The sequence below is a fragment of the Staurois parvus genome, unplaced genomic scaffold (genome assembly GCF_062004578.1).
Source record: "Staurois parvus isolate SC_StPar_1 unplaced genomic scaffold, SC_StPar_1.0 ptg000187l, whole genome shotgun sequence".
In the NCBI taxonomy this organism is placed as follows: domain Eukaryota; kingdom Metazoa; phylum Chordata; class Amphibia; order Anura; family Ranidae; genus Staurois; species Staurois parvus.
This window is the reverse complement of record NW_028317983.1, coordinates 6,511,156-6,583,244: the sequence shown is the minus strand read 5'-3', so window position 1 is coordinate 6,583,244 and position 72,089 is coordinate 6,511,156. Positions and strand designations below refer to the sequence as shown.

Sequence of the window (72,089 nt, the reverse complement as noted above, 5' to 3'; positions counted from 1 at the left end):
TTTAGGCATTAGTTCCCCATTAGGGCACCTTAAGTCCCACCTACACATTAACTGCCATGAGTTATTGCATTGGCCCTAGTGATGGCCGGACATTTGCTTCTGTACCTTAAGACAATGTTGTCTTTTTTTTACTTGTGGGTGTGCTGAAGGGCAATTGCCTTTTTTGAATAATAGTGTTAAATTATAACTTGTAGAAAGTTATTGAGCAAGTATTTTTTTTTTTCAAACTGTGTACAGGCCACTTAAAGCGGCGCTCCACCCAAAAGGAGAAGTTCTGCTTTAAGGCTTTATCCCCCACTCCCCATTAAGAATTGGCACCTTTGGGGACCAGGGGGCAGAAGATACCCGATTTTGACAGGTACCTGCTCCCACTGCGATCACCTAGGCGATGTGAAAGCGGAAGTTCTCTTCATATTCCTCCTTTGACCCCGACCCCAGTCTGCAGGGACGGTCACAATGTGCAGCGCTGTCCACGTATGCGCAGTAGGCACCCGGCTGTGAAACCACAAGCTGTCACAGCCAGGTGCCCACACTTAAGATGTCAGTGCCAGGGACACAGATCGGCTGAGAAACCCGGCTGCAGTGAGGACACTGCTGGATCCTAGGACAGGTAAGTGGCTGTTTTTTAAAAGTCAGCAGCTACAGTTTTTGTAGCTGCTGACTTATTTTTTTCAGGAGAGAATGGAGCTCTGCTTTAAGTCTCCTGAAGTAACGACTGTTGTGACCCATATGTCTATACAGTGGTCTAATTTATTATATTTATGCTTTGGATTACAATGACTACACTAATACAGTGAGCTGGCATACAGAGTACCTATAAATCTTATCGTTTTAGTATTATGGTTGGGCTATTAATGTACGATGTCTGGATACTGCTCTGGCAGCTTGTGCACACCTGAGGGCTGTGATTGGAAAGAAACTTGTATATCTAGTACTGAAGCTTCACATCATGACAAACTTATTCCAATGTGTAAATCAGATTTATTCTTTACAGGTACTTATATAGCACTGTCAATTTACACAGCGCTTTACATATATACACTCACCGACCACTTTATTAGGTACACCTTGCTAGTGCCAAGAAGATCTCCCCCACACCATCACACCACCTCCAGCCTGAACCATTGATACAAGGCAGGATGGATCCATGCTTTCATATTGTTTACGCCAAATTCTGACCCTACCATCTGAATGTCGCAGCAACCAGTCTGCCCATTCTCCTCTGACATCAACAAGGCATTTTCATCCACACAACTGCCACTCACTGGATATTTTCTTTTTTTCAGACCATTCTCTGTAAACCGTAGAGATGGTTGTGCATGAAAATTCCAGTAGATCAGTGGTTTTTGAGATACTCAGACCAGCCCGTCTGGCACCAACAACCATTCCACGTTCAAAGTCACTTAAATCCCCTGATGCTCAGTATGAACTTCAGCAAGTTGTCTTCACCATGCCTAGATGCATTGAGTTGCTGCCATGTGATGGGCTGATTAGCAATTTGTGTTACCAAGCTATAGAACAGGTGTACCTAATAAAGTGGCCATATATATTGTACATTTATATCAGTCCCTGCTGTCAAGGAGCTTACAATCTAAGGTCCCTAACTCATATCCATACATACACATACTAGGGCCAAGTAACCTACCAGCATGTCTTTGGATTGTGGGAGAACATACAAACTCCAGGCAGGTAGTGTCATGTGTGGGATTTGAACCAATAACCCTAGTGCTGCTAGGTGCAAGTGCTAACCACTTAGCCACTGTACTGCCCAATGAAAGTATGTATGCAAAGCCAGCAAGTTTTGAGCTCAGGCCTTTCTTCAGGAAATAATTTGTTGACGTCTTCCACAACCAACTACTGAACAGGTTTGTGGGAATAACACGCTAGATAAATGGTGAATGAGGCGTTGGATGTCTGTGTACCCTCTGCACATGGTAATTGCATCTTCCAACCCTGAGATCTGTAATGAGTGGAGATAAGAGGATGGAACTGCAGGGCACAGCAAGGGACACAGGCATCTGACATGCGCATATGCCAATGCACAGAACACAGGTCATCTCCAGTTGGTTGCATGCGCACATATGTTTCAATAAGCATGCTAATCCATACAGGCATGCTGCATGAATGCATGTGTGTGTAGAAGTACAGGTACGCACTACTAATCCCAGCCTTGATGCCAAGCAACCTACTTAAGGAATAGAGCTGAGCCAGGAAGTTGCTGTATTGTCTCTTTTACCTCCAAATGTAAAGTGGCTGTAAAGGCTAAATACTTACTTGAGCCTGATCTCAATCCAGCACCGTGCCCAAGAGCAGCGGCGCTGCTCTGTCGCCCTTCCCTGGACTCAGTGAGAGCAGCAAAATCCATCTGCAATGTGTCAATATACTCACATAGAGTGGCTGGGGATCGAACCTGCACAAATGTCCCCATATCAAGCGGCTTGTTATGAGGGCACTCGGAAGGCAGGAGGAACCAGGAGCACTTGCAGTGGACCCTAGAGGGCGAATTGGGGCTGCTCTGTGCACAACCATTGCACAGAGCAGGTAAGTATTACATGTTTGTTATTTTTTTTAAAAAAAGAACCTTTACTGTTACTTTAACACTAAACCTGTTCCTGAGATCTGCTTTCCTGTTGATGACCCAGTCTTCTTTTGGACCTTTCTCCTCTCTATTTCCTGCTATTGACCTCAGCTTAGGGGTTCGTGACAATGTCTTATCTCCGTGACAATGTCTTATATCTGCTGATTTCAAGTTTAACCTTGGTTGGTTCCTGACCACGGTTGTTGCTGCTGATTCTCAGTTTGAATTTGGCTAGTTTCTGACCATGGCTTATCTCTTCTGATTCACAGTTTGACATTGGTTAGCTCCTGACCATGGCTTGTCCCTGCTGATTCCCAGTTTGACCTTGGGTAGGTCCCAACCAGGGCTTATCTTTGCTGATTCACAGTTTGACTCTGGCTATTTCCTGACCAGAGCTTATGTATGCTAATGTCTGGCTTTACCTTGGTTAGTTCCTGATTATGGCTTACCTTTGCTGATCTTCTGGTGTGACTTTGGCTGGACTACTGACCACAATACTGCCTGATACCCTGCCTGCTGTGTTTTTCTCTACCTCTGTCCCCCCCTGTCCAGACCTCACTTCCAGCCTGCTCTGTGTTCCAGTGTCCTGGCCAGTTGCCTTTTCAGTCCTCCTCCAAGGACCTTTCCGTTGGTCTGCACAAAACATCTTACAGCCAAGTCTACATCCAGAAAGGAGCTCCCATGGACTGGACCTGTGCCTCTCTGTGCTCTGTCACTCTCCAGGGGTGTCTGGTCCACAGGTGTAAGGGAAGCCCTCTTGTCATCTCGGCCTCCAACCAAATATGTGATAGTGTCAAATGTCAGCTTACACAGGCTACAACGCTGGAACAGAGGAGAGGTAGGAGACATGGCCCACCAGAGAGGTGAGTATAATGGCTCTTCCTTTGCAGGGCCCCTTTATCTAGACTTAACAGGGTTGCATTACGTTTTTTGGACTCTAAATATAATTTTGTCCTTTTTGTAAGTATTATGAGAAGTTCCCTTAGTACACACTTTACAGAAATATTTCCTCTTCTTATCCCACAGTTTTATCACTTAGCCGTGTGATGGAGCGCCATGGAACAATAGCAAATCATAAACAGCAGAGCATAACTGCTTCCTATACCGCAGGTCATATGGGGTGTCTCAGCACACAACGTTTTTCAGCAAACGTCTGCATACATCTTCCTGCAAGAATAAATATTTAATGTATCCAACGCTGCAAGAATCTGACTCACTTTTATTTTCCAGACATGCGACATTCTACTTTTGTTTAGGATTATGATCTCTTGAAGATGAAAAATTGCATATTTTCAACCCCAAAAGCAGAACTCCAGACAGGCATAAACGAAACACCAATTAAAGCGGTTATGTATTAATTAAAAAATTATTAATGTTGGGTAAAATGCATCTAGAGTAATGGCCAGCCCTTGTCCTTAAATCACATTTCTTATACAGAACTTAGAATGGGAGAGAGAAAAATGAAGCACTAATAGCTTATCTCTACTGTAGTTCACAGTGCTGTCATTCTAACGTCGTCAATACACTTGTTGGCAGGTGCAGTTTACCCTCCCCTCTGTAGGTGGCGTAGTGTTACTGTCCGCTGTACAGAGGGAATGGAGGATGAGAGGAACATTTTTCTCTGCAGCCTTCATAGAGGTTACCAGGGGACTAGTAGTCCGATTGAATGCTGCAACATTGAATGACCTCAATGACCAGCTTTAGTTGGGGCAATGCCCTGCTGAATTTGGGTGCACTTGCAAAGAGGACAGAGTAGGGACAGGATCCACACTGGATAGGGACACCTTGTTTAGCCCTAGGGAAACGTTGCTGATTATTAGGGACAGACTAGGGACACCTCTGCTCATGTGATAACATTTTTGGGATCAGCGCTTCCAAGTGTCTCTACAACACTACCCTGCCTACAGCCACCCTCCATTCAGATTCTGCTTTGGTAATATAAGCCTAACAGAGGGACAGTCTAAGCACTGGAACTACCTCAATGTGCCTCTAGCACCGCAAAGAACTACTGCATGTGTGTTGACTGTGTTACTGAGGAGCCGATACCATAGTGTTTGGTATTGTTAAGCCAAGTACCTTGCCGCTGTTCTCCACCTTGTACCTTTATCTAACCAAATGTAGCACTCCTACAGTTGCTAGTGTAGCACTACCCCCTTAGGAGTCGCTGAAGTTTTGGGTCCTCCTATAGTCCTGCACAGTCAGGCAACATGCATTTTTTCACAGACTTGCATTCCAGAGTCAGCAAAGAGTCCTTGAACTTGTTTTTTTTTTTATTTTATTAGGGGTAATAAACTTGGATGGAGTTGAGGGATGCATGGGATGCCCAGGGAACTGTAAGCAAAGGACAACTTCCTGGAACTATATACAAGTCTTTACACAGCAAAAATCTTCTGGGAGAGATCTCCAGCCTCTCCTGGTGTACCAATCCAGACCCCAGATAAGTCGTCTTCTTTACCCAGCTGTGTGGAGCAAATCTCTGGGCAAGGGGATCCAGTGCCTGCCACTTTAAATTGAACAGTCCCAGGTAAGGAGCTAATCAGGTTCCCCACCAGAGTGCTCTTTTCCCCTTAACTGGCCCAGGGGTGTAAGATTACTCACTCGGTTTCTTTCTTGTCAGCTGGTTTAGGTAGGTGGCTTCCTTACAAGCCTTCTGCATGGCTGGCGCCTTTCCAGGCGCCACAGGTAGTCCTCCCTCTGGGGACTGGTGAGGCTGAGTAATCCTCCTGTCAAGGTCTCAGCCTGTAGGTAGACCCCTTCTACATGGGCCTCCTCACAGGCTTCTGCATCTCTTCCTTCCTTTCATTCCATCTTCCACCCAAACTCTCCTGCTGCTGAGCAGGCTTGGTCATACTTAGGGCTGTCCTGACCCCATGCCAAGCCTTCTGCCTGGGGATTGGTCAGGATGTCCTAAGTATGCAGGTCAGCCTCTCCCAACTCCTGACCACTGCTTCTATAATCTTCTCCAAGATTCTAGAGCAGGGGAGAGGTATCAAGGAACTGATCTGCAGAGACTCAAACCTGACCCAAATTTGACCCTGCTGGCTATTCCCAAGCTGCTGCTCAGCCTTTCTAACTAAAAATGGATAACTAGCTCCCCCTGGCTATCTAGAGGAGTGCTACACTAGTGTAGGTAAATTTAGTTTGGCCCACCTGTAGGTGTTTAGGAGTCTGGGCAGTGCTTCATGGACTGTGGCTCTGTAACCTTCCCCTGTCTTCTTGAACTCACTGGCAATTTCCAGAACATAGTGAGCGGAGGGACAGAGGCTGCAGCCTGAATATTCATGGAGCTTCCAACACTCCCTGGGAAGGTGGGCCTAGAAGGTGGGGAAGCAGCCAATAAATATTCTGAAGCCAAGCAGTCCGGGTACAGAGTCCAAGGTCCAACTGTCTGGAGATGACCCCTGTACTTGGAGCTCTGGCTCTGGGGCAGAAGGGAAAGAGCAAGAGCAGATAGGAGAGAGAAAGGAAGGGAGCTCCAAGACATCACTCAGCTACAGTCTCAGCTAGGCCTAGCTGCAGACCTCAAGCCAAGTCAGAAGCAAAAAGGCCAGTAAAGAAGCCTTCTGGATTATGGAAGCTACTTAAGGAGACTGAAGGAGTACAAGCCAGCCATACACCCAATGGAAGCAGAGGACAGTGGAGTTCAATACCTAATGTGTCTGGGACTAGGGGTAGCTTAAGTGCAGTGCAAGACACCCAGCAGCACCCTAACATCTCTTGGGCCTAGAGCAGCCAGGTGTTGAGTAATACGTCCAGATGCTGTGTCTTCAGCATTAACTTTGGGGACTTTTATTCCTTGTTTCAGCTGAACCATTACTCCCACTACTTCCCATTACTCCCACTGTTGTGCAACATCAGTTTGGATTATAACAGCCAGGCACTTTAGCAGGCCCTCAACTGCTTGTTTTCAATTGGTAGTTTTCTAAGGTTTCTACAGTTCGGGCATCCCATGTACGATTCCCCATCCAAGTTCATCGTTCCTAAAATAAACACAAAAAAAACCTCCTAGACTGTTTATCGGAGAGAGTGTGGAAAATTCCTCTTGTCTGGCTGTGGGTGGTGTGTGGGGGAAATAGGCTTTTTTTGGGGGTAGCGTTACACAAATAATAATTGTGCTGCTATACTTGGTCTCTGTGTGCCTTTCTTCCATATCAGATGGATACCAACTAAGTGGCCCTGCAGAGCATAGGGATGAATCCTCAGTCTGCCTGCTTAATGCCTAATCATCAGGCTGGGGATGGATACTAGATCAAGCTGTATTGTTCAAATCAAGTCTGCTGCCCAAAAAAAATTAATAAATAAACAGCACCCCCACAGTGCCCCCTTGTCCCCCTAAAGCCCAGAAATGAATTTTATTGCATTTTAATAATACTTTCCTGTATCCACAGCATCAGCAAGTCCAGTGTTTGCTCTCTTGTTATGTTACTCACACCGAAGAATCTTGACCCCTTCCCATGTCATTTGTCGGTGTCTGCCTTCCTCTTCAAACTGCATTGCTTGGTGTCACTGGCTTGCTAATCTGTTTTAAAGGAGAAGTACAGCCAAAGCTTTTTTGACTGTACTTCTCCAGTGGTTCACAGGAGTGCAGTGCGTTCTGCACTCCTGTGACCATTTTTCAGCTGACAGCTGGCTGAAGTCCGCTGTTGGCTGACATCACTCTGTCTGTCCAGGCTGGGGAAAGATCCCGACTTTGAAGTCGAGATCCACCACAGAGTCTGGAGTGAAATGCTGAGAGCCTGAACCAGCTGCTCCCTCACCCTCCACAGCCCAGCTCTCCCGTGACAGTCATTGCTCTCTGCTCAGAGCAACTGTGAGAACTCAACGATCATCTGATCGTTGAGTTCTCACCCTTAGAGCCGGCGGGGGACAGATCCACCTAGGTAAGTATAAATAAGGGGGGGGCCATACTTCTTTTAACTGCTAAAAGAAGGCAGCAACAGTAACCTGTGACAAGGACACTGTCTGTTTTCTAACACCTTGTTCTTGTCTTTTTGTTGCAACTTGCACCAGGATTTTCAAAAATTTGGTTTGTGGTCGGTTGGTGCAAGAGGAGACACTAGAACGATGGTCTGAAAACAAGCCTTTTAGGATACAGTCTTATGGCCGGTGAATACAGTGAACCATCCTACACCCATGTACAGTTGTGTTCAAAATAATAGTCAGACATCACTAACCGGATCAATCACTGTTTTTGGTAGAAATGATATTTCTACATGGCAAATAATTTACTAGCAGGTGTAGTAGAGTAATAGAAATCCAACAGACCCATCAGTCATGACATGCATGCTGCTGATTCTGTGTAATTGAATCACTAATTGAAAGTGGCATGTTCAAAATAATAGCAGTGTGGGGTTCTATTAGTGAGGTCATTCATTCTTTGAAAAACAGGTGGCAATTATTGCCCTTATTTAAGGAAGGAAGGCAGCAAATGTTGTACATGCTGGTTACAGTGCATTTCTCTCTTAAATTCTGAGGAAAATGGGTCGTTCCATACATTGTTCAGAAGAACAGCGTACCTTGATTAAAAAGTTGATTAGAGAGGGGAAAGCATAAAGAAGTGCAGAAAATGATAGGCTGCTCAGCTAAAATGATCGCAAATGGTTTAAAATGGCAACCACAACCTGAAAGACGTGGAAGAAAGTGAAAAACTACCATTCCAATGGATAGAAGAATAGCCAAAATGGCAAGGACTCAGCCAACAATCGGCTCCAGGAAGATCAAAGAAGGTGTAAAGTTCCCTGTGAGTACTGTTACAATTAGAAGACGCCTATGTGAAGCCAAGCTATCTACAAGAAGCCCCCGCAAAGATCTACTGAAAAAAAGGACGTGCTGAAGAGGTTACAATTTACCAAAGAGCAAAGAGCACATTGACTGGCCTAAAGAGAAATGACACAACATTTTGTGGACTGATGAAAGTAAGATTGTTTTTTTGGGTCTAGTGGCCGGAGACAGTTTGTCAGACGACCCCCAAACACTGAATTCAAGCCACAGTACACTGTGAAGACAGTGAAGCATGGTGGTGCAAGCATCATGATATGGGGATGTTTCTCATACTACGGTGTTGGGCCTATTTATCGCATACCAGGGATCATGGATCAGTTTGAATACATCAGAATACTTGAAGAGGTCATGCTGCCTTATGCTGAAGAGGAAATGCCCTTGAAATGGGTGTTCCAACAAGACAACGACCCCAAACACACCAGTAAACGTGCAACATCTTGGTTCCAGACCAACAAGATTGACGTTATAGAGTGGCCAGCCCAATCCTCGGATCTTAATCCAATAGAAAACTTGTGGGGTGACATCAAAAATGCCGTTTCTGAGGCAAAACCAAGAAATAGAGAAGAACTGTGGAATGTCGTCCAATCATCCTGGGCTGGAATACCTGATCACAGGAGCCAGAAGTTGGGTGACTCCATGCAACACAGATGTACAGCAGTTCTCAGAAACAGTGCTTATACAACTAATTATTCATTAAGGGATTCAAAGGAAAGCAAAATCTTTAAACATTTTTCAGTTTATATAGTGAATGTTTGAGTTTGTAAAGAAGAATACAAACACTGCTATTTTTTTGAACAGTCTAATATTCACTTTTCTTCAAATTTTTTTAGAGGAACAACACAAATTTGATATATTTTTCTTCATGTTTTGATTTGGAATAGAATGTGTCGTGTTCCCAATGCATTTATGTCTATGGAAATAAAAGCTATTAGAAGGATTTTGAGCTTTATTCACTTTTTTTTTTAACACACTGCTATTATTTTGAACACAACTGTACGTTCAGCTTCTGTTCTACTATTCTAAATGAAAAAAGTGAATTCAGGAATGCAGGTCCTCTTTACTAAACCCTGAAACAGTTCCTACTATCCAGGAGCTGCAATCCTCCAAGTCTGCCCAGCCATTGCTGCAATCCCTAATTCCATTGGTTTGATGCAGTGCTGAAAATTCTATAGCTTTAAATAGAATGTGAAAGGTTTTTTTTCCTATTGTGTTGAGAAAAATCATTACTATCTCTTTGACAGAAGGTTAGGTTAGGATGGTAATGGAAAAACTGAAAAGTAAATATGTGTAGAGTTACCCCCATAGGATTCGCTATATATGCACACAGATTATTTTGCTAATCAGTACAGGGCAGCCCAACACACAGCTGCCATCCATCCACTCTGGCTCAGTAATCAGTCTAGGGGGGACATTTTGTAAATTTATTGCTGAAAGAACTTGGGAAGGGGAGCTGGGAGTTCAGCAGGATATCCCAAAATGGAACAGATTGCTAAAGGAGGACACTCCTATCTTGATAGTAGTAATTCTCCAGGTAATGATAGTCAGCTAAAAAACAGTCTGTATGCACACAGATGGGGACCATGCATCAAAAATGTCATAGAAGACTGAGATAGTCCACGTTTCAAGGCCAGAGACCTTGAAAATTTCAGCTCTAGAGAGGAAGCTTTACCCACATTGTGTACATAGCCCATAAACATGACCCCACGGAAAAGTCCAGCATCCAGCCCAGGGGGGCCCCAGGGCAAGTAGCCCCTGTAGCTCACAGATCCATTCCTACTCAGAGAAAAGACCTCCTCCTCTGGACTCCAGCCTATTTAACAGGAACCCATTCACCATCTGGGCACACCTCCCCAGGTATTGAACAGGCCCTACTAAATATTCAGGACAGGTATTTGAATCCTCCCACCCTAATTTCCAGAAGCGTCTCTTAGGGTCAGGGAGAGGTAATCAAACTCCCAGCCTGTGGCGTACTGATCAGACCAAACTAAAACATTCTGGCTCCTGTGGCTACAGCAGACGCCCCATACTAAATTAACAGCCTATGTAAGAGGGTGCTACATATGGAAAATAAGGACTCAACTAATGGTGATTGGGGTTGGATATGCCTACCACTATATGTGCAGTACATTTGAGAAAACAGGTAAATATAGGAAGAGCATGAGTAGGGAGAGGAAGAGTGGATACGGGAGGAAGAGGGTGGACAACATGTGAGGATGGTCAGAGAAGGTAAGGGCAAAGTGTGGGGTAGGGTCTAATGGATGAGCAATGGAAGGTATTGGGGACCTTTTCCCAACTGTCACCGTGTTTCAATGGTATAAAGTCCATTAGGCCACAAGATAATCATGAAATTTCTGGGAGATCTGGAACACAGGCCATCTACGAAATGCATGGGGATTTGGCATTAAGCTGTGGGTGAAGGACAAAGGTGCACCGTCCAGTCCCATTGCCAGCAGCCTGTCAAACTCTATGACAATATGAGCCCAGGGACGATTTCCCAGAATGCAAACAGCTTGTGTTCCAAGAATTTGTCCCTGGGAGCATACTGCCCTAAACATTCACACCACTAGGTACATCATCCAGCCTCATCCAGCTGCAGCAGCTATCAGCCTCTCATAGTAGGCTGCTGGCAGTGTGGCTGGACAGTGTACCTGCCCCTCTACCGCCAGCTAGATGGTGGAGCCCCATGCACAAGGGCTAAGCCTCCACTGTGGTGCCATATAGGGATCCTGCTTATTAGAGAAAGCATTTTTATTCCTGTCTAGTTTGCTGTGTTCTCTTCATAGTTGGACAAGAAATAATGGAAAAGCTTTCTAATGGAGCCCATGGTAGCAGTAAAACTCTTCCAGGGGGTTCTAATCCTTTCCCACCGTATCTACAACTAAGAAAATGTTTTGGCTTGGCATACACCACAAATTCAGCACTTGCTGAAGTAGCCTCAGTGTGCTCTCATCATGTCCTGTTTTTCCCTGGTAGTGTTCATACCTTTACCTGATGGAATATAGGAACCCATACATTTGTGACCCATTATTTATGTTGGAAGGTGATTTAAATCCCAGTGTACTCAGTGTGTTTTTCTCACTATAATTTAAGAGAGCACATGAGTTCCTTGTGACTGTACATGTTTGTACAGGGCCTTGGCATTGCAAAAACTGTTTTGGAGACATGAGAGGATGGTGTAACCTCTGGAGATGGGCAGGAGCAGGTGGTGATACGGAGGTCAAAAGCCTGATGATGAGTCAAGAGGAGCTTCCACACCTTCGATTCTACTGTGTGGGCAATACAAATGACTACCATAAGAGTGGTAAGAGTTGGTTGCACACTTGGCATTACCAGAATTACTGATATAACAACTCATACAGTTGCTTATAGGTGAGGAGGCAAAAAAAGAGTTTCATTCCTAGTTAAATACCAGTTTTCTTTCAAATACTCTACCTTGGTCCCTGACAGTAAGGACTCAGTACTGAGTCTACTGGTAGACACTGTGCTCTTAAAGGGGATCTTCACTCATTCTACTGACTTGGATCCTCTGCATCCTGCCCACCTTCCGCTGCACATTAATTGGGTTTTTTTTTACCAGTCTTTTTTAAATTTAGTTTCGACCTAGGTGAATGATGTCAGTGTCCCAGGCATCTCCTGAAATATGTGGCATGCATATCTCAGGAGACACTGGGAGCCCCGCAGTTCACCACATTAACTATTGGAGGAGGGAGGTGGACCTAGCGGCGCATCATTGGTAGACTGTGCCAGAACCCTGAAGAGCTGGAGCAGCAAGCATCCTGATGACATCACAGATGAACATGGCGGCACAGGACCCAGTGGTGGCTGCAGAGAGAAGGTTATCAGCAGTACAACGCTGGATCCTCTGTGTGGGTATTTGAACTGTGGCCATCTCTGCATTAAGATAGTGGGGTGCAAATAAAATGGGGGGGGGGCAAAATTCCTCTTTAAAGGGCACCTAGATATGTTTTACATGCTTGATACATTACATGTAAGTGTACCATTTACATGTATTTATAACCTTTCACAGAGATTACAGTATTCCACCTGACAGTGCCTTTATCTGCTTTTCCCTCCAGAAGGACAGTGCCATCTTTGTTCAGGCATCATCCAAGGTTAGCAACTACTTCCTGTACCGAAATGCAGGCTCCCAGAAGATCCAGAAGAAGCCATGGAAATCCTAGTACTTGTGAAGTTCTTGACTGTGTTCGGAAATGCAGCCTCTCACCTTGTGACTTGTTACAAAGTTACAATGTTGCGATCTGATCACTGGTCGAGAGATGACTAAGGAAATGCTTTCTGTTGCCTGCAGCAGACTGATGACCCTCAGCTGAAGAGCAGTCTTTGGTTAGCAGCTGACAGGAGGTCACTCACTCAGCATATGCCCCATTTAGAGAACACTTTATGTTTTGGGGCAGCACAGTGGCTAAATGGTTAGCACTTCCACCTGGCAGTACTAGGGTCGTCGGTTCGAATCCCAACCACAGCACCACCTGCCTGGAGTTTGCATGTTCTCCCTGTGCCTGCGTGGGTTTCCTCTGGGTACTCTGGTGTCCTCCCACACTCCAAAGACATGCTGGTAGGTTAATTGGTTCCTGTCTAAATTGGCCCTAGTATGTGTATGTATGAATGTGAGTTAGGGACCTTAGATTGTACGCCCCTTGAGGGTTAGGGACTGATGTGACTGTACAATATATATATGTGTAAAGCGCTGCGTAAATGGACGGCGCTATATAAGTACCTGAAAAAAAAATAATTTTCTCAATGAATGCAAGCGGTTTTCTTACCAAATGATGTGGAGAAACGGGGCGGTGACACTCTCCACCTGATGACTTCACAATCTCCACCTCATCCAATCAGGGAATGGTTCCCTGAGAAAATGCAAAGTGTTCACTGAATGACACCCAATGCCAAGCTAACAACCACCTGTGTTCACCAAGCAGAAGGGCAACTGCTTGGCATGGGACCTGGAAGCTAATGGTGATCGCAGTAGTAGCGTGTGAAGAAAGGAATATTGTGGCGCCTAAAAACAAACTAAATAAGTGAATGTTGTTCAAATACTAATGATGCCATCTTATAGCCAGCAATGGGAACAGCTGCCCCTAAATAGTGAATTTACACTTGTGATACCAAATCGTGAATAGGTAGGCACTTATTCAATAAAATGTGGCAAATAATAACAAATTGCTCTCACAACAACATAAAATGACTTAAAGTTCCAAACAGAATATATTAAACATAAAGTGAATAATAGTCCCATAGGAAAATATCCCATAGACCAAGGACATTCTCTTTTCCATTATGTGTATGTAAGAGATGAGTTCCTCACCAGAAATTGTTGACCCCTGCTAAGGTAGTCAAATGGCGCTCTATGGTCACGCAATGTGCAGATATCCAACTGCAGACTCTCATGGAATGGGCCTCCTGGTTTCCAAATTAGGAATGATGATCTGAGGAACAAAGGATATTGACCCCCCAGATAAGTGGTCACATAGTCACATAGCTCTGGGCAAACAGATAATGGATGGATTCCCAATCCCAGGCTCTCCTCAAGATATATATCCAAATGCCATTAGGACAAGTAATGCTCCAAGTAGCTCAAATAAAATTAATATATTAAAATGCTCTAAGTGTAGTATTTATTAAAGAGCATGGTTCAAATAAAAGAAATGACAATGCACTCACCTGTACAGGTGCCCAAATACCAGCACCAGTCTGTGTAGGTTGTATAAAATGAATTATACAGGCTACACAAACCCATGCCGGTATTTGGGAATCCATCCATTATTTGTTTGCCCAGAGCTATGTGACCACTTATCTGGGGGTCAATATACTTTGTTCCTTGGATCATCATTCCTAATTTGGAAACCAGGAGGCCCATTCCATGAGAGTCTGCAGTTGGATATCTGCACATTGCATGACCATAGAGTGCTATTTGACTACCTTAGCAGGGGTCAACAATTTCTGGTGAGTGAGGAATTCATCTATTGCACACGTGGTGGAAAAGAAAATTTCCTTGGTCTATGGCAGCGGTCAATAAATGGCGCACTGCAGTCCACGAACAGCCCCAGCAGCGCTGCTGCCCGGACCGCCAGCCTGCAATGACAGATCCACTGCTGAGCAGGGCGGTCATTACAGTAACATGACATCACCTGTGCGCCCCGCCCCTTTCAGCTCACTATCCCTCCAGCTCCCTCTCCCTGCCTGTACACAAGAGTCCAGCAAGGATCCCGGTACAGCCCCTGTCTGCCCTCCAGGTAGGGTGTAGTCTTACAGGGGCACTCTGATGGGCACAACATAGAATATGCCCATCAGAGTGCCCTTTAACATAACATGTATCCATCAGAGTGCCCCTTAATATAAATGTGCTAATCGGAGTGCCCCTTAACATAAAATAAGGGGCATGCTGATGGATACATGTTATGTTAAGGAACACTCTGATGGGCACATGTTATGTTAAGGGGCACTCTGATGGGTACATTGAATACTAAGGGGCATTCTGATGGGGACAACATAGAATGTGCCCATCAGAGTGCCCCTTAATATAAATGTGCCCATCAGCATGCCCCTTATTTTATGTTATGGGGCACTCTGATGAGCACATTTATATTAAGGGGCACTCTGATGGGCCCATGTTATGTTAAGGGGCACTCTGATGTGCACATGTTATGTTAAGGGGGCACTCTGATGGGCACATGTTATGTTAAGGGGGCACTCTGATGGGCACATGTTATGTTAAGGGGGCACTCTGATGGGCACATGTTATGTTAAGGAGGCACTCTGATGGGCACATGTTATGTTAAGGGGGCACTCTGATGGGCACATGTTATGTTAAGGGGGCACTCTGATGAGCACATGTTATGTTAAGGGGGCACAAATGGGCACATGCTATAGAAAGGGGCTCTCTGATGGGTACATGTGATGGAAAGGGGCACTCTGATGGAGAATATGTAAAGGGGCACTCTGATGGGGAAATATGATAGAAAGGGGTACACATGATGTAAAGTTGCACTCTGATGGCGACACCTAATGTAAGGGGGCACACCCTATTCGGACCTCGGCCAGAAGAAAATTTTGGTAGCTGGACCTCCTTGAATTTTAATTCAATACCCCTGGTCTATGGGACATTTTCCTATGGGACTGTTATTCACTTTATGTTTAAAATATTCTGTTTGGAATCTTAATCCATTTGATGTTGTTGTGAGAGCAATTTATTATTTGCCACATGTTTTATTAAATAAGCACCTACCTATTCACGATTTGGTATCACAGTAGTAGCAGTGATTTCCAACTTCCCCAGGGATTGGCCAGGTATGACATATACCTATTTACACTGGTCCAAGCTGGACCAACCTTACTATGCACAAATAGCCTTACCTGGAATTCGTCTTTAACGTTAGGATTGGACAGTGAGGGGTCCGCACCTCTGCTGTGTGCAGCCCCACTAGGGAGGGGATTTCCCCTGCCACCTCCTGTCTGGATGACACTTGTCAATAAGCAGAACAGCCATGTGTTTCAGCTGTGGTTTGGCTGGAGTTGCCCTTTAAGCCTACTATGCCCTGTAATGCAGTAAATCACCCATCATATCTGGGCCAAAGGTCCCTAATCGTCATCCATCACTACATAAACAGCTGCCCTATGAATGAACACATCGTGCGGTTGCAGTGTCTAAAAATATCTATGTAGAGAGAGAACATTAATTAGTTCTCCGGCAGTGAGCAATGACTTGCAAGTTCATGTGTCAGTATCACTCAGACTGTATGGCATGGAGTCCAATACACCTGGACTTTTCTTTCCTAAATATTATAATACGTACAGTATATACAATCATATCTAGGTGAAACATAAGGGCACTGAAAGCCCACGTTCGTAGCTCAATGCTCACGAGGGACGTTTGTATGTTTGCCCCGGTTTCCCCTTACTTCACCTTGCAGCCAGGCACAGTGTATTTTTCCAGCCAAATACACAGACACTTCCGCTTGTTGAGTATCATATGTGTGTGAACCTGCTCCCCATATTGGGGTGTACCCCGGAAGACGTGCATGTAGCAATTGTGCACACAGATATGGACGCGGTCATCCATCTTGCTCAAGATTCCCCATCTTGTATCATTCTCTCTCCCTCCAATCCCCCTCCCTCAGGAATGTGGTTTGTGTGTATGCTGAGGTTAAAAGGCATCAGGCACAGCTGGATAGCTTCATGGTTATAAACCCCAATTAGCCTGGGCCCAGTATATCTGTGAGACTCTTGCTTGGAGATGATCGTAAAGCTATAAACCAGTCCTTCACTGGACATGAAAGACATTCCGAGATAGCCATAAAACATACATCCCATTTAAAAACCACTTTTCATAACTTAAAATAGGGAATACATACAATTGAACAAAGCATATATTCAGATAGCTCAGTTTAATGCGAGTCGCCTGATATCTTACATCCCTAGATTACGTCTACCCGAGAGCAGAAAGCGATATCTCTTTAACCGTCACAGGTAGATATGTCATATGTGATGTCTGGACGTTCAGAACATCGTTCTGCATATTATCCTGCCAGTGGATAGGATGCTGCATGTACCTATGAAAGATTATTGACCATGGTATAAATGTGTGAGGGATTTGGTCATAGCAGAGTTCCCTGCCTAAACACCCTCCCCAAATGGGGCGATTGGTTCTCTGCTTTAAGGAGACACCCTGCTGGTGGACTAGAAAATAGGTTGTCAGGCTTGGAGAAATAGGTTGAAGAGATCTCCCTTTTGACATCAGGAACCAACTTTGGGAGAAAAGGCACCCTTTTCGTCAGGACCCTTGAAGCTGCTTAAACCAATGCTGACGGCAAGTATCCTACTTCTCTAATCTTCTGTTATCTCTCTGTTGTGGTATTGCGCTCTGTGTATATATATATATATATATATATATATGCTACATCTTTTCTGTAAATACTTTTATTGCACCATTTTGATCTTTTTAGTAATAAATCTTATTTTCTGAAGTGTTCAACTGTTTCTAAAGCTCTTTAATGCAAACTAAAAATCCCTGTCTCTGAAGAGCGCTACTGTGTGTTAAAACTCTGGATACATCTGCCGGCGGTAACAGTGTGTATACCAACGCTTATTCAAACATCATAGTGTTACTGCTAAGATTGGCGAGTTTCCTCCTCCGTACAAAAAGGCAGTGGTGGCAGTGTGAAGGGTTAATTGCGTAATTAACCTGACCCAGTAACAATCGCTCTCAGGCTGTGGCACAGATTGTGGTCCATTAGCTGGAAAATCTTTGTGCAGGGTGCAGCTGAGCGTGGCATTGTTACGCACGTGACAGCGTGGTTTTAGATTGGCTAATCCTTCGGTCACGAGTTGGTGAGAAGGGCTGGGGGTCTGACGCCGCGTCCGTCACAGTGCATGTGCACAAAACGCGTCTGGAGGAGCTGACGTCACGCTGCCGCTACCGAAATTTGGAGTAGCAGCTATTTTGGTACTGTGTTTTTACATGTATTTTACCCTTGTTTCACGTGGATTGTTTCTACTCTTATTAAAATAAAATACTACACTATACACCACTTCTTGGCTCCTGTGGTGAGCTATTTTCTCTAGGAAGAGGTCCTACCTTCGGTGTACCTGTGGCGGAGCAGTCCGATGCATTTCTCTTTGGCTCTTTGATGTGATCTACATATATGCTATTTACCTGTAGCTTTCTGGTGAGTTTGCTTCTAACAGAGGTGGTGGATCTCTTCACTGGATCTGAATCATACTTTGCACCGATGTTGCTGTGCCTTGTAGTCCCACGGACACTATTATACATTTATATTTGATGGACTCTTTTGCATTTCCATTGTATTTATTTCACTTTGTATTGATTCACTTGACATCACTTAATATATAAGCGCTGCACTATTATACCATATATTTTACAGGTGTTGCTTCCTTTACCTTTCCTGCTAGCAGCTTTTCACTGATTTATTTCTAGCGCTCGCCTATGTATAATTTATCGGGGTTCACATACATGTGATGCATATATACAATTTTACTTGTTTTTACTTAGTAAACTTTTCGACGGAGGTAGCCGTATGGGTGTACATGCCTATTCTTTTTCTTGCCTGTATAATATTTCATGCCCCCACTATTAGGATGGAGAGCAGAAGGTAACAAACTTATTTCTGTAGTGGCATAGTAAAGCTTTTTCCACAAAGTGTGAGGATCCCTGGGTGTCACCAGAACTAGTGTCCCCATTGCAAGATTTCCCCTCTATTCCTGTTCTGGTGACAACAAACAACATTTGGGATTTTTTTTCATTTTCACTCTGTGATAACAGTAAACGGGACAAATAGAGCCCCATTCACACCTGAGCATAGCATTTTTTCACACATTTTGTTGCATGTTTCTATGCACATTTGTGCATGGTTTGTTCAGGCATTTTGTGGCTTTTTGAGTTTTGGTGTTTTTGGGTTAGCCAACCCAAATGGAAGAGAAATATATTTGAAATATTTAAAAAACATTCTTCCCAAATATATTGCCATATATTTTAAATGCTACAATTTTGGCCATACTCAATATATTTCAAAATATATTTCAATAAATATATATACTGCATGTTGAAATGTGTTTTTATTACAAAATATATGAAAAATATTTTTTAAAAATACATTTCAAATATACTGTATGTCTTTAAAAATACAAATCTACATTTTTGGAATGCATTTACAAATATATGTAAAAATATATGTTAAAATGACTTTTTTATATGTTTTAAAAAAATATGAATATATTTAAAAAACATTTTTAAAAATATATTTTTTTAAATATGTTCTTCAGATTTTTTTTTTTACATATAAAAAAGTAATTTTAACATATATTTTTACATAAAATACTTAAAAAGTGTTAACTGGGGTTCAGGGGCGGACTGACAACTCATGGGGCCCTTGGGGCCCCTGTGTCCTTGCCCAAAGGTACCAGGGGCATCTCATGGGGCCCCCTACTGACCCCGGGCCCTCGGACAGTGCCCGAGTTTCCAAATGGTCAGTCCGCCCCTGCTGGGGTTCATCTTCAATTTGTTAGTCAAGTCCAACTAACTTTGATGTGCAACTAACACTACCCTCTCCGTAGGCGGACAATGCTGCTGTCCATAGGCGTCTCTATTGCTCCTCCATCCAGAGTGGACTCACACTAAGACAGGAAGTGTGTTAATGGCTGGATCACCAGGTGAATATTAAGGGAAGAAAAAAACTAAAAAAGAAAAAAACTAATACTGTCACAATATATTCAATTTTGGGTTTAATACCTGTTAAATTTGCGTCTTTATATCTGTCTGGAGTTCAGCTTTAAATTGAAGTGTTAGCTGCTTGCACCCTTTTTAGAAATCAGCTCCATCATGCTGTTCAATCTTTTATCTATCCAATATTTTCTGCCATGTTGCGACACTTTCCCCAGATGCGTCCTGACATCCTTACACTGAAAATAAGAGCCAGCGGCAATATAAAAGGTTTACTTTACATTCAGATCCACAAATACAGTGCCAGTCTGTTACATAACTCCTGATCGCTGAGTACACCAACTGACAGGTTCAATAAACATTTCTCCACTTCATTTCATGCTGCTTAACCAAACATGTTGTACAGGATCACTGGGTGCTGTGATGTATTACTGCGCCGAGGAGACAGCGTGACCGATGTTTGTGACAGTTTATTTTATAAAGGATTATTATTATTATTGTTGTCTGGATACATTTCTATTAAAAACCGCCTATGAAAACTGATTTTCTGGGCTTTTATTACATAGCACTGAGACCATCATACAAGCTGCAAAGAACTGAATTAAAGTGTAAGTGAACAGAAAAAGTGAAGATTTGTAATGCCATAGGGAACATTTACAAATGATAATTGTGCCTAAGCAACACTTCTAAAAATTAAACCTGTCTTGAATTTCTCCTGAAAACTCGTGTGCGTCCTGGTATATGACAGCGCCTAGGCTCTCCTGCACCTACATTCTCATATCTGTACATAGTACCCTCCTATATTAGGTTGCTAGAGAAGTTAAAGTGTTACTAAACCCTGCATTCACTATATCCGCTCTCCCCGGACCCTGCATTCACTATATACGCTCTCCCCGGACCCTGCATTCACTATATCTGCTCTCCCCGGACCCTGCATTCACTATATCCGCTCTCCCCGGACCCTGCATTCACTATATCTGCTCTCCCCGGACCCCGCATTCACTATATCTGCTCTCCCCGGACCCCGCATTCACTATATCTGCTCTCCCCGGACCCCGCATTCACTATATCCGCTCTCCCCGGACCCCGCATTCACTATATCTGCTCTCCCCGGACCCCGCATTCACTATATCTGCTCTCCCCGGACCCTGCATTCACTATATCTGCTCTCCCCGGACCCCGCATTCACTATATCTGCTCTCCCCGGACCCTGCATTCACTATATCTGCTCTCCCCGGACCCTGCATTCACTATATCTGCTCTCCCCGGACCCCGCATTCACTATATCTGGTCTCCCAGGACCCTGCATTCACTATATCTGCTCTCCCCGGACCCTGCATTCACTATATCTGCTCTCCCCGGACCCCGCATTCACTATATCTGCTCTCCCCGGACCCCGCATTCACTATATCTGGTCCCCCCGGACCCTGCATTCACTATATCTGGTCTCCCACAGTACACAGAAAATGGAAGTGCAATTATTTTATTAAATACAAACTGCTAAATACCTTTTCTCATCAGCAATTAGAGCAGTCTTGTGACGTCTGTCAGTGTCCAGCAAAGCACATGTTAAAGTGGAGTTCCACCCAAAAGGGGAAGTTCCGCTTTAATGCTTTGTCCCCTGCTCCCCATTAAGGATTGGCACCTTTGGGGAGCGGGTACCCAAATTTGACAGGTACCCGCTCTCACTTCCCCTATGCGATTAGAAGGAGAAGTTGTCCTCTCTCCCTCCCCGTAGTCTTGTGGGACACGTGACAGGTCCCAGAAGACTACGGGCCATTCAGGAAGAGCAGCTCTTCTCCCGCATGCACAATGGGCACCCGGCTGTGAAGCCACAAGCTGACACAGCCGGGTGCCCACACTAAAGGTGCCGGCGTCAGGGAGAGAAGACGGGCGGTGAAACCCGCTGTGGTGAGGACACTGCTGAACCGAGGGACAGGTAAGTGGTTGTATTTTAAAAGTCAGCAGCTACAGGTTTTGTAGCTGCTGATTTTTTTTTTTCAGCTGGAACTCCACTTTAAAGCTTGTAGAAGGAGTTTTCATTTTGCTCTAGAAAGATGCAGGACCCCTGATCTCTGTCTGGACAATGCAGATTGCCCCTGTGCTGATCACATGCAGTCTACCAAGAAAAAAAAAACCTCCTCAGCAATACACACCAAATTGAGGATGTGCAGACTGACTCCACATGATGTCTTACCAGGAGATAAGCGGAGGACACTGGAAGAAGGGGAGGATCAGAGAAGTCATGAGCAAACAGCCTTTTTACACAATGCAGAGGAATAACCCCTTAGGTTCCACAGTGAGTATAACAAGCATGCTTCAATGAATATACAGACTGATTTTACTGTTGTGGGTTTAGTAACACTTTAAGGTAAATTTAGTCTTTTTGGCTCCTCTGTAATCAGTGGAACAAAGTGTTATTTTTGGCTGTTCTGCATACCTCCCAACTTTTCGAGATGGGAACGAGGGACACTTATTAGCAAAAGCATGTAGGCAGAGGACACACCCCTGCCACGCCCCTTTAAATGAGAATTATACAAAATGATATTAGCTAACCCTCTGAGTGTTTTTTTTACCACTATTCCTTTTGAAATGTACAAATGCAGCTATTTCGATTTGGATTAAAGGTTTAGAACTGTTTAGAACACTTTTGGAACTATAAATAGTGTGTTTTATAGACAACTATATAGATCAAATCAAAATGAGGGACAAATGAGGAAAAAGGGGCAGAAGGACTTTGCTCCAAATCAGTGACAGTCCCTCAAAACCATGGACAGTTAGGAACCATGTGTTCTGGGTCTTGCTGGCTGCAGGCTCAACTACTTTCCCCAGCCTTTTAGTGGATTCTATAATGTGGTGGGCTGGAAGAAGCAGACCCTGAGCTTGAATATTCATGCAATCTCAGCCAATCCCTTGAGAGAATGAGAGAATGCCCAGTAGGTGTCTGAGAGATGTATAAATAGTCCTGGGACAGCAAGGTTCTTGTCCAGAAGGAGAAGACCAAGCCAAAAGGGATGCTGACGTTCTGGGCAGATTAACTGAAGTTTGCAGGAGTTCTTCGAGGTTCCAGCTCATGGTGAGCTGGGGTGCCTATTCACTAAGAAGAGATGGAGCCAATTCAGAGGGGATTTACTGAGGATCTGGCCTGGAGACTCACCGGAGAAGTGTCTGGCTGGTATTGGAAGGAGGCATCCAAATACACAGGGAATTTGTGTGGTTAGGTCTGAGAGCCAGAGAGATTCTAGTGGCTGTTGCTGCTTAACCCTTTGAGCACTTCAGAGTTGCTGACTGCTCATGTGTTTGGAGTCCCTTGAGTCATGTTTTCACCTAATAGTCTAAAAGGGGGTCACCCTGCGTAGTCTATTTAAATCAGAGAGTGTCCTCTACTACATTGTGCGCTAGATTTGGAGTATCCCAAGGCTTACGCTACACACCCCAACCATTTCCAGTGAGCATTACACCTTCAAAAGACACTGACTGCCTAATCATTGTGTTGATAGACTATGGGAGCCCGTGTGCATGGCCACTGTGCACTCACGTGGGAATAGAACCTGGAACAAATCTGTGAGGACCATCAGGGGTCTGTATATCTGCAGTGTGAGATCTAAGGCACTTCTGCTTCTGACTGCTAGTCTGGAGGAGATTTGGTGAAGTCACTACCATGCTGCTCACTGTTCTTCTGGCTGGAGGCTCAGACATGAAGACGCAAAGCCCTACCTCTATCAAGATGTTTGCACCCATATAGAGAGTGCAGAACAAGACATGTTATATCAATAATTAGGAAAAATTAGCAGGGAGACCACAGGCAATACTGGTGACTAGTTGGTTGTCCTCTGTTGACCCTTTTTTGGGCACAGCTTCCAGAAAGGGAAGGGGTTAAAGTAAAGGCTCAAGGTTTATTACCTTCATGCTTTCTATTTCCAGCCCCCCTAATACTCACCTAAGCCCCCTCTTGATCTAGCGATGTGCACTTGAGTCTCGGCTATCCCAGGACTTCCTCTCCTCATTGGCTGAAACAAAATTGGGAATCAGTCACAGACAGTGAGCAAATGAGAAGAGAGAGGGGGTGGGGCTGAGCTGTGGCTCCGTGCGTGAATAGACATACAAAGCAGCAGGTGCCCCCATAGCAAGCTGTTTGCTATGGAGGCACGTGACAGGAGGGAGGGGCCAGGACACGTTTGTTATTTTTTCCAAAAAACAAATAAGCCTTTAGAATCACTTTAAACATCTAGGGCAGGGGTGGGCAAACTTTTTGACTTGAGGGCCGCAATGGGTTCATATATTGGACCCGGGGGCCAGACCAAGAGTAGATGAATGATGTGTATGTGTCATCCATAGTAAGTATAGTAATATTCCCCCATAGTAAGCATGGTAATTAATCCCCCATATAGTAATTCATCCCCCATATAGTAATTCATCCTCCATAGTAATTCATCCCCCATAGTAATTCATCCCCCATATAGTAATTCATCCCCCATATAGTAATTCATCCCCCATAGTAATTCATCCCCCATAGTAATTCATCCCCCATAGTAATTCATCCCCCATATAGTAATTCATCCTCCATAGTAATTCATCCCCCCTATAGTAATTCATCCCCCCTATAGTAATTCATCCCCCATAGTAATTCATCCCCCATAGTAATTCATCCCCCATATAGTAATTCATCCTCCATAGTAATTCATCCCCCCTATAGTAATTCATCCCCCCTATAGTAATTCATCCCCCATAGTAATTCATCCCCCATAGTAATTCATCCCCCATATAGTAATTCATCCCCCATAGTAATTCATCCCCCATATAGTAATTCATCCCCCATATAGTAATTCATCCCCCATAGTAATTCATCCCCCATAGTAATTCATCCCCCATATAGTAATTCATCCCCCATATAGTAATTCATCCCCCATAGTAATTCATCCCCCATATAGTAATTCATCCCCCATATAGTAATTCATCCCCCATAGTAATTCATCCCCCATATAGTAATTCATCCCCCCTATAGTAATTCATCCTCCATAGTAATTCATCCCCCATAGTAATTCATCCCCCATATAGTAATTCATCCCCCATATAGTAATTCATCCCCCATAGTAATTCATCCCCCATATAGTAATTCATCCCCCCTATAGTAATTCATCCCCCATAGTAATTAATCCCCCCTAGTAATTCATCCCCCATATAGTAATTCATTCCCCATATTAATTCATCCCCCATATTAAGTCCCCAAGTCCCCCCTGTGTCAATTCACTTACCTTTGCTCCACGCGTTCCTCTCGCCGTGTTCCCGCGCCGCTCCGGTGTAGCATGAAAATCTGTCTCCTATGAGGATCTGTCCCCCTCGACGTATCTGCGCATGTGCCAGTTTCAAGCATTAGCAGCCGATCGGCGATCTCCGGCACATGCGCAGATACGTCGAGGGGGACAGATCCTCATAGGAGACAGATTTTCACGCTACACCGGTCTTCAGGGCGGACTGTGAGAGGAGCCTAGCTCCGTGGGCCGGATTAAAAGGTCCGCCGGGCCGTATACGGCCCACGGGCTGTAGTTTGCCCATTGCTGATCTAGGGTGATCAAGGGGTTAACTGTGTGCCTACCTAAGTGTAATGGGTATTATGCGTGCTGTTTTTACTACATAATGTGCTGGATTCTTTTTTCTGTTGTGTCAGTCTCCTAGACAATCGGTGGGTGCCGTCCAATGGGTGAGCGCAGGTACCCGCTGATCGGCTTCTATTGTGACATATCATAGCAGTAGTAGCACATTGGCAGTGCATGCGCGCGGCCGTGACCAGCAAGTGCAGAATCACATTTATATAGCAGTAGCTGTATATCTGTAGAAGTATTTATGCTATGGGGCAGTCCACAAATGGTTAAAAAAGAACTTGTCAAATTTCTTCATCTCTAGGCTACAACAGTTTGTTTTCTGGATGAGCATTCAAAGGGGCTTCCAGATTCTGATATGTCCCCCATCCACAGACCCATGCAACCACAGACAAAAGGTTGTGGAGAAGAGGCCCATGTCCTCATCAACAGGTCCCCATGGCAAGGAACACCCCCCCCATATGTTGAGGTCATGTGGCCAGGAGCGGCTTAGCAAGGGGGTTCATGCTCCCTCCCCTTTCCTGGACAGCCAGGTATCATGCTTGGATTAAGGATCTGGCATGGATTTTTAACAGGATCTCATGCATATTTTATTTGTTTTTTTTTGTGTAAGGTACCTCCTTAAAATCCATACTAGATTCAAGGGGTCTCTAGCAAGGGCTACAGCAAAAACTACATTTACAAAGATAAAAAACAAAACTGTTTAAATTGTCAGCGAATGAAATTCATTGAATAAAAATATGTGTAACTTCCATGCTACCTCCAACCTCAAAAAAATTTTTGTGTATCAAATAATTTCCTTTTTGTATTCTAACCTTAACTGTGTAAATATATTAATGGTGCTGGTCGCATTATATATATATATATATATATATATATATATATATATATATATATATATATATACACACACATATATACATACATACATACACACACACGCACCTGCACTGTGAATTAACTGGTGATGAGTGTGTTATGTGGCTCTCCCTTGTTGTGCATTTAACCAATACAGGCATAAATGTGAATCAATCCTTATATCCAACCTTCTATATGAATAAAGACAAATCAATATAGTGGATTGGTAAAATAGTCCATAAACAGTTCCACATTAAGTGCTAATAGTCCCCAGTATACATTGATACATAGGGCAGCACAGTGGCTAAATGGTTAGCACTTCCGCCTGGCAGTACTTGGATCGTTGGTCCGAATCCCAGCCACGGCACCACCTGCCTGGAGTTTGCATGTTCTCCCTGTGCCTGCATGGGTTTCCTCCGGGTACTCCAGTTTCCTCCCACACTCCAAAGACATGCTGGAAGGTTAATTGGCTCCTGTCTAAATTGTCCCTAGTATGTGTATGTATGAATGTGAGTTAGGGACCTTAGATTGTACACCCCTTGAGGGTTAGGGACTGATGTGAATGTACAATATATATGTAAAGTGCTGTGTAAATTGATGGCGCTATATAAGTACCTGAAATAAATAAATAATAAATAAACAGATAATGTCTTCACTTTGTGCGCAATAGTACAGCAATCACAGCGGCATGTAAGTGGGTCCTACCACCTTCTTGTATTGTGCTCACCTCCATTCATGGACCCATAACTCTCATTATAAGGTCTTTATAAACATATCCCCCTAGAGGTGTGAATATTCTCAGGGATCCTCTGTTATAAAATAAATAAAATAATAAAATCTCACCAAAAAAGTGACCTATGCAGCTATCAACCATTTAGTAAATAGCCCCCAAAAAATGTAATAGTGAAACTCTTCCAGGCTGATGAAAGAAGAAATCTGACTGGCCAGTGTGCTTTAACTCTACTGCCCTACTATACAAGCCTCATGTCATGTCATCATGAGTAAGGGAACATGTCTAAATTTTAACCACTTCAAGTCCGGACACTTTCACCCCCTTCCAGTCAAGGCCAATTTTCAGCTTTCAGTGCTATCACACTTTGAATGACAATTGCGCGGTCATGCAACACTGTACCCATATGAATTTTTTAGTATTTTTTTGAGACAGATAAAGCTTTATTTTGGTGGTATTTATTCACCACTGGGATTTTTTTTTTTTTTGCTATATAAATGAAAATGTCCAAAAATTTTGAAAAGTGTTTTTCTTATAACATTTTGCAAATAAATAATATTTCATCATAAATCTTGGCCAAGATTTATTCAGTCATCTTTTTAGTAAAAAACAAAACAAAAAAAAACCCAAATTAGTTTAACCAAAAATAATTTAAAAACATTTTTTTTTTCCATATTTACTTTTTTTTTATATTATTTATGTTTTTTTTTTTTTTATATACTGTCACCCTAGCAGCACAGTATCACCATGGTGACACTGTACTACGTGTGGGGGGTGAAGAAGATTTTTTTTTTTTATACTCATAAAGGCTGTAAAAGCAATCATTTCTCCTCCTCTCTGGCTGTATTCTTGCAGCCATTGAGAAATACTGTGTGAGCTGTGATTGGTCACAGTTTGTCACATGGTACAAGGCTGTTGTGAATAGCCTTGTACCATGTGACCTCTGAACATTCAGAAGTGACATCTTGCTTACTACTCTGCATGTGATCACTGATTGGCCAATCAGTGATCACATGATTGGGACCTCACACAGAGGTCCCGTATGACGATCAGTGTTCCACTGTGTCCGGAAGACACAGCGGGCACCGGATCGCGGTGCTGCGCGCTCCCAGGGAGCGTGCACAGTCCAAAATGGCAGGCGCCATTTATGCAGCGGCCGGACGGCAAGCGGTTAAAGGAGATCAACACTCACTTGCCACTGTATTAGGTGCACCTTGCTAGTGCCAAGAAGATCTCCCCCACACCACCAGCACCAGCCTGAACCGTTGATACAAGGCAGGATGGATCCATGCTTTTATGTTTACGCCAAATTCTGACCCTACCATCTGAATGTCGCGGAAACCAGTCTGCCCATTCTCCTCTGATCTCAACAAGGCATTTTCATCCACACAACTGCCACTCACTGGATATTTTCTTTTTTTTCAGACCATTCTCTGTAAACCGTAGAAATGGTTGTGTGTGAAAATCCCAGTAGATCAGCAGTTTTGAAATACTCAGACCAGTCTGTCTGGCACCAACAACCATTCCACATTGAAAGTCACTTAAATCCCCTTTCATTCTGATGCTTTGAACTTCAGCAAGTCGTCTTCACCACATCTAGATGGCTAAATACATTGAGTTGCTGCCATGCTATTGGCTAATTAGCAATTTGTGTTACCAAGCAATTGCAGAGGTGTACATAAAGTGGTCGGTGACTGTGTGTATACTGCTTGGATGGACTGGTGCTTCCAGTGTACAGAAGACATGCATACAGGAAAGTCATTGTGCCTGTGCTCAGATTTCAGGTAAAGTACAGAAAATGATCTCAGAGCAGAGATTGTGACTGCGTCCAGTCCTCTCCGAGAATGGAGCTTTGTGTTTGGAAAGACTTGGAAGAAATCATTCTAGGAAAACGTCCAACTCTTTAATCTGCCTGCCTTCATCATAAATCTAATGTTCTAAACAATGTATGCAGAAGAACACAGTCAACCTCAAGAGAGCAGAAAAACAACCTCTAGGGAGCAGGAGAAAGAAGGAAATTAGGATGTAACTTTGTATAGGTTTGGAATGGCAAGTGGGCACATGTGGTGCCCCCAGATCGGCAGGAGATGATGGCTGCATTATCTTTTTTAAACGTTCTTTCTTCTAATTTCACCTGGTTTTCAAAAGACCAAACTCTATTGCAGATTCATGGTTGAGACAAACCATTTAATACTGACAGGGGTGTTTACAATGATCAGCTTTTAATAATGTAAAACGTTTACTCCAAAAGGAAAAAACGGTTTGCTGTAACTGCTTATAAAGTGTTATCTGAAATGTGGCTTTGATGTGTTAGTGTATTTAAATCTGCTAATATATCAGGGCTGGATCTAGCCTATCTGATCTGGGGGTGCAGTATTGAAAATTCAAGGAGGCATGATGTCAACACTGTGTGTGGGTCACTGATAGTCTGTCACAATGTGTCACGACCTGGGAAACACTAATATGTATTAGATTGTCATTAGGTTAGGATAATTAAACAGACCCTATGCCCTCTTGTATCCTTATCAGAGTCCCCTCCTAAATTAGGGTTTCCATCAGTCCCCTACTGCATCATGGACCCCATCAGAGTTCCTTCTTTACATCAGCGTCCTCATCAGAGGGCCCCCTTATATCAGGATACTCATCAGAATGCCCCCTTACATCAGCGTCCCCACCACAGTGCCCCTTACATCAACTGTTCCCACCAGCGTGCCTCCTAACATATGATCAGTTACCCCATCAGAGTGGCCCTTTACATCAGGGTCCCCACCACAGTCCCCCTTACATCAGCTGTCCCTACCAGCGTGCCGCGTAACATAGGATCAGTTACCCCATCAGAGTGGCCCTTTACATCAGGGTCCCCACCACAGTCCCCCTTACATCAACTGTTCACATTAGTGTGCCCCCTAACATATGATCAGTTACCCCATCAGAGTGCCCCTTTACATCATGTATCTGAATTAGAGTGCCTCTTTACATCAGGTATCCCCATCACAGTGCTCTCTTACATTATTTGCTCCCTCAAGACCGGCTCATGGATCAATGGGTGCACTCTCAGATACTGTGGGGCAACTAAAATATGGGTGGCCCACCCCAGCACCCCCCCTAGATCCGGCCCTGGTAGAGCTCAGACTGTAATAGGGAAAACCAGGATTCCATGTGCTAATAATCCATGTGCTAATAAGAGACATGCTGATAGCAGGGCAGATCAGAGTGGTCAAGCAGTGATCTCATCAGTCTGCTGCTTCTCTTTTCACTGTCCAGTCATAGGCTGTGAAGGTGCAAGACCTGTAAGTGTTACTTTACTACAGCAGAGACAAATCATGTCTCCTGTCCTGTGGCAGAGCCTTGTAAATGAATGAAGAGAGTTAGGAGAGTCCTGTAGCTGGCCAGCTAAGACCAGTCCTAGGTTGTTAATATGGTTCACATATATGTGTATACCAAACCTGCCAATAACCTCAGTACAGTATATATGTGCATATGTTAAAGCCAAAAGCAGAATCATTGCTGTGATTTATGTCTTTGATTGTTATATGACATTTCTATATTCATTGTGTTAGCAGAAGCAGAAAAGGAAAATATGCCTTTAAGAGTTAGTATAAGGTGAGCCAATCACAGACAGCCTCACACTGTACAGAGCCTTAACCAATCCTAGCCAGTTTCACATTTATGCCTGTGTAAAACTCCCTGCTAGAATAGTTTACACACACATGCTCACCAGACAGAAGAGGAAACAGACAAAGTTCCAATCAGAGATGCTCCATGGAGGCAGAGAAGGCCAAATAGGTATTTAATGCACTTGTGTGTTCCTCTATTGTTTAACAGTGCAGGTAGATCTGTGTCTAAAAACTGTTGTATGTGTTTACTTGTAGTTCCACCGAACTTACGAATCAAGTCACTGTAGAGTAATCTAACGAATTTATAAATCCAAGTGAATTTATCAATCTATCGAAATATACAGATACAATTTACCGAATCTATTGAACCTATCGAGATAAGCTATCGAATCAACCCAATGTAATACGAATTAAACCATTGTAATATGAAAGAAATAAGCCATTGTAAGCAGTTATATGAAGAAGATTGAAGTTATTAAAGAAGTTAACTAAAGTATTCGGTGTGCTCTTTAAACCTACTGCATCCATAGAGCGGCATTGGAGGAATTACAGAGTAAAGTCAGTCTAATCAAACAAAGAAACAGCAATTGCATAATGTTTCTAATGCCACAGCGCACTAGGCACCAAAGGGTGCTGCGCCTGCCACAAGCCCTGCTCCTGAGAGCTCACAGTCAGTCAAATAGGTCATCTCTGCATTTAGCTGTCTTCCTGGGATTTCATTTCAAAGAAATAAATTTGATAGATGTGACCCTCTGTGATGTACATCTATGCCTATCACAGGCCAACACACATTTTGGTGCTTTTGAGCATTAGACCTGTTCCTGGGTATATTTTTTCCAAAAATGGTAACAATTTTTCCCTATCAGTTCTAGTTTTTGAGATAAAGCATAAATGCCATATACCACTCTTCACTTTTCCATCAAAAATCAGGAGATTTTGATGTGTTTTATACTTAACACCTTAGAATCCAATGTTTCCCATGAAAAGTTCCAGTTGGAAATATGTAAACACTCACTATATCTGGTAACTTGTACACAAAAACACAAACTAGGTAACAGAAGAACAAGATGGTCATCAAGATCTTTTCAAAAATTTACTAAATAATTGTATAAATTTGACCATATCTAAGGAACTAGAGCTGATGCAGTCTTTTCAATGCAATTTTCTGAATCAGCGCCCTAAATAACCCCAAGAACAGGTCTAAGGCCCCTTTCACATGGGTGGACTGAACGTGTCCCTCTTTCTGTTTTTCAGGTGGACCCAATGAGACCATCCATTGCCCTCTATGGAGTGGCATATGTAAATATGTCCATTTACTTCTGCTTGCATCCAATCTGCTAAAAACAGACGGATGGGGATCGGTTTTCCAGTGGATCAGATGACATTGTGAATGGACAGGTGATCTGTTTACATCTGACCACCCATAGATGAAAATGTTCTGTGTCCGCGTCCTCTCTGCATAAGCGGAGCGGACATGGACCTGTCATCTGCCTGCTCAGTGGGGGATCTGTCCTCTCATGTGAAAGGTTCCTAAAAAGCAAGGAACCAAGAAAAAATATTTTTTTTGTTGGGCTGTGTATTATTTAGAAGGAGTCAGATTAAAGAACTGGACCATGTGAAGTCTGTTATCCTAATTGACTCTTCCCCTTTTGGTTGTGTTCTTTGATTCAACGTGGGTGGGAAATTGTTCATTGAAATATTAATTATATTATTTTTCCATTTGTTTCAATCTGGCTCTAAGAAAGATCCAATAATAAATGTAAAAATTTCTAAAAATAAAATTGCCACTGACCATGTGTGAACATATTCCCTCAAAGTCTTTCTTAGAATTGGTTTTAAGAGAATCTAACATATGCATTTAATATAGATTCAGTAAAAACAATTTGAGCTCATTAGTAATTCTTCTGAAGTGTGGGAAAGCATTCCTAAGTTATTGTCACACGATGGGATACCAAAACCAAAATCCACAAAAAAAAATGTCCATCAGATAGAAAATAAAAAAAGAGAGGCCATTATAAACACTGCAAAAGGTGCAAAAGGTGCCAAATTCTGGTTTAAAGAAAAAATTGTATTGATGTTTATATTCTTAACCCTTCTTTTGCTCTCAGCCTCCTCCAAATTTATTTTTTTGTTGCTGTGATCTGACATCCTGTTAGAGGGTGGCTATGTTGGCCCTCCATGGCCCCACTGTATGTAGGAATGTAGCCACCCTCTTTTGCCCGCTCCTGAGATGGACTATGGGATTTGTAGTGTGCATAGAGCAGTGTACATGGCCACAAATACCGTGAAGTAAAGTGGAATAGGAGTGGTCCGGGACCTCACAGAGGATGTTACTAGCAGGCAAAAAAAACCCAGTAAAAACAATTTATGAAAAATTACAGGGACATTATAGTGGATGTGTATGGATTATTTGTGGAGAATCAGGATATCGTTTGTGTCCCTTTAATTTCTCTTCATTGAGAACAGGATCTACCTCCATCGACACAGGGGTGGCTCTCTAACGACATTATGGCTACAGAGAGATGGGTTCATCTTTGCTGTGACCAGTATGATAAAATTATTCATTTTTTGTTTGCATTTTACATTTTCAGATACCACAAAAAAACACTAGACATGACTACCTAGAGCCCTGATGCCCATTCTGCGGCCCCTTGGTATTTTATGTGCGGCACGGCGATGGTGACATCTCAGTCTCCACCCGCTCGAATAAGAGAACACTTTGCATTCACTGCCAACCACAGGACCTGAAAGCTGATGGCAATCACTGTAGTAGCAGTATTCACAAAACATTATGATAAAATATAATAAAAGTTCATAAAGTGATAAATAGGTGCCAGTAAAGTTCTGATGACTCAATTCGGTGATTGTGCTCTCGTGAACAGAAGGAATGCGCACTCGCCGGACGCACAGTGATAATGCGCGTTTATATAATATATCCAGATGTCATCAGATAAGGTCATCAGGGCCAGGTAGGAAATAACTCCCTCTCAGCATGAATGGATCCAAAAGCGATCCCCTCTGAGGTTTGTGCTCGTGCACGAAACACGCAAGGAGGAGCCAATTATGCCGTGGACGTCACACCGTCGGAGCAACGTGGAGCTCCGGTGGCCATCTTTTCTTGTGCACGGTTAGTCCGGTTTCTGATTCTGATACTGATTATCTTTGGATGCATCTGTTTTACTCCTAATAAGAGAGTCTAACAACATACTACACTATGGGCATGTTTTATCTTGACTCCTTCGTGGAGTGCTGATTTTCCAGACGCCCAGCCCTTAGCCTCCAGAGAGGGAGCCTGCTAACCCCCTGAGATCCGTACCCATCCATCCCCTAGAGGGGAGCTCTGGACACCCCTGGATCATCCCATAAGGCTTTTGGATCCATTCATGCTGAGAGGGAGTTATTTCCTACCTGGTCCTGATGACCTTATCTGATGACATCTGGATATATTATATAAATGCGCATTATCACTGTGCGTCCGGTGAGTGAGCATTTTTTCTGTTCACGAGAGCACAATCACCAAATTGAGTCATCAGAACTTCACTGGCACCTATTTATCACCTTATGAACTTTATATTTTTTCATAATTATGTTTTGTGAATATTTACCATAGTATCATTTTACATTATCTATTTTATAGCGCTGCACTTTTTATATATATCTTGTGTCTTTTAAAGGGTTCATTTTGATTACCTTAGTGTACAGCTGCTGATATACTATATTTTGAGCGCTCACATTTATTTCATATCTACTGTAGTAGCAATGTCTATTACAGTGATTTCCAGATTCCACAGGGATCCCACAGGTATGGCAGATACTATACATACTTACATTGGTCCAAGCTGGACCAATGGAATCATGTAACAATTACCATATCTGAACGTAGTGCCCCTCTAGTCAGTTGGAGCTAGCTAGGTTTTTAGTTAGAGGCTGGATAGCAGCCTGGGATGAGTCAGCCAAGTAACTTTACGTCAGAAAAATGATATTCAGCGCAAAACACTAATGCCAAGTCCATAAAGTCCAATAATTAGTGATATTAATGTAATATAAATAAGATTAGGAAGGTCTGTAGGTCACTAAGGGCAAGCTCCATGTAGTACTGTAGCAGAACTCTGCATGATAGGAGAAAAGAAGCGCCTCTAAGTGCAGCAGAACCACTTTAATATAGCATAAATGTAAAAACACTCACATATTCAAGGAGTAAAACAGGCATGTGTGTGATATCCAGTAAGGAACGGCTGTGACAGGTGCCTGGCATCCGCGTCTGCGCTAAGACAAGCGTGGTAACAGGAGGGAGACAGATGTAGAAGCCGGGTGGCATACAAGTCCTCAAGATGGCGTCAGGAACGCACGCTGAGGCACGACGTCGGCGTTGTGTTGACATCATGGATCAGAATTCATTGCGACGCGTTTCGGAGCATGTGCTGACCTCTATTGATGGAAGCGTGCTCCTTTGTCAAGCTGGGAATGGCAAAGGCTGAAGACCGGCCATATATGCGTTGACTACGGGAACATAATTAGCAATCTGGACTACAATATAGAGCCCACATGTGTTTGCTTATATTCCCCCAATTAGGATAATTGTAGTCAAGATTGATAATTATGTTCCCGTAGTCAACGCATATATGGACAGTCTTCAGCCTTTGCCATTCCCTGATGTCATCACGCTTGTTTTAGCGCAGACGTGGATGCCAGGCACCTGTCACAGCCGTTCCTTACTGGATATCATACACATGCCTGTTTTACTCCTTGAATATGTGAGTTTTTTTACATTTGTGCTATATTAAAGTGGTTCTGCTGCACTTAGAGGTGCTTCTTTTCTCCTTTTAACTTTACGTCAGGTTTGAGGGCTCTGCAGGTCAGTTACCTGATACTTCCCCCTGCTCTAGAAATTTGAGAAGTTTCTAGAAGGCAGTGGGTGGGGAGAGGAGCGGCTTATCTGCATGTGTGAGGGATCTTGACCAATCCCTAAGCAGGAGGCTTGGCATGGAGTCAGGACAGCCCTCACATATGATTGAGGCTAATCAGCAGGAAGGGGTCAGTCAGTGTCACATGGCAGATGATGGAGAGAGAGGCTGGAGTGTGGAGCCTGGGAGGGGGCCCAGGGAAAGGGCCTACCTACAGGTAGGTGCTTGAAAATGAGACCACTACTGTACCACCGTCTACAAAGTAGGACAGCCTGAGCAGCAGGGAAGGAGCCTGCTCAGTAGAAGGCCTGAAGGCAGCCACCCATAAAGCTATCAGGAAGAACAGGGTGAGTACCCTAACACCCCCTGGGCTGGATAAGGGAAGAGGACAGTCAGGTGGAGAACCCAACTAGCTGCTCAGCTGGGACTGTTTGACTTTGGCAGCGTCTGGATCCTCTTGCCCAGGGGATACCCTCAGTGCAGCTGGGCGAAGAGGCGGATTCATCTGGGGTCTGAGGTGGTACACCAGAAGGGCTGGAGAGCTCTTCAAAAAGAGAGATTTTTGCCTCTGGACTTGTACATAGTTTCTAAGGAGTTTGTCCTTGTGTTTGCAGTTTCCTTGGGCCTCCCATATACCCCTCAACCCCATCCAAGTTCAATACCCCTTAATAAAACATAAAATCAAGCTCAAGGACTGTTCACTGACTCCAATGTGCAAGTGTGAAGAAAATACGTGTTACCTGGCTGTGCAGAATTATAGAGGGACCCAAAACTCAGTGACTCCTAAGGGGGGTGCTAGATAAACTTCAGCTTTAATCATTCTTCTATTGCTTTTTTTTTTTTTTTTTTTTTAAAGATTGCAAAGACAACTATAACATTTTTAATTTCCCATGACTTTATGTTCCTGTGACTACAACCTACAGGGTAAAAATTGTGAACGGAAACTTTCCTTCTTTCATTTTCAGGTTCATGGTTTCATTTTCAAAGCTAAACTTTGAAAATTGGAATTGAAAAGTGATTGGTCGCGGCAACAAGAAATGTTCACCTTTTGATAGATTTTTTCTCACTGTGTTTATGAGACAGGAAATGATGGAAAATTTCCCCAAAAGACCAAAGCCAGTGAAAAAATTGGAGCAAAGAATCCCTGGACTGTACAATAGTAAGCCCATGACTAGGTGTTCCCAGAACACCCCAATAATAGCCAGGATATATACAGCAGGGTGTCCTTGATGAAAGATTGTGTCTTGGCTCAGCCTCCCATTGTATTTCTAATAAACTTTTATATTTTTATTTTGACTGGGGTGTACACTGAGGAATCGAGATCAGCAGGCTGAGTACTAATAAGGCCAGTATTTGTATCATACATGGAGAAGATTTACACAGCTTGTCAAAACTGTATTGAGCAGACCCATCAGAGAGACATTTAAAAACCCAGCACAGCATTTTTCTTTCTGCTTGTTTACAAAGATAAATAGAAGTAGACACGACAGAACATACAAGGCTGGAGCTCTCCATACTGAATCCGATTCTGCTGCTATAAAGTCAAAAAGCAGCTCCAGGAAATATGAAAACTCAAAGAGTGACATGGCCTCCGCTGGGCACTCCTGGGTGTAGAGGGGGAACTCCGCTGGGCACTCCCGGGTGTAGAGGGGGGACCCCGCTGGGCACTCCCGGGTGTAGAGGGGGGACTCCGCTGGGCACTCCCGGGTGTAGAGGGGGGACCCCGCTGGGCACTCCTGGGTGTAGAGGGGGGACCCCGCTGGGCACTCCCGGGTGTAGAGGGGGGAATCCGCTAGGCATTCCTAGATATAAGGGGTTCTTGTGGGCAATCATGGTTGTAAGTGGAAACTCTGTTGGGCAATCCTGGAAAGAGGGGATTCTGCTGGACACTCCTGGATGTTGATGGGTAAATTGTATATTACATATTACTTATTAAAGCAAAGTTCCAGCCAATTTAGTGTTTATTAATAGTCAGCAGCTACAAAAACTGTAGCTGCTGACTTTTAATAAAAAACACACATTTACCTGTTCCAGGGTCCAGCGATGTTCTCACCCACATGGTCCCTTCTCCCCTTCTCTCCGCCACGGCGCCAGCATCTCAACTGTGGGCACCAGGCTGTGACAGCTTGCGGCTTCACAACCTGGTGCTCACTGGACATGCATGAGACATATATATATATAATATGATGCAGCGCTAGTAAAACCGTAAAATCTCAAAAACATGTATAATAATGATACACAAATACACAGAATACACACGAAGGTGATTGAACAGAGAAGTGACCGCAATCCAATCGTGGATCATAAAAAATGTGACCCCCAAGTCCTATAAGACACAAAAGGATGATAAGATACAGATCCCTAGAAGGGATCAAAACAGCACATTAAGTGAAGCACACAGTGACTAATAAGTCCATAAATCAGTGTGGTGATCATCCCATTCATGCATGTTGTGGAAAAGACAACCTCGATGTGATCCCTAACGGAGTGGCTAGAATGGCCTCTCACCTCCACTTCATGACCCTGCAGGGCCACAAAGCACAAAAACTCCTCTGGATCCTCAGGATAGCCAATCACTAAGATGATGTCCCCAGGTGATAAACTTTCACCATTCCACTGGATCGATTGGTAGACAGCTTAACACTCCCATAGGTGCCATAACACATATGCTCATATAACAGAAAGAGAACAAATCTCCATAGTGAAGTACTGTTTATTGGCATATAAATAAAAAACAGAAATGCACTCACATGGGTATCTCTTGTGTAAAGCAAAGTCCAGTAGTATCAAGGTAGAATCCAATGGGCACAGTATACAGCTTGCATCACATACACTAGCCAGGTGTACTGCATGAAGAAAAAGCACTTGTTGGGTATACAAAGATGGCGCCACGCCGGAAGTGCGTCACACTTTGTTGTTGCCGTCGACACGTTGACCTCGTGACTTCATCAGGACGAGTCATGCTGCGCCTCCTAATTGGGCCGGCAGTCTCCTGGGACCTGTGAAAGTTCCCAGGAGACTGCGGGAGAAAGGAGGGGGCCGCGGCGAAGTGAGCCGGAAGTGGGTACCTTTCAAAAACAGGTATCCGCTCCCCTCTCCCCCCCAAAAAGGTGCCAAATATGGCAGTGGGAAGAGGCAAATAAGCAGAGCTTCCACTTGAGTGGAACTCCGCTTTAATGTTGGCCCTACAAATATCTAATAAACCCTCTACAGTAATATCCTGGTTATTCTGATTACCTTACATAACAAAGGAATGTGACTATATGGACAAGCCAGCCCGTCCTCCTTTCAGGAATGTGTGACTACAAATTGACCAAGTCCTTAAATGGTCATATTGTGGCTTACGAGGGGAGTTGGCTGGGGGCTGTCCACAGTCTATATACTACAGTTGTAGCTGGAAATATTTATTCTCGACCCAGAGCTTGCAATCACGCGTCTGTTATCACCAGTGCCACGCTGTGTATGCAGATGAGACTCCGCGGCGGAAACAGCACCTTTAGTTACGTATTCTTGTTATATTTGATTTATCTTTATCCGTCATTACTTGTAATAAATGTTATACTTGTAAGTATTTGTGTGATCTCTCTTTGAACATATCAAATACAACCCCCAAAAACATAACAAAAACAGATGTAAAGCAGGATGCTGCTGGGTACTCCTGGATGTAAAGAGGGACTCTGCTGAGAAATCATGGATGCAGAGAACTCCTCTGCTGGGTAATTCTGGATGTAGAGGGGATTCTGCAGAGAAATCCTGGATGTAGAAGGGATTCTGCTGGGAAATCCTGGTTAAAAGAGTGGGCGGCACTCCTGGATGGAAGGCAGGATTCTGCTGGGTACCCCTGGATGTAATAGTGGACTCTTTTGGGCACTCATGTATGTAAGGGAGAAATCTGTTGGCCAATCCTGGATGTACTGTAGAAGGGGACTCTGTTGGGCACTCCAGGATGTAAGAAGGGACTCTGCTGGGGAATCCTGTATATAGAAAAGGATGCTGCTGGGCCCTCCTGGATGTAGCAAATGACCCTGCTGGACACTCCTGGACAAAAAGAGGGGGGGTGTGCTCTGGTGGGCAATCCTGGATGTAAGAGGGGATTCTGCAGAGAAATCCTGGATGTAGAGGGGATTCTGCAGAGAAATCCTGGATGTAGAGGGGATTCTGCAGAGAAATCCTGGATGTAGAGGGGATTCTGCTGGGCAATCCTGGTTATAGAGTGGACTCTGCTGGGCACTCCTGGATGGAAGGCAGGATTCTGCTGGGCACTCCTGGATGTAATGGGGGACTCTGCTGGGCACTCCTGGATGTAAGGGAGGAATCTGCTGGCCAATCCTGGATGTGCTGTAGAAGGGGACTCTTTTGGGCACTTCAGGATGTAAGAAGGGACTCTGCTGGGGAATCCTGGATGTAGAAAAGGATGCTGCTGGGCCCTCCTGGATGTAGACAATGACCGAGCTGGGCACTCCTAGACAAAAAGGGGGGGGGTGCTCTGGTGGGCAATCCTGGATGTAATGTAAGGGGGGACTCTGCTGGGCAATCCAGGATGGGGAGGGGTTACTTGTTAATTTAAATATTATCCATTGATTTATGAAACTGATTTCTGGCCCATGAATATTTGTAAAATATACAATGTGGCCCCCATATTGAAAAATTTGGTGACTCCTGGACTGCTCTGAATGTGCCCTTAACGCGGACCCAACTGTCCTCCTATGAAACTGCCACCATTAATGAAATGTGTATTGTAAAATAAATAAATCACGTTCTTACTTTCTTCCTCATTTTCACTCTTCACATATCCTAATTCGCCTTTCCACCCACTCATGGAAATCCATGCCACCATTTGCAATGTGAACATCAGTGGCTGGCTTCTTCTTTTTATGTTTCTGTGGCACACAGATGATATCAGCGTCAGTTCTGGCCCAAGCACTCTATGAGATCTGGCGTGGTATGTTATTGTTTGCACATTGACATGGCTTTCGTAAACCCGCCACTCACATTGTTGAAAGCCATGACACTGTATAAAGAATTTGTACCTCATCTCTGGGAAAAAAAAGCCCTTCTCCTTGCAACCTTATGAGACTTTGCTAAATCTTGTAAGATCTCGCAGGCACTGGTGATGTAGCATTCGCAGAGGGCAACTGGAAGGTACTGGTGATGTAGCATTCGCAGAGGGCAACTGGAAGGTACTGGTGATGTAGCATTCGCAGAGGGCAACTGGAAGGTACTGGTGATGTAGCATTCGCAGAGGGCAACTGGAAGGTACTGGTGATGTAGCATTCGCAGAGGGCAACTGGAAGGTACTGGCTGTATCACCAGTGCCAAAGAAAACTAGGAAGTACATTAAATTAGAAACAGTTTCTTACAAAATATTTTTAACTGTATTTTCATGGAATGTGTTTCTAGCTATGTATGCAGGGTTGCATGCACCCATGGTTATTAGGATTGGGAGGGGAAAGGTGCGCTTTGAAGTTTCTTTCCAAAAGGAAAAAAATGTTGTTACTGTTAGCTGGACTCAGGCTTTAATTTGTTTGTCACTTACATAAATTGTACATTTGCCCCTTTCAATAAAAATCACATCAACTTGCTGATATACAGTCAAATTTTTTACTATGGTTACGGTTTTTCCATTTTCTGGTTGAGTTAGACACTCGTGGTGTAGCTCTGGTCTCACGGCTGCATCCCGGGAAGGCTACATCACCAGTGCCTTTCTGGAAAACTTCAACTGTAAACTATGAGATCTCACAAGATCTCGGGGAAAGGTAGGCAAGTTGCTTATTCTAGCTTAGTTAGGTACTACCTCAGTTGGGAGGGATAGAGTTAATTATGTTTCCCAGTACTGTTCTTGATGGGCTTTTGGGATCCAACACACTGGGTCTGTGCATATAAAAGGGGACGGGGTCCGGATCAATAGATTATTTTGCGGCCTTACTTCTGTTATTGTTCTCACTGCTAATGCCATTGCTGGAGTCTGCCCTGCCAGGTCGAGTCCAGGGTTCCTGATGAAAATTGCCTGGCATTGGTAGCCTGCCACCATGTAGGGAGATTTCTGGGACCTGCAGTCTGCCCTGAAGAACTCCAGCTTTTGGATACGGCCAACGTGGACTTTTACCTGTGCAGATATGCTGGTGCAGCCACAAGTCTATTTAGGGACTAGTTTAGGAAAAGACCGTTGCCTTTGCTTGACTGTCATGCCAAATTATTTAAGTAACGCTTTTGAAAGTTTGTCCTTTGCCGGGTCTGAAGTTACTAAAGAGTGTAATGCAAGTAACCAGCACATTCTACACGTAGTCTACAGCGAGGGTCAGTAAGGGACATTGGGGCATGAAGACAAGAGTTAACACAGTGTGGAGTACAAGTAAGTGGTTACCAAGGGTCACAAAGGTTTCACCTCCAACCTGTTGTAAGTGTGTGCCTGTGATAGGTGGGATAGCCTCTTGCAGGAGAGAATTGTTGTTGTCACTATCTCCAAGAGTGGTCCACCTCCCATAGTAACAGGAGCAGATCAGCACGGTAGAGTTTCTCAGCCTGTGCATAAGTACGGAAGAGCAAGAGTTAATGAAATCCACGCTAGTTGCTCAGCGGGACCCCATTCCCTTACTGAGTGTGAGGTTGAGGAGATGCGCTAGACAGGTGGAGAGGGCATAGGCTCTGCGTGTCCATCCTAAGTACGGCTGTGGCAGTGAAGGTGTAAATTGACACGGGAGCAAGAGAGTTAACCAGAGTTCAGTTTATTGTGCAGGTGTACGACACAAAGTAAAGGTCCCCCATGTGTAAGGCAAGTGACCAGTACAAGGTGCCTAGTGTAGCCCAGAAGAACCCATCCTGGGGTAGGCCTCCTTTGTGACCCACACTTGGCGCCCATTGAGGAGGGGAATATGGAGGAAGTACCACCTGCCTGCTCCTACAGGCATTTGTCCCCCTCATATGACATGTAATGTAACATGTTCTAAGGGCTCATGTACACGGGGCGCTTGGTAAACTCTTCTGAATGATGGAAACTGACTGCTGGAAAATGTAGGTTAAAAAATGTCAGTTTAGCTGCGTTTGCATACCGCTTTTAGCTGCATTTATGCAAGTTTGCCTTTAGAAGCGTTTTAAAAGATAACCACAGGAAACCCTCCCAAATGCCCAGAATGCACTGAAAAATAGTAAAAAAGACTGCTAAAATACCGAATGAGTTTTTTTTATCAAGTCATGTGGTATTTTAGTAGTGAAAAGCATGCATTATATTTCAGCTGTCAGTGGGATTCCCACTGACAGCTGAATGTAAAAGAAAGAATTGCCAGCAAATAAAATTTTTTTTAAAAAAATGGCGTAGGGTCTCCCCTCCCATCCATACCAAGCCCTATCGGTCTGGTATGGATTTTGAGGGGAAGCCCCACGCCAAAATTAAAGAAAAATTGGCATGGGGTTCCCCCTCAAAATCCATACCAGACCCTTATCCGAGCATGCAGCCTAGCAGGTCAGGAAAGGGGGGAGGAGAGTGAGCACGAGCCCCCCCCCTGAACCATACCAGAGCACATGCTCTCAACATGGGGGGGATGCTTTGGGATAGGGTGAGCTTCCCCCAAAGCACCTTGTCCCCATGTTGATGGGGACAAGGGCCTCTTCCCCACAACCCTGGGCTGTGGTTGTGGGGGTCTGCGGGCCCCCCCATGTTGAGGGCATGGGGCCTGGTATGGTTCGGGGGGAGGGTGCTCGCTCGCCCCCCCCCTCTTCCTGAACTGCTAGGCTGCATGCTCGGATAAGGGTCTGGTACGGATTTTGGGGGGAACCCCATGCCATTTTTTTTTATTTTGGTGTGTGGCTTCCCCTCAAAATCTATACCAGACCAAAAGGGCTTGGTATGGATGGGAGGGGGGACCCCACACCATTTTTTAAAATTATTTTTTAATTGTCGGCAATTCTTTTACATTCAGCTGTCAGTGGGAATTCCGCTGACAGCTGAAACATAATGCATGCTTTTCACTAGTAAAATACTGCATGACTTGATAAAATCATGCGGTATTTTAGTAGCCTTTTTTATTGGATTCAAAGTTTTATTTTTTTAAAATGCTACCGGTAGGATACCGCTTAGTGAATTATGCCCTGGATATGGATCAGACAAAAAATGCTTCTAAACGCAAACGCTTATAAAAATGTGGTTGACCGCGTTTACAAGCATTTACACGTGTTTACAAGTGTTTGGCGTTTTGAAATGCCGGTAAAATCACTCCTGAACGCAATTTTGCTGCGTTCAAAAAAACGACTGTAAATTCAATTGCCTATAAACGTCTGTAAATGGCTATGTGTACATGTACACATAGGAAAACATTAGGGAGAGTTCAGGGGCTGCTGGAAAAAAAAACCGCAGAAAGGCTCCTAAACGTGAGTTTATCAGCTGCAGTGTACATCAGCCCTAAGAGGGAGACCCAGAGTTCCAAAAAAGTAAAGGCAGATGGATTAAATTGGTGAAAATGGCCACCTGGAAAAGAATGGGGAGGAAAAGAAAAAAAAAAGGTGTGCAAAAAAATAAAAAGCCTGCAATTATTTGTAAGTATCTGTTTGTAGATTGTCATTAATAAATATTTCTAGGTGTCTTTGTTGTCATTTTAACATAAGGGTCAAGTTTCTCTTTATGAATGAATGAAATGAGAGGAGTTCCCAGTATGGACGCTATCACCCAGCTACCAACTTCATCCAGAGAGTGCTTTGCATACATTGAGAAAATGTGATATCTGAATGGTGCCCATACCGAACGAGTGACCTTCTGTGTTCAGAATACAGCAAGGCAGCCACTCTGCACAGGACTTGGGAGCAAGTGGAGATCATTGGAGTAGTCGAGTATAGTAGTGTCCAGGGGCGGACTGACAACTCATGGGGCCCCCGGGCAATAGGGGATCATGGGGCCCCTGTGTCCTTACCCAAATTCAAAAAAGCCTATGAAAAAGGTACCAGGGGCATCTCATGGGGCCCCCTACTGACCCCGGGCCCTCGGGCAGTGTCCGAGTTTCCAAATGGTTAGTCCGCCCCTGGTAGTGTCTACATCAGTCAGGGGCATCGGCCAGGTATGGGACATACTGTACATACTTACATTGGTCCAAGCTGTGCCAATAAATCTGTAAGAATGCTCATACCTGGTATTATTCTTTAAATGTCATCTGAAATCAAATATCTTTTTAAACCTATGCTTTCCACAAGGTGACAACACTGCAGTTATTTCATTGCAGAACAAACAGTGTTGTCACCTTGTCAAAGGAAGCACCAAAAAAAAAAAAAAAAAAAAGCTATACTGGTAGGATCAACAGTTAATAAAACTACATTACAGAGGATACTTGGGTAAATATGTTCAGCATAACTTTTGTGTGAAGATGACCAAAAGATTACAAATGTGCCTACCATGAGTCACAGAGAGCAATAAAAACTTGATAGGAGTTACAACTTTTCATTACTCTGTACAACGCTAAAAATACAGGGATTGGGCTTTAAAACAAAAAAACTTGAATAAAACATTGACATCAAATGAGAAAAAAAGAAAAACATAAAGAAATATACATTCCAGACACATTCTAGAGGGTTTGTGATGCCACTGGGCCTCATTGCAGGATCTTGGGAATGCTGAGGATCCTGAAACTAAGGAGAAGATGCTCTGGATCTATGCAGAAGCACGATTTCAGGAGATTTGGGGTCCTCAGCTTTCCCATGATCCCACAAGAAGGCCCAATGATGTCACCCTTGCCCAGGTGAACGCACCAAAAGCCAGTTTATAGGAAAATTTGTAAACATTTTTCTACCAATGTTTTATTCTTTTATTGCATTGTTAGCATTAGAATGTGTAATATTGTTACCTGATTTATGGTTACACTTTATACTTTTCAGTTGCTGCTGCTATTTGTAATGCACTGTATATATTATCCTCATTTACCCTTTCCTCTGCCAGGTGACTGACTATACATGAAGGAGTTGTGTGTTCACAGCTGTTATTACTCGCGGCACGATTGTACGGTTCAAATATACTTTACTGTGCTTTTATTTTATCAGAGAAATATTTGGTTATGCTTAAATCTAGTTCTGATCCTACAGGGGTTTGGCGTGGATTGCAGCTTGACCGCATATTTCATGTAGTAAATTGAGAAAAGGCCTAAATCTTTCAGTGCTTGACTCTGGAATTTATTCTGTAATGCCAAGGAATAATAAATACTATCACCACTCAGCTAACTGCAAGGTTAAAGAAGAACCCCTCTTGGCAATTAAAATTTCTGCTTAGATATATTTTAGGAGTCTGTATTTTTTTTTTAATAAAATACAATTTTACTGGTTTACAGTGTTTTCCAAACTATGGACTGTGTGCCAGATTTGGCCCTTTGATTGCCTTTATCTGGCCCATGGAACTATGCCTCCCACTACTACGAGGGACTATTATATCACTGACACCAGTGACGGGGCACCACTCCTCCCACTGACACCAGTGACGGGGCACCACTTTTCCCACTGACACCAATGACGGGGCACCACTTCTCCCACTGACACCAGTGACGGGGCACCACTCCTCCCACTGACACCAGTGACGGGGCACCACTCCTCCCACTGACACCAGTGACGGGGCACCACTCCTCCCACTGACACCAGTGACGGGGCACCACTCCTCCCACTGACACCAGTGACGGGGCACCACTCCTCCCACTGACACCAGTGACGGGGCACCACTCCTCCCACTGACACCAGTGACGGGGCACCACTCCTCCCACTGACACCAGTGACGGGGCACCACTCCTCCCACTGACACCAATGACGGGGCACCACTCCTCCCACTGACACCAATGACGGGGCACCACTCCTCCCACTGACACCAATGACGGGGCACCACTCCTCCCACTGGTACCAATGACGGGGCACTATTCCTCCCACTAGTACCAATGATGGGGCACTACTCCTCCCACTGATAGCAATGATGGGACAATGCATCTTTGGCATTAGGGGAGGAATAGTGCCCTAGTCTTGGTGTAAATTGGAGAAATAGTGTCCCATCGTTGGTGTCAGTGGGTAGAATATTGCCCCATGGTTTCAGTGACAGGAATAGTGCCCAATTGTTGGTGTGAATGGGAGGAACAATGCCCCATCGTTGGTGTCAATGGGAGGAATAGTGACTGTTGATGTAAGTAGAAGGAATTATGCCCCCTTGTTGGTGTCAGTGGGAGAAATAGTGTCTTGTATCAGTGGGAGAAAAAGGGCCGCAAGGGCTGGATAAGGGCAAGCAAAGGGCTGCATCTGGACCCCAGGCCTTAGTTTGGAGACCACTGTTATAGTGCACAGTATATGATCTTATGTTATATCACTAGGAGCATTTGTACTGCATGGCACTGATTTACTTCTATTAATCCAAGGTATGTGTTTTGGGGGGCTGGATAGAGAATTGTTTCTATTAAAGATTTGCACGGCGATTATTCACCTGTTTATAGCACGAAAACCTATTATAAGAGAGAGAGAGATGGATATTCAAAACCCCTCCAACTTACTTCATGTGTGTTAATGCAGTAAACAAAATCATACAAAAAGAATGTATGGCATCCCAACAGAGGCAACCCAGAGAAATTTATGAGAATATGGGACAAATAGTTGAATACTACAGAGGTGGTTCCTCTACAAATCGTTAGAGAGGTTACTAGGTATGGGATAATAAAACACGGTATACTGTATTAGTAATACACTATATTGCCAAAAGTATTGGTTGGCCTGCATTTACACGCAACTGCCTTTAATGAACTGTAATGGCATCCCAGTCTTAGTCCGTAGGGTTCAATATTGAGTTTGCTCGCCCTTTGCAGCTATAACAGCTTCAACTCTTCTGGGAAGGCCGTCCACAAGGTTTAGGAGGGTGTCTATGGGAACAACCGACCATTCTTCCAGAAGCACATTTGTGAGGTCAGGCACTGATGTCGGACGAGAAGGCCTGGATTGCAGTCTCTGCTCTAATTCATCCCAAAGGTGTTCTATCGGGTTGAGGTCAGGACTCTGTGCAGGCCAGTCAAGTTCCTCCACCCCAAACTCGCTCATCCATGTCTTTATGGACCTTGCTTTGTGCACTGGTGTGCAGTCATGTTGGAACAGGAAGGGGACATCCCCAAACTCTTCTCACAAAGTTAGGAGCATGAAATTGTCTAAAATGTCTTGGTATGCCGACGCCTTAAGAGTTCCCTTCACTGGAACTAAGGGGCCAAGCCCAACCCCTAAATAACAACCTCACACCATAAACCCCCTTCCACCGAACTTCACAGTTGGCACAGTGCAGTCAGGCAAGTACCATTCTCCTGGCAACAAAACCCAGACATGTCCATCGAATTGCCAGACAGAGAAGCGTGATTGGTCACTCCAGAGAACATGTATCAACTGCTCCAGAGTCCAGTGGCGGCATGCTTTACACCACGGCATCCGAGACTTTGCGTTGCACTTGGTGATGTAAGGCTTGGATGCAGCTGCTCGGCCATGGAAACCGATTCCATGAAGCTCTCTATGCACTGTTGTTGTGGTAATCTGAAGGCCACATGGAGTTTGGAGGTCTTTAACTATTGACTCTGCAGACAGTTGGTGACTTCTGCGCACTGTGCGCTTCAGCATGTGCTGACAACGCTCTGTCATGTGACGTGGCCTACCACTTGGTGGCTGAGTTGCTGTTGTTCCCAGTTACTTCCACTTTGTTATAATCCCACTTCAGCTGACTGTGGAATATTTAGTAGCCAGGAAATGTCACGGATGGACTTATTGCACAGGTGACAACCTATCACGGTATCACGCTTGAATTCACTGAGCTCCTGAGAGCAACCCATTCTTTCACAAATGTTTGTAGAAGCCGTCTGCATGCCTAGGTAATTGGTTTTATACACCTGTGGCCAGGGAGGGCTGATTTGGAGGGCTGGCCCAATACTTTTGGTAATATAGTGTATCGTAATAAAGCGTAAAATTGAATCTAGGTCAAAAGTGTCAAAAAGGTTATAGAGGAAATGGTGTTGGTCCCCTACAGCTATATTAATAGTATAATTAGAAGACTGAGGGAATGTTTATACTTAGTGAATTATATATGAGTCTGTTTTTGTTTTGCATATATATATATTGTTTATATTGCACTAGGTGTGTATGGTATTTATTATGATAACTGGAGACAATCAAAACTGTAACTAATTGTTGGTTGTTGTAAAGTGTCTTAAGTGTAACTGTTGTAAAAAAAAATTAAAAATGTCTAATAAAGAGTAAAAAAAAAAAAAAAAATCCTGAAGAAGACCAGTGCTGGAATACATAGTTGGGCGATTCTAGAGAGGAGAAAGTAAGTACAGCTTGGCAACTGTTTTTATTATTCAGACGAGGGCAAGAGGGTATTTGTAAGAAAAACTAATACTGAACTACGCTTAAGGCTAGGTTCACGCCTATGTAGTTTTCGTTTGACCTCTTTCTGCAATATGTTTTTGCATCTGTGTTTTTGGACGCATTTTTGATGCGATTTGCGGGGTTTTTTTTTGTTGCTAGGCTGATTTAAAATGCAGCAAAAACACGCTATACGCTTTTCTGCAGCTTTTCCATTGAAGTCTATGGAACCAAAAACGCCACTTTGTGTTAAAAAAAGTCCCTGACCCTTTGCGAAAAACGCACGGGTGAAAACGCGGAGATGTGTACATGTCCCATAGGAAATCATGTTAAAATGGACTGTAGTGCGTTTCTGTAAAACTCTTAGGTGTGAATTTGGGGGTATGTATATATTTATTATTATTTTTTTTTTAAACAGCGGCGGTCACCATGTACTCACGCTATGGTAGGAGCACAGGTTGCACAGGCAGTATGTCAGTCTATGGTATTACCAGCAGTATGGAAAATAAGATGCAGTATAATAGAGCTGGAAAATATGAGAACGCAATCATTAGAATACTCAGAACTCAGTCTGACCCTGACAGTGCGATATTCCAGCACATCACAGTGCTGAAGATGTATTATCTACCAGGCCCGTCTCTGGATGACGCTGTGAGGGTACACTGTGTACAGAGCACAGGCGCTCATGTAATCACAGCACAGTAGTAAAACACTAAGCTTGTGATTCAGGATTATGCTGCAATATTTCTGCATGTCCTAAGACCTGCCTGGAATTATTGTGATCGTTTTATTGACCTTGTAAAAACACCAGAGACTGCCACAGACTAATGTCACTTGACTCACAGGTTATGCAATGAGAGAGACTGGTAAAATATAATTTAGTTATTTCTCTGTGCTGCTTTCCTTTTATAAATGCAAAATTACTGGAATAGAAATTTGATGTTACGTATATTGGTGAATATGAATATGATCAGTTAGTAAGATAATACTGTATGACCCTGACACCCAAATGGGGGGTATTTACTAAAACCGGAGCACTCAGAATCTGGTGTAGCTGTGTATGGGAGCCAATCAGCTTCTAACTTCAGCTTGTTCAATGAAGCTTTGGCAATAAAACCTGGAAGCTGATTGGTTTCTATGCAGAGCTGCACCAGATTTTGCACTCTCCAGTTTTGGTAAATCAACCCCATTGTGCAGCCTGCGGGGTACATGTGGCCCTCTGAGCCCTTTCAGACAATTTTTTTAAATAGAGCAGTAGGGAGCACAAAGATTTAGGGCTCTTTCACATGGCGTGGATCCATTTAGGGGACCCGCTTGATCAGCGGGGGATCTCTCCATTGATCCCCGCTGAGCAGGCGGATGACAGCTCTGTGTCCAATTCACTGCTGCAGAGCAGACACAGAGATGCTTGCTCTCCTCAATGGTGGGTCAAATGAAAAACGGACCGCCTGTCCATTTTCACCTGACCCAATCCAACGGACGGAAGGGGAATTGGATCCCCATCTGTCCCTTTTGGCGGATTGGATCGGATGTCAGCGGGTGTAAACGGACACATGAATACTGATGTAGTTGTTGCACAAAATACATGAACACTGTATTCCAACATATATGATGGGGACCCATCTTTAGTATGGCATCCTATGGCGAATTCCGGTTAACGGTGTGTTGTCTGGGAAGTTGGGGACAATGAGGTCTCTGCAGCTAGTTAAGAGATTGTCTCCAAGTTGTTGTGGCTGGGGACCTATTATAAATGTGTGGTTCTGCAGGGCAGGTACAAACAGGTTATGGGTTTCAGTACCTCCACAGATCTGCAGCATTTAAAGGATACGTTCACCTTCGTAACATGCTACATTTTCCACCTGTTTTTAGGGTTGAACATGTAGCATGTTTCTGCTTCTGCAGCCTCTTGGGCACCCAAGCACCTTGTGTGACAGCAGTCCGGGGAGGAGTCACTCTTTGAAAACAGCGCCATCACTCACGCAGGGCTCCACCCACATGGTCGCATCATTCATTCACAGAGTTCTGTGAACGAACTACAAATACCAACACCCGTTGCGACTGTTGGCTTGAGGTTCTCAAACTACCATAGCGCTGTGGTAGTTCCTTGATTTTTTTCCTGTCAATGTGGAACTGCCATATGATGTAGGACAGACAGATTACACTGACACTCTACAGGAGTCCTGCATGGCACCAGCAATCTGCTGATCGCTGGTGGAATGCTTTCCAGGCTATTTATTTATTTGCCACCACTCCTATTGATACGGGTGTATTCTCCAACTATTGCTGTTGGTAGCTCTCCAACAGAGCTTGATGTGGGTGCACTCACTGGCTCTCAAACAGAGATTGAGATGGGTGTACTCACTGACTCTCCAACAGAGTATCAGGTGGGTGTAGTCTCTGGCTCTTCAACAGAGTTTGAGGTGGGTGTACTCTCTGGCTCTTCAGAGTTTGAGGTGGGTGTACTTATTGGCTGCGCGACAGAATTTTTAAGTGGGTGTACTTCCTAGCAGTCCAGAGTTTGAGATGGGTGTACTTTCTGGCTCTCCAGCAGACTTTGAGGTGGGTGTACTCTCTTGCTCTTCAACAGAGTTTGAGGTGGTCGCACTTATGGCTTTGAGGTGGTTGTACTCATTGGCTCTCGAACAGAGCTTGAGGTGGGTGTACTCACTGGCTCTTCAACACAGTTTTAGGTGGATGTACTTACTGGCATTCCATCAGAGTTTGAGGTGGTTGTACTTACTGGCTGTCCAAGAGTTTTAAAGTTGGTATACTCCCTGGCTCTCCGACAGACTATTTGGTAGGTATACTCCCTGGCTCTCCAACAGACTCTTTGGTAGGTATACTCCCTGGCTCTCCAACAGACTATTTGGTAGGTATACTCCCTGACTTTCCAGCAGACTTTGAGATGGGTGAACTCCCTGGCTCTCCAACAGAGTCTGATGAAGAAGTCCAACAGTTTGAGGTGGGAGTATTTACTGGCTAACAGGAGTTTGAAATGGGTATACTTAGGGCTCTCCAACACAGGAGTGGAACATGTATGTATATCCTTTTTGGTAGTGGGGAAAGTAGGACATCACAGACACAGTGCAAAGCACACCAGTAAATGAGGCCATTGACAGCACACAACTCAAGGCCAACTCGACATAATCCAATGCTGGGTAACAGGTTGCTAGCCACCTAACCTTAATGACTGGCAGGGAGTTTGCAAATCATCTTTCCATTATTATTCAACCACCTATTGATCCTCAGCCATTTTGTCAACTCCTTGAATAGTCCCACAGATCCTTGGGGGTCAATATTGACCACTCTTTGGGACCCTGCTTTACGATACATAGTTTGAAAAGGTGCGGGTGGGCATAGGGCATTTATCCATAAAGGCCAATTAGATTTCACCTTTTATCAGTATGCAGAGGTCAAGACAACAAAAGTTATAGATAAAAAGTTAAAATGTTATAGGCCTAACATGTAAAGGTCTAATTGTGATGTACCTTAATTTTACTTCTTACCTTTGTTGAATTATATAATTGAATATTTGTATGTGCCTATGAGCTGGGACCTTTGCCAAGAATGTTAATAAATGCATCACATAAGGACAAGCTCCAATAAAATAAGTTACGTAGCACATGAATAGCTGTCATTATTTTTTATAATGCACTGTGAACATTTACATTCACCTGACAAGATTCCTGAAAGATGACAAGTGCTTGTCAGGATAACTTGCAATAGCATATCAGGAATATTTATTGACCTGAACCTTTAATGAGAATATCCTGCTAAAGGAATCATGTATCTTTGAAGCCCTCTTCCTCTTCGATAGTGGTGGGATTTGATGTCAATACACTGAGTGCTGGGAGCCATGGTCAGGGAGTAGGGTTATGACACCCAGCACTCAGTCTTTCATGTTGATTGACGCTGATATTCAACCCACTGAAGATGCCTTGCGACAAAGATAAACTGCAGAAGACAGCTTTGAATAGAAAGTTTTTAAAAATATTTTTATTATTATTATAATACAGGATTTATATAGCACCAATAGTTTGCGCAGCGCTTTACAATGTGAGAGCAAACAATACAGTTACAATACAATTGAATACAAGAGGTATCAGAGGGCCCTACTCATAAGACCTTACAATCTGTAAGGGGCAGGTCAAGTGATACAAAAAGGTATTAACTGTAGGGGATGAGGTGATGCAGAAAAGTATTTTTTCAAGCGGGACATATACAAAAATTTAACCTAGAGTTGGGTTTTATGCATAACTTGCAGATAAATTTCCCAAATATCTATATAAATGTGCACATACCTGCACAGAGAACAAGACGTTTTATTTGATATTGATATATTTGATGTGCTATAACGCGTACTTACTCTGCAGTAGTGAAGCCCATGAAATCCTTTATGGGATGTGTGCCCATTCTTCTGTAATAGAAAAACCTGTTTTACATGTAACTAATGTAAATACATCTCATATCAGCCTCCTACAATCTCCTGTACACATCAGACTGGGAGAGGGAGAGGCAATAAAAAGGGAGCAATAAGGTGAGCTGCATGCACAGGTGCTGAAAGTGAACACGCTGACAAGAGGCGAGAGAGATTATCTGTGTGCTGCTGTTTCTTCGTTGTCCAATCAGCAGGCTCAGAGCCGGGACAAGGCCATCTAGCGCCCAGGGCGAAGAAGCCAAAAACGGCGCTCCACACAAATGTATGAGCGTTGTGTCAACAAAAATCCCCCCCCCCCCAAAAAAAAAAAAAAAATTCAAGCACTAATCTTCACATTTGCCCCCTAAGCAAAAAATTTCCTTTGCAAGTAAGATATCTGTAACGGACCGCCTGACAGTACCTCTATCAGTCCCCTGATAGAGCCTCCCCAGAGTGCGGAGTCTAAGTACCGGAGCACTTGTTCACCAGGGCCCCTGATGGTGGGGATGGACTTGGAGCGCTCCGGGACCAGGTCGCAGCTGCTAGGTATCTCTACCAGAGGTAGAGGAGTCTGCCAAGGGCTCCAGCGGGTTAAGAGTCTGATGTGAGGGAGCCCAGGGATCCCTGAGGGATGGATGGACAGATGAGCAAAGTCAGAGTCAAACAAGCTGGGTCGGTAACTAGCGGATCGGTGAGGTACAAGACGATATGCAAAGGATAGTCGGGTCACACGCAGGGTCAATACCAAAAGATCAGATCTATAAGGGAACATCCAGGAGCAGAGTCAGGCAAGCCAAGGGGTCAGGACAGGAGAAGGCAACAAGGTCAGACAATCCAAATCAGAAGTACTCACACACAGGTAACAGGATACAAAAGACCATTCGGCAACAAGCATCTGTGCAGGGCTGGCTTAAGTAGCCCGCCCTGCACCTGACCGTCGCCGCCTAGGTCCCAGTGCCTGCCTAGTACTGTCAAGACGATGGTTGCGCCTGGGTCCTAGTGCCCTGCTACCTGTACGTCTTGACAGATGCCTACGCATGTGTAGACCCATGCGTCGCGATGGTCCCTGACATTGCCCCCCCCTATGGGCATCCTCCGGGTGCCCAACTGATCTCTCCACTGCGGGTGACCACGCACAAACTCCCGCATAAGTCTGGGGGCATGAACATTTTGAGCAGGTTCCCAAGAATTCTCCTCAGGACCATAGCCTTTCCACTTAATCAAAACCTGGGTCTGGCCCCCCCTCCTACGACAGTTCAGAATTGCTTCCACCTCAAATTCTTCCTGTCCCTCCACTGTAATAGCCTCAGGGGGCCTGGATTCCTGGTCCGGAAATGGGTCTGCGACCACTGGTTTCAGCAATGAGACATGAAACACCGGATGGATCTTAAAGGTCTCCGGAAGGGCAAGCTCATAAGCCACCTCATTGATCATGCGTTTAACCTGGAAGGGGCCTAAAGATTTTGGTCCTAGCTTTTTTGACGGACAACGTAATTTTAGGTTAGTTGTTGCCAGCCAGACCTTATCTCCTGGCTGCAGCACCAATTCCCCCCTTCGCTTCTTGTCAAACGCCTCTTTGTTGTTTACCTGGGCTTTAGTCATGGCCTCCTGCAACAGTTTGTTGTTATCCGAGAAAAAATCGATCATGCTTTGGGTAGCTGGAACCGTGCTTTCAACAACCAGATCAGGTATGAATGTGGGGTGGAATCCGTAATTCGCAAAAAATGGCAATTGCCCTGTGGCGGAGTGGTTTGCATTATTGAAAGCAAATTCTGCTAAGGGCAAGAGGGTCAGCCAGTCATTCTGTAAAAACGATGTGTAACACCTCAGGTACTGTTGCAACGTCTGGTTGGTTCTTTCCGTCTGTCCGTTTGTTTGTGGATGAAAGGCGGAGGAAAGTGAGAGCTTAATGCCCAGAGCCTTGCATAGGGCTTTCCATTGTACCCCCCGGTCAGACACTACATCTTCTGGAACCCCATGTAACCTGACCACTTCTTTGATGAAAATCCGAGCGGTCTCTTCAGCTGATGGGGTACTTTTCAGGGGTACAAAATGGGCCATCTTTGACAGACGGTCCACAATAACGAAGATTGCCGTATGGCCCTGGGACGGGGGTAGTTCCACTATAAAATCCATTGCTATCATCTGCCAGCATCGAGCAGGAATGGGTAGTGGGCGTAGCAGCCCCCAAGCCTTATTTCTGGTTGGCTTATTCCTCTGGCAAATCGCACAAGACTTTACGTAGCGTTTGCAATCCTTGTTCATGTCAGGCCACCAGAAGGTGCGCTTAAGCAGCTCCAGTGTTTTTGCCACTCCAAAGTGCCCAGCCATTGGGTGATCGTGACAGTGCCCTAACACCTGCGTCTGCACATCTTCCGGTACCACAATCAATCCCTCCTTTCGTAACAATCCTCCTTCGAGGGAGAGTGGTATTCCTGGTAGAGGGGGGCAAGTCCCAGATGCGTCTTGCAGCTTAGCACGCAGCTCTGTTTGGAGGGCCAAAAAGTTTCCTGATGACAGAATGGTATCCGGCCTGAGTTCTTCCTTGGGATCCTCAAACATGCGCGAAAGGGCATCTGGCTTTGTGTTCTTTGAACCCGGCCTGTAGGTGATGTGAAAGGAAAAACGTGAGAAGAAAAGGGCCCACCTAGCTTGGCGTGGCCTTAAGCGTTTAGCTGTTCTCAGGTATTCGAGGTTCTTATGGTCAGTAAAAATCAAAATTGGGTGAGCCGCTCCTTCCAGCAGGTATCTCCACTCCTCCAGGGCGGTTTTGATGGCCAATAGTTCTCGATCCCCGATGTCATAGTTGCGTTCTGCCGGAGTAAGTTTCCTGGAGAAGAACGCCACTGGGTGCAACAATTCTTTTGGTCCTTCCCTCTGGGATAAAATTGATCCCACCGCGTTCTCGGATGCATCCACCTCTAGCACATAAGGTAGTGCAGTGTCCGGGTGACCCAGAATGGGGGCAGTGGTAAACAGTCGTTTCAGGGTCTCGAATGCTTCCTGAGCTTCTGATGTCCATTTGAAGCGGGTCCCTGACTTAGTCAACTGCGTGATAGGGGAGACCAGACCTGAAAAAATCCTAATAAACTTCCTGTAGAAGTTGGCGAACCCAATAAACCGTTGGACGCCTTTTTTATCGGTTGGGATCGGCCATTCAAGGATTGCCGAGACCTTTTGGGGATCCATTGCAATCCCCGCAGTGGAGATGATCAACCCCAGAAAGGAAATGCTCTGTTGCTCAAAGCTACATTTATCGGCCTTGGCATATAGGCCGTGTAGGCGCAACCGCTCCAGAACCTTAATCACATGGACTCTATGGGTGTCTAGGGATGGTGAAAATATCAAAATGTCATCCAGGTAAACAATGACAAAAATGTCCAGAAAGTCCCTAAAGACATCGTTCACAAAATTCTGGAAGGTGGCCGGAGCATTGCAGAGCCCAAAAGGCATGACCAAGTACTCAAAGTGGCCAAACCGAGTACGGAAGGCCGTCTTCCACTCGTCCCCCTCTCGGATGCGTACCAAGTTGTTTGCCCCACGGAGATCCAACTTAGTGAAGCAAACCGCTGCCCTTAGGCTTTGAAAAAGTTCGGGGACCAGTGGTAGAGGGTAGCGGTTTTTAATTGTAACCCGATTCAGTTCCCGATAATCAACACAAGGCCTTAAAGTCTTATCTTTCTTCTCCACGAAGAAAATACCCGCCCCTGCCGGTGAAGTGGAAGGACGAATAAATTTCTTCTGGAGATTTTCTTCAATGTACTCTTTCAGTACCCCCAACTCCACCTCAGATAACGGGAATATGCGACCAAAAGGGATCTCGGATCCAGGCAGTAAGTCAATGGGACAGTCATATGGTCGATGAGGGGGCAAAGTGTCGGCCCCACGTTTGCTAAATACATCCAGGTAATCATGGTATACCACTGGAACAACCTGTCTCAAGCTGGAATCCTCCTCTGCACATAGGAGGATTTGGGGGGCCCGGAGGCATGACAGTTTTCCCGACAATAGGCCGAGGGAAAACTGAGGGACCCGGTTTCCCAGTTGATCTGAGGGTTGTGGGCTTGTAGCCACGGAAGCCCCAAGATCACTGGGAAAAGGGGTGACGCGATAGCGTCAAAACGTAATAACTCCCGGTGAAGGCCCATTATGGTGGTGAGTATAGGGGGAGTTTCTTGGTCAACCAAACCCGATTTAATCTGGGAACCGTCAGCCAGGAACAAATTAAGTCCCCATTTCCTGGCCTGTAAAGGTATTTCCTGCTGACTGGCAAAATCAATGTCCAAAAAGCAACTGCAGGCCCCCGAGTCAATGATTGCAGTGGTCTCCACGGTTCTTTCCGGCAGCTCAAAAAAGAGGGGTACTGCTAAGTAACTGGATTGACTCATATTACCCAGGGAACAAAAGGGAACTGTAGTTCTCGACTTACGTGCCTTCAGCGGGCAGTTCCGCACGACATGTCCAGTTCCTCCACAGTAGAAACAGAGGTTCCTGGTGCGTCTTCTCTGGCGCTCCTCTGGGGTGAGGGCCTGCCGAGCCAATCCCAGTTGCATGGGCTCTGAAGTATCCACAGGAATGGCTGATGGAACATCGGTAGGGGCGAGATGACCTGTGCCCCTGGGAGGTGCCCATGTGACTCCTTGACCTTGGCCTGACCTCTCAGACCGGCGTTCCCGCAACCTACGATCTTCCAAGGACTCTGGGAGGCCAACCCGGGCTAACTCATCCTTTAGCGCCTCCGAGAGTCCGACCCGGAATTGGTGATGCAGGGCAGCGTCGTTCCAACGCGTGTCCCCCATCCATCGCCTGAACTCAGAGGCATATTCCTCCGCAGCTCGACGACCCTGTCGGAGGGAGTAGAGGGTGGATTCAGCTGAAGCCACCCGCTGGGGGTCGTCATAGAGGACAGACATTGCCTCAAAAAATGCGTTTATGTTCTGTAACTGGGGGCCCTGCGTTTCCCTTAATCTATGGGCCCAGTCCTGGGGTTCGTCTTGTAGTAGGGAAATCACAAATCCTACTTTAACCGACTCAGTGGTGAAGGTACGAGGTTGCAGGTCAAAATACAGCAGACATGCGTTTTTGAAGGACCTAAACCGTGCACGATCTCCCCGAAAACGTTCAGGCATGGGAACACGAGGTTCGGCTGGTGAAGCTGCAGCCGCAGCCCCTATGGGAGATCCAGAGGCTACCTCAGGGCTAACAGTTGAGGCCTGGCTCTGAGGAGGAGCCTCAGACATGGTCATGGTGTCAAACCGATTTTCTAACCGGGAGCATTTGTCCTGGAGGGCAGTTACTGCCTGGGTTAGGGCGGACAAATGTCGGCAAATCTCTTCTATGGGAGAAGGCCCCCCTCCAGACTCAGTCATGGCCGAATGGTACTGTAACAGACCGCCTGACAGTACCTCTATCAGTCCCCTGATAGAGCCTCCCCAGAGTGCGGAGTCTAAGTACCGGAGCACTTGTTCACCAGGGCCCCTGATGGTGGGGATGGACTTGGAGCGCTCCGGGACCAGGTCGCAGCTGCTAGGTATCTCTACCAGAGGTAGAGGAGTCTGCCAAGGGCTCCAGCGGGTTAAGAGTCTGATGTGAGGGAGCCCAGGGATCCCTGAGGGATGGATGGACGGCTGAACAAAGTCAGAGTCAAACAAGCCGGGTCGGTAACTAGCGGATCGGTGAGGTACAAGACGATATGCAAAGGATAGTCGGGTCACACGCAGGGTCAATACCAAAAGATCAGATCTATAAGGGAACATCCAGGAGCAGAGTCAGGCAAGCCAAGGGGTCAGGACAGGAGATGCAACAAGGTCAGACAATCCAAATCAGAAGTACTCACACACAGGTAACAGGATACAAAAGACCATTCGGCAACAAGCATCTGTGCAGGGCTGGCTTAAGTAGCCCGCCCTGCACCTGACCGTCGCCGCCTAGGTCCCAGTGCCTGCCTAGTACTGTCAAGACGATGGATGCGCCTGGGTCCTAGTGCCCTGCTACCTGTACGTCTTGACAGATGCCTACGCATGTGTAGACCCATGCGTCGCGATGGTCCCTGACAATATCTCCCTAAACAAAAAAATGTTCCCTCTGCCAGTACAAATCTACCCTCCCAGCTCAAATCCGCTCCCTCCCCAAATCTCCCCTCCTAACACAAATCCTCTACCCCTCAAGTTTCCCCCCTGAGCATAAATCCTCTCCCCCTCCAAAATCCCCCACTCCCAGTGCAAATCCCTTATCCTAGCACCAATCCTTCCCCCAATTTCTCCTCCTTGCACAAATCCCCCCATTCATCCCTACTAGCACAAATCCCCCTTGCTAACACAAATCCACCCTCCTAGTACAAATCCCCCTCCAAAATCACCAACTGCGCCCAGGGCAGCTGCCCCTCCTACCCACCCCTTGTTCCGGCCCTGAGCAGGCTGCCGTTTTGTTTACCAAGCTAGGCTCCTGTAGAGGTTCAGCAACTGGCTGTGATGTCTGGTAGGAATTTCATTTAGTAGCCTTTTTAATTAAATCTGTGTTCTTTAAAGTGTGTGTAAACTAAAAATCTATTTTTCAGTATGTTTGGCATCATGTTTCTATGTACAGCTTTCTTAAGCAAATCTCGCTAAGTCACTACCCCACAATTAACAGCATCATTATCAGCCTGCTGAGGGAGTTCCTTCAGTTGGCCATTGGGCTGCTTACCTGGTAGGTGGGCCCTTTAATGCAGGCCATAGACAGGTTGTTTATCGGCCAAATTTTCGTCCGAAAGAATAAATCGGCCGATATTCGCACCGTTATTGGGGCAAAGTCTAAATCAATATTCACCCTTCTCCTTTATAATCCCTCAAAAAGTCAATACTTCCTCCCTAGAAAGTGCAATATCATATATATACCTTTTTGTGATATATTATAATAAATGAAATAAACAAATTTAAACAAAGTGTACAATAAAGTCCAATAAATCAGTAAAAGTGTCCAAAAAGAAAGTCCAAACTGTCCAAAAAGTGTCCCAAATGGACACTGTTTGGACTTTCTTTTTGGACACTTTTACTGATTTATTGGACTTTATTGTACACTTTGTTTAAATTTGTTTATTTTATTTATTATAATATATCACAAAAAGGTATATATATGATATTGGGGCAATGTCGTCGGCCGATTTTCACGGTTCCTTCTCGTTTCTTTTAATCAGTCATGCTGGAATATATACGAAAAACAGCCGTTTTTCATAAGCATTGGTGGCAACAGAACTACCGATTTTTCCTTTTTTTGCCCGAGAATTCGGCCGATAAACGACCCGTCTATGGCCTGCATTAGTCACCTCATACAATGCAGGGAGAGTAGATGTTGCTGGTCCTTCATTGTACATGGTGACATTGGTGAGGGGGAAGACACATGACCTCAGTATCAGAACTGGTGGGAAGGAAGCCTACAGGACATAGGGATAAGGGAAGTAGTATTAATTGCATGCTTCCGAGACTAAAACTTTAGATTAGACTCAACTTTAACTAAAAATGGTTACATTCTATGTTCAGGCTTATTATTTTTCCATCATTTGTTACCATGGCCCCTAAGTCTAATTCTGTCATCATAGATGTACACATTTGATCACGGACGCATATGTAATATGTTCTCACACTTACATCCTTGTGTGATCCTTTCCATTTCCATTTGATATACATTCTACAATCAGCTTACAATAATGAGCCTCCTGAGTTTACTAAATGGATATTTTTGTCATTTCCTAATCTCAAAGCCTATTTAAGGTATCTTGCTCGTTAAACATTCGAATTTGTGATTGAATGAGGATATATTAATAACATTCTGGCATGTTTGGCAGTATTTTGGTGTAGACCTTTTTTTGCTCACCTCACCATAACCTGACTGGTCATCCTGTCTATTTTAAGATGAAACAAATGGGTGAAAGAGTTGGAATAAGAAAACAGTGGTATGGGCCACAGCAGCCCAAATGGGCTATTTCTAGATCTTTAAGAAAGTGGACCTGAATTCAGATATGAGGATTCGCTACATTATAGGAAAAATCTAAAAAAGTTATGAATTGGGCAGTACCCCAAAAATGATACCTTTTATCCTGAATTCCTCCTTAAAAACAGTAGTGCATGTAATGAAATGTGCCTAGTCACCCCATATCAGTATTCTCCTATATTGGTGGTCAGTTGGAGAAAGTCCACCTTACATTGGAGATCATTGGAAGAAGGACTTCTATTGGTGTTCATTGGGAGAAGGACTTATATTGATGTTTATTGGTGAATTCCTCACTTATGTTGGTGTTGGTTAATTATCCATTACATTAGTGGCCAGTGGGAGAAGGACCTCTTTACATTGGTGATAAGTGTTGAATTACCACCTGACATTGGTGTTCATTGGTGAAGTACCCTCTTATATTGGTGGTCAGTGGGAGAACCCTTACTTTGGAGGTCAATGAAAAGGTGCCCTCTTCTATTGGTAGTCAGTGTTGAAGTACCTGCTCACATTGGTGGTCAGTGTTGAGTTACCACCTTACATTGATGTTCATCAGAAAAAGGACCCCCTTATATTGGTGGTCAGTGTTGAATTACCATCTGACATTGGTGTTCATCGGGAGATGAACCCCCTGATATCGGTGGTCAGTGTTGAATTACCACCTGACATTGGTGTTCATCAGGAGAAGGACCCCCTTATATTAGTGGTCATTGTTGAATTACCATCTTACATTGGTGTTCATCGGGGGAAGAACCCCCTGATATTGGTCAGTGTTGAATTACCACTTGACATTGGTGTTCATCAGGAGAAAGACCCCCTTATATTGGTGGTCAGTGTTGAAGTACCCTCGCACATTGGTGTTTAGTAGTGAATTACTCCCTTTTATTGATGTTCAGCGGTGACATTCACACTAGAGATGAGCGAAGAAATGAAAAATTCGATTCGACTGATTCGGCGAATTCGTGGACAATATTCGATTCGAGTCGAATAAATTCGCTGTGAATTTAACTTAAAAAAGGGTGTTTCTAGGCTTCAGAGAGACTTAATATTAGTGCAGAACACTGTACCTTTAATTTAAATGCCCTTGGAGTCTGCTGGGGAAGAGAAATAATACTGTCTGTCAGTATGACATGCAGATGAGTGCCGTCGATCTTAGAATCACTGCACACTTCACTCCTTTGGCCAGTCACGGGGCCAAAACCAGTGTTTGGAGCCACAGTGTGGCGGTGGAGGCAGCAGCAATGGGAGGCCATACAGCAACCTATGACAAAATGGAAACCAGCAGGAGCGTGAGGAGACCTGAAAGTGGCACATGGCAGAGTGGGAGCAATGGGAGGCGGTACAGGGACCCAGGTCACACTGTGGGCCCAGCAGCAGCGTGACCAGGCGGTACGGGGGCCCATGGCCGATATGGGGCTTGGTGGCACCTATGGAAGGCCTGTAATCTGCCAGCAACCTATGACAAAATGGACAACCGCAGGAGTGTGAGGAGATTTCAAAGTGGCACATGGCAGAGTGGAAGCAATGGGAGGCCGTACAGGGACCCAGGTCACACTGTGGGACCAGCATCAGCGTGAACAGGCGGTACGGGGGCCCATGGCCGATTTGACCTCATTCATCCCATAGTCCTGCCGACTCACGAATAGCGTGGCCTCCTCAAAGGGCCTGAGCAAGCGCAGGTGTCACACATGAGCTGACAATGGCTGACATCTAAGTTACACAGGGAGTACCTTTATCCGCTTTTAACATCAGGAAATCTGTGATGGCCTTTAGCTGTTCGTAAAGGCGGTCTAACATATGTAGGGTTGAATTACACCTTGTTGCAACGTCACAGCATGAGGAGTCGGTACGGGGGCCCATGGCAGATTACATGTCTGGCAGCAGCAATGGGAGGCCCGTAATCTGCCTGCACCCTATGTCAAAAAATTAAACACACCAGCAGTGTGAAGAGACCTGAAAGTGGCACATGGCAGAGTGTGGCGATGGAGACAGCAGCAATGGGAGGCCGTACAGGGACCCATGACAGACTCTAGACTTGGCAGCAGCATGAGGAGGCGGTATATAGGGGCCCATGGCAGATTAGGGGCCTGGCAGCAGCTATGTGAGGCCCGTAATCTGCCTGCACCCTATGTCAAAAAATTTAACACACCAGCAGTGTGAAGAGACCTGAAAGTGGCACATGGCAGCAGAGTGTGGCGATCGAGACAGCAGCAATGGGAGGCCGTACAGGGACCCATGAGAGACTCTGGACTTGGCAGCAGCATGAGGAGGCGGTATATAGGGGCCCATGGCAGATTAGGGGCCTGGCAGCAGCTATGTGAGGCCCGTAATCTGCCTGCACCCTATGTCAAAAAATTAAACACACCAGCAGTGTGAAGAGACCTGAAAGTGGCACATGGCAGAGTGTGGCGATGGAGACAGCAGCAATGGGAGGCCGTACAGGGACCCATGACAGACTCTAGACTTGGCAGCAGCATGAGGAGGCGGTATATAGGGGCCCATGGCAGATTAGGGGCCTGGCAGCAGCTATGTGAGGCCCGTAATCTGCCTGCACCCTATGTCAAAAAATTAAACACACCAGCAGTGTGAAGAGACCTGAAAGTGGCACATGGCAGAGTGTGGCGATGGAGACAGCAGCAATGGGAGGCCGTACAGGGACCCATGAGAGACTCTAGACTTGGCAGCAGCATGAGGAGGCGGTATATAGGGGCCCATGGCAGATTAGGGGCCTGGCAGCAGCTATGTGAGGCCCGTAATCTGCCTGCACCCTATGTCAAAAAATTTAACACACCAGCAGTGTGAAGAGACCTGAAAGTGGCACATGGCAGCAGAGTGTGGCGATGGAGACAGCAGCAATGGGAGGCCGTACAGGGACCCATGAGAGACTCTGGACTTGGCAGCAGCATGAGGAGGCGGTATATAGGGGCCCATGGCAGATTAGGGGCCTGGCAGCAGCTATGTGAGGCCCGTAATCTGCCTGCACCCTATGTCAAAAAATTAAACACACCAGCAGTGTGAAGAGACCTGAAAGTGGCACATGGCAGAGTGTGGCGATGGAGACAGCAGCAATGGGAGGCCGTACAGGGACCCATGACAGACTCTAGACTTGGCAGCAGCATGAGGAGGCGGTATATAGGGGCCCATGGCAGATTAGGGGCCTGGCAGCAGCTATGTGAGGCCCGTAATCTGCCTGCACCCTATGTCAAAAAATTTAACACACCAGCAGTGTGAAGAGACCTGAAAGTGGCACATGGCAGCAGAGTGTGGCGATGGAGACAGCAGCAATGGGAGGCCGTACAGGGACCCATGAGAGACTCTGGACTTGGCAGCAGCATGAGGAGGCGGTATATAGGGGCCCATGGCAGATTAGGGGCCTGGCAGCAGCTATGTGAGGCCCGTAATCTGCCTGCACCCTATGTCAAAAAATTTAACACACCAGCAGTGTGAAGAGACCTGAAAGTGGCACATGGCAGCAGAGTGTGGCGATGGAGACAGCAGCAATGGGAGGCCGTACAGGGACCCATGAGAGACTCTAGACTTGGCAGCAGCATGAGGAGGCGGTATATAGGGGCCCATGGCAGATTAGGGGCCTGGCAGCAGCTATGTGAGGCCCGTAATCTGCCTGCACCCTATGTCAAAAAATTTAACACACCAGCAGTGTGAAGAGACCTGAAAGTGGCACATGGCAGAGTGTGGCGATGGAGACAGCAGCAATGGGAGGCCGTACAGGGACCCATGAGAGACTCTGGACTTGGCAGCAGCATGAGGAGGCGGTATATAGGGGCCCATGGCAGATTAGGGGCCTGGCAGCAGCTATGTGAGGCCCGTAATCTGCCTGCACCCTATGTCAAAAAATTTAACACACCAGCAGTGTGAAGAGACCTGAAAGTGGCACATGGCAGCAGAGTGTGGCGATGGAGACAGCAGCAATGGGAGGCCGTACAGGGACCCATGACAGACTCTGGACTTGGCAGCAGCATGAGGAGGCGGTATATAGGGGCCCATGGCAGATTAGGGGCCTGGCAGCAGCTATGTGAGGCCTGTAATCTGCCTGCACCCTATGTCAAAAAATTAAACACACCAGCAGTGTGAAGAGACCTGAAAGTGGCACATGGCAGAGTGTGGCGATGGAGACAGCAGCAATGGGAGGCCGTACAGGGACCCATGACAGACTCTAGACTTGGCAGCAGCATGAGGAGGCGGTATATAGGGGCCCATGGCAGATTAGGGGCCTGGCAGCAGCTATGTGAGGCCCGTAATCTGCCTGCACCCTATGTCAAAAAATTAAACACACCAGCAGTGTGAAGAGACCTGAAAGTGGCACATGGCAGAGTGTGGCGATGGAGACAGCAGCAATGGGAGGCCGTACAGGGACCCATGACAGACTCTAGACTTGGCAGCAGCATGAGGAGGCGGTATATAGGGGCCCATGGCAGATTAGGGGCCTGGCAGCAGCTATGTGAGGCCCGTAATCTGCCTGCACCCTATGTCAAAAAATTAAACACACCAGCAGTGTGAAGAGACCTGAAAGTGGCACATGGCAGAGTGTGGCGATGGAGACAGCAGCAATGGGAGGCCGTACAGGGACCCATGAGAGACTCTGGACTTGGCAGCAGCATGAGGAGGCGGTATATAGGGGCCCATGGCAGATTAGGGGCCTGGCAGCAGCTATGTGAGGCCCGTAATCTGCCTGCACCCTATGTCAAAAAATTTAACACACCAGCAGTGTGAAGAGACCTGAAAGTGGCACATGGCAGCAGAGTGTGGCGATGGAGACAGCAGCAATGGGAGGCCGTACAGGGACCCATGAGAGACTCTGGACCTAGCAGCAGCATGAGGAGGCGGTATATAGGGGCCTATGGCAGATTAGGGGCCTGGCAGCAGCTATAGGAGGCCCGTAATCTGCCAGCACCCTATGTCAAAAAATTAAACACACCAGCAGTGTGAGGAGACCTGAAAGTGGCACATGTTTGAGGCATGATTCATGGCGGATTTAGTCAGTTGTGTCAGGAACTGGTGGTTTGAAATCCAGACTAATCCACGCCTGATTCATTTTCACAAACGTGAGTCTCTCCACACTTTGGGTGGACAGTCGTGTCCTCCGCGGAGTTACAATACCTCCTGCCGCACTAAACACGCGCTCCGATGCCACGCTACTGGCCGGGCATGACAGCCTTTCAAGGGCAAATTCAGCTAGTTGGGGCCAAAGGTCAAGTTTCGTTGCCCAGTAGTCAAGGGGATTGTCTACCTCGGTTGGCAGGGTGCTGTCCAAGTAGGCCCAAGCCTGTTGTTTGAGCTCCTGCTCCAGGTCCACCTGATGCTGCTGCTGCTGCTGCGGCTGGTTAGTAGTTTCCTCACTGCGCTGGTGAAGAAAGCTACTCATCATCGACTGCAGACTGAGGCAGCCACTGCTGGTGGAGCTGCCACTGCTCCTACCACCCCACCCCTCCCCTGCTGCCATGCCAGCGGAACGCGAGCGCACAGGGCCCACAGTGTCTGAGGATGGACGTTGGCGCACAAAGGCAGAGACCAACTGACTACATAGGTGGTTTTTATAGTACGTAATTTTGGCCTCCCTCTCAGCAGGTGTGAAAAAGGCCACCATTTTGGACCGGTAGCGAGGGTCCAACAAGGTGGACAGCCAAAAGTCATCCCTCTGTCTGATGGTTATTATTCGGCTGTCGCTACGCAAGCAACCGAGCATGCTATGGGCCATTTGTGCCAAGGAATGCGAGGGACTCCCTGCCTCCATCTCCACAGCATACTGCCACGGTGCGTCTGGGTCCTCTGTCTCCTCCTCCTCCTCCTCTACCAGATGCTCCTGCTCCTCCACTCCTGTCCGCTGAGTGGAAAAACCACCCATTTCACTCAATAATTCCTGAGCACAAATGTCCTCCTCTACCTCCTCCTCTTCTTCCTGTCCTGCCCCCACAGGGGTCATGTGGCGTTGAGATCTGTGCGCCACGTCTACCGCACCCTGACCAGCCATTGTTAACAGCATTTGTTCCAGGACGTGCAACAGAGGAATGACGTCGTTCATCCCATAGTCCTGCCGACTCACGAATAGCGTGGCCTCCTCAAAGGGCCTGAGCAAGCGGCAGGTGTCACGCATGAGCTGCCAATGGCTGACATCTAAGTTACACAGGGGAGTACCTTTATCCGCTTGTAACATCAGGAAATCGGTGATGGCCTTTCGCTGCTCGTAAAGGCGGTCTAACATGTGTAGGGTTGAATTCCACCTTGTTGCAACGTCGCAGATCAGGCGATGCTGTGGAATTCCGTTCTGCCGCTGCAGCTCAATGAGGGTGTTCTTTGCGGTGTAGGAATGGCTGAAATGCATGCACAGTTTACGTGACATTTTAAGGATGTCTTGCAGTGGGATGGTGGATTTTAGGAACCGCTTGACAACCAGATTGAACACGTGAGCCATGCATGGCGCATGGCACAACCTTCCTTGACGCAGAGCAGACACCATGTTCTTTCCGTTGTCAGTCAACATGGTTCCGATTTTTAGTTTGCGCGGAGACAGCCATCTGTCGATTTCTCTGTTCATTACACTCAGCAGTTCCTCCCCTGTGTGACTACGTTCGCCAAGGCATACCAGGTGCAGCACAGCGTGACACCGTTGCGCCCTGCACATGTGATATGCCGGTCGGGTAATGGGACTTGGCACGGGGGTGGCGGCTGAGGACACGGCGGAAAAAGAGGTGGTAGAGGCGGACATGCTTGCTGGACCAAGGACGTGCAAACGTGGAGGCAAAAGCGTCGTGACCTGTCCAAGTTGCTGGTGCGGCTGTGCCGGCACCACGTTCACCCAGTGGGCCGTAAATGACATGTACTGTCCCTGACCGTAGTTACAGCTCCACACGTCGGCGCTGCCGTGCACTTTGGCAGAGACCGACATGCTCAAAGACTGGCCCACCATCTCTTCTACATGTGAATGCAGGGCTGGCACTGCCTTTTGGGCAAAGAAATGACGGCTTGGCACTCTCCACCGCGGCGCGGCACAAGCCATCATTTCTCGGAAAGGTGCTGAGTCCACCAGTTGGAAAGGGAGGGACTGCAGCACCAGCAACTTGGACAGGAGGACGTTCAGCTTTTGCACCGTCGGGTGCGTGCTCGCAAACTGTTGTCTCTTGGATACGGATTCCAAGAAAGACTGTTGACGGAATCCGAGAAGAGGAGTAGCAGGAGAAGGAGCATCTGAACGAGCGGAAGATGCCAATGAGCGACAACTCCCCTCAGCAGAGGTGTTGGAGCCTTGACTGGCTGATAGAGGGCGATTGACGACGTCGGGTGACGGAGCAAGTAACGGAGCGGGTGATGGAGCGGGGGCTGGGGCAGGCAGAACCGCCGTATGTTTATCACGGTTTTCCCAGGCCACCGAATGGTGACGCTGCATATGCTGACGCAACGCTGTAGTCCCAACATGGGCCCCCTGGCCACGCTTGCATTTCTGGCCACATAGTCGACATACGGCTACGTTTACTTCCTCGGGCGGCTTGAGGAAAAATTGCCACACCACCGAGTAGGAAACTTTGCCCCCGCTACTCTTCACTGGCTGACTGCTACTTCCTCCGTGCGCACCGGCACCACTACTGGCCGTGGTGGTAGGCTGCAGTGGAGCTGGTGCTCTACTCCGTGGACGTTTGGCTCCACTGACACTGATGCGACCCTGCTGCTGTCTCCTGGGCAACCCACCGACTGTTTTGCTCGCTGCCAAGCTGCCACCCTCTTCTCCTGATGATGCGGAAGAAATTGCCTGATGACGACGAGGCTGCCAAGTGCGATCAACCTCCTCATCATCAAGTAGGGTCTCCGCCTCACTACTAGCCCCCTCGGCTGCGTCTGGGTCAGGAGACAGACCTGTCTCTAGACCGGCTACCGAGCCACTCTCCTCGCCAGTACTTGTTCGCTTGGCTGCTGAAAAGGCCGATGTCTCCCCCCGTTCCTGACCGCCCTCTGTTAGCTCTTCCTCACTGTACAGTGGGGCTGAGCCCACAGCATGCGATACTTCGCTTGGTGAGGGAACAGCAAAGGACAGGGGCAGGTAGAGGACACGTGATTTCAGTGGGCTTGGTCCCGGGCCATGCCAACTAACGGTTGTGTCTGACGTACCCACCGACCGTTGGCTGTAGGTGTCAGAGGTGACCTGGGAAGAGGAAGACGACCGAGCCAACCAATCAATGACGGCAGGGTTGTCGGTGGAGACACGACCGCTGGATGACACCGGGAGCACTGGCCTCTGGCTGCGAATACTGCTGCCTCGACCCCTTCCTCTGCTGCCACGTCTGCTCGCTCCTAAAACATTGCCTCCTCTGCCACTCCTCTGCATGTTGTCTGACATACTATTTAATTCAACGATTAGGTGTCCCTGAGTAACAATTCTCTGGCACTCAGTAACAATTCTGTCTGTCCCTGAGTATGAATTCTGTGGCCCTGAGTAACAATTCTGTGTCTGTGCGAGTAACAATTCTGTGTCTGTGCGAGTAACAATTCTGTGTCTGTGCAAGTAACAATTTTGTGTCTGTGCGAGTAACAATTCTCTGGCACTCAGTAACAATTCTGTCTGTCCCTGAGTAACAATTCTCTGGCACTCAGTAACAATTCTGTCTGTCCCTGAGTAACAATTCTCTGGCACTCAGTAACAATTCTGTCTGTCCCTGAGTATGAATTCTGTGGCCCTGAGTAACAATTCTGTGTCTGTGCGAGTAACAATTCTGTGTCTGTGCAAGTAACAATTTTGTGTCTGTGCGAGTAACAATTCTCTGGCACTCAGTAACAATTCTGTCTGTCCCTGAGTAACAATTCTCTGGCACTCAGTAACAATTCTGTCTGTCCCTGAGTATGAATTCTGTGGCCCTGAGTAACAATTCTGTGTCTGTGCGAGTAACAATTCTGTGTCTGTGCAAGTAACAATTTTGTGTCTGTGCGAGTAACAATTCTCTGGCACTCAGTAACAATTCTGTCTGTCCCTGAGTAACAATTCTCTGGCACTCAGTAACAATTCTGTCTGTCCCTGAGTAACAATTCTCTGGCACTCAGTAACAATTCTGTCTGTCCCTGAGTAACAATTCTCTGGCACTCAGTAACAATTCTGTGTCTGTGCGAGTAACAATTCTGTGTCTGTGCAAGTAACAATTTTGTGTCTGTGCGAGTAACAATTCTCTGGCACTCAGTAACAATTCTGTCTGTCCCTGAGTAACAATTCTCTGGCACTCAGTAACAATTCTGTCTGTCCCTGAGTAACAATTCTCTGGCACTCAGTAACAATTCTGTCTGTCCCTGAGTATGAATTCTGTGGCCCTGAGTAACAATTCTGTGTCTGTGCGAGTAACAATTCTGTGTCTGTGCAAGTAACAATTTTGTGTCTGTGCGAGTAACAATTCTCTGGCACTCAGTAACAATTCTGTCTGTCCCTGAGTAACAATTCTCTGGCACTCAGTAACAATTCTGTCTGTCCCTGAGTAACAATTCTCTGGCACTCAGTAACAATTCTGTCTGTCCCTGAGTAACAATTCTCTGGCACTCAGTAACAATTCTGTGTCTGTGCGAGTAACAATTCTGTGTCTGTGCAAGTAACAATTTTGTGTCTGTGCGAGTAACAATTCTCTGGCACTCAGTAACAATTCTGTCTGTCCCTGAGTAACAATTCTCTGGCACTCAGTAACAATTCTGTCTGTCCCTGAGTATGAATTCTGTGGCCCTGAGTAACAATTCTGTGTCTGTGCGAGTAACAATTCTGTGTCTGTGCAAGTAACAATTTTGTGTCTGTGCGAGTAACAATTCTCTGGCACTCAGTAACAATTCTGTCTGTCCCTGAGTAACAATTCTCTGGCACTCAGTAACAATTCTGTCTGTCCCTGAGTAACAATTCTCTGGCACTCAGTAACAATTCTGTCTGTCCCTGAGTAACAATTCTCTGGCACTCAGTAACAATTCTGTCTGTCCCTGAGTAACAATTCTCTGGCACTCAGTAACAATTCTGTCTGTCCCTGAGTATGAATTCTGTGGCCCTGAGTAACAATTCTGTGTCTGTGCGAGTAACAATTCTGTGTCTGTGCAAGTAACAATTTTGTGTCTGTGCGAGTAACAATTCTCTGGCACTCAGTAACAATTCTGTCTGTCCCTGAGTAACAATTCTCTGGCACTCAGTAACAATTCTGTCTGTCCCTGAGTAACAATTCTCTGGCACTCAGTAACAATTCTGTCTGTCCCTGAGTATGAATTCTGTGGCCCTGAGTAACAATTCTGTGTCTGTGCGAGTAACAATTCTGTGTCTGTGCAAGTAACAATTTTGTGTCTGTGCGAGTAACAATTCTCTGGCACTCAGTAACAATTCTGTCTGTCCCTGAGTAACAATTCTCTGGCACTCAGTAACAATTCTGTCTGTCCCTGAGTAACAATTCTCTGGCACTCAGTAACAATTCTGTCTGTCCCTGAGTATGAATTCTGTGGCCCTGAGTAACAATTCTGTGTCTGTGCGAGTAACAATTCTGTGTCTGTGCAAGTAACAATTTTGTGTCTGTGCGAGTAACAATTCTCTGGCACTCAGTAACAATTCTGTCTGTCCCTGAGTAACAATTCTCTGGCACTCAGTAACAATTCTGTCTGTCCCTGAGTAACAATTCTCTGGCACTCAGTAACAATTCTGTCTGTCCCTGAGTAACAATTCTCTGGCACTCAGTAACAATTCTGTCTGTCCCTGAGTAACAATTCTCTGGCACTCAGTAACAATTCTGTCTGTCCCTGAGTAACAATTCTGTCTGTCCCTGAGAATGAATTCTGTGGCCCTGAGTAAGAATTCTCTGGCACTCAGTAACAATTCTGTCTGTCCCTGAGTAACAATTCTCTGGCACTCAGTAACAATTCTGTCTGTCCCTGAGTAAAAATTCTGTGGCCCTAATAACGTTTCTGTGGCCCTAAGTAACAATTCTCTGGCACTGAGTGAAAATTCTGTCTGTCCCTGAGTATGAATTCTGTGGCCCTAACTAGCGTTTCTTTGTCCCTAAATAACGATTCTGTGGCCCTCATTAACAAGTCTGTGTCCCTGAGTAATGGTTCTCTGTCCCTAAGTAACTTCTCTCTGTCCCCAATTCTCGTTTCTGTG

At 45.5% G+C, this 72,089-nt stretch overlaps 1 long non-coding RNA gene across 1 annotated transcript; it reads left to right on the top strand.

Annotated features, from left to right (window-relative positions):
* Positions 1–30,462: 30,462 nt before the first annotated feature.
* On the top strand, positions 30,463–32,157 carry LOC149462049 (uncharacterized). Its single transcript, XR_016312734.1, has 2 exons — positions 30,463–30,530; positions 31,616–32,157. It is a non-coding gene; the product is annotated as an uncharacterized LOC149462049 (long non-coding RNA).
* The last annotated feature ends 39,932 nt before the right edge of the window (positions 32,158–72,089 follow it).